The 71,356-nt window shown below is 43.6% G+C and overlaps 5 protein-coding genes, 1 non-coding gene and 1 pseudogene across 8 annotated transcripts; 1 reads left to right on the top strand and 6 right to left on the bottom strand.

Annotated features, from left to right (window-relative positions):
* Positions 1-15,101: 15,101 nt before the first annotated feature.
* On the top strand, positions 15,102-16,840 carry LOC127759972 (UPF0481 protein At3g47200-like). The gene is made up of 2 exons (XM_052284182.1): positions 15,102-15,188; positions 15,355-16,840. Exons 1-2 carry the CDS (start codon positions 15,186-15,188, stop codon positions 16,732-16,734), a joined length of 1,383 nt encoding a protein of 460 aa, XP_052140142.1. The 5' UTR covers positions 15,102-15,185; the 3' UTR covers positions 16,735-16,840.
* A 2,433-nt stretch (positions 16,841-19,273) lies between these two features.
* On the bottom strand, positions 19,274-20,192 carry LOC127760829 (uncharacterized). Its single transcript, XM_052285132.1, has 3 exons — positions 20,137-20,192; positions 19,880-20,014; positions 19,274-19,804 (listed from the first exon to the last, which is right to left on the bottom strand). The coding sequence occupies exons 1-3, from the start codon at positions 20,164-20,166 to the stop codon at positions 19,355-19,357; spliced, it is 615 nt and encodes a 204-aa protein (XP_052141092.1). The 5' UTR covers positions 20,167-20,192; the 3' UTR covers positions 19,274-19,354.
* Positions 20,193-23,392: 3,200 nt separating this feature from the next.
* LOC127760730 (pectin acetylesterase 3-like) lies at positions 23,393-29,712 on the bottom strand. Of its 3 annotated transcripts, XM_052285026.1 has the most exons (10): positions 29,697-29,712; positions 28,666-29,008; positions 25,150-25,362; positions 24,979-25,052; positions 24,689-24,900; positions 24,483-24,597; positions 24,262-24,339; positions 23,995-24,187; positions 23,716-23,858; positions 23,393-23,555 (listed from the first exon to the last, which is right to left on the bottom strand). In XM_052285026.1, exons 2-10 carry the CDS (start codon positions 28,883-28,885, stop codon positions 23,454-23,456), a joined length of 1,350 nt encoding a protein of 449 aa, XP_052140986.1. In that variant the 5' UTR covers positions 28,886-29,008; positions 29,697-29,712; the 3' UTR covers positions 23,393-23,453. The 3 variants fall into 3 exon arrangements, with proteins under 3 accessions (XP_052140986.1, XP_052140987.1, XP_052140988.1); XM_052285027.1 differs by lacking the exon at positions 29,697-29,712 and having other exon boundaries at positions 23,995-24,100; positions 28,666-29,623; XM_052285028.1 differs by lacking the exons at positions 28,666-29,008; positions 29,697-29,712 and adding an exon at positions 26,529-27,278.
* Positions 29,713-35,052: 5,340 nt separating this feature from the next.
* On the bottom strand, positions 35,053-35,124 carry TRNAH-GUG (transfer RNA histidin (anticodon GUG)). Its single transcript has one exon. It is a non-coding gene; the product is annotated as a tRNA-His (tRNA).
* Positions 35,125-35,524: 400 nt separating this feature from the next.
* On the bottom strand, positions 35,525-39,787 carry LOC127760815 (protein ABC transporter 1, mitochondrial). Its single transcript, XM_052285115.1, has 8 exons — positions 39,179-39,787; positions 38,820-39,048; positions 38,539-38,691; positions 37,963-38,121; positions 37,386-37,545; positions 36,826-36,935; positions 36,323-36,439; positions 35,525-36,207 (listed from the first exon to the last, which is right to left on the bottom strand). Exons 1-8 carry the CDS (start codon positions 39,718-39,720, stop codon positions 35,818-35,820), a joined length of 1,860 nt encoding a protein of 619 aa, XP_052141075.1. The 5' UTR covers positions 39,721-39,787; the 3' UTR covers positions 35,525-35,817.
* A 6,595-nt stretch (positions 39,788-46,382) lies between these two features.
* On the bottom strand, positions 46,383-48,659 carry LOC127767597 (uncharacterized). Its single transcript, XM_052293019.1, has one exon. It carries the CDS (start codon positions 48,407-48,409, stop codon positions 46,718-46,720), a length of 1,692 nt encoding a protein of 563 aa, XP_052148979.1. The 5' UTR covers positions 48,410-48,659; the 3' UTR covers positions 46,383-46,717.
* A 17,462-nt stretch (positions 48,660-66,121) lies between these two features.
* LOC127760149 (caffeoylshikimate esterase-like) lies at positions 66,122-67,242 on the bottom strand (annotated as a pseudogene).
* Between the last annotated feature and the right edge of the window lie 4,114 nt (positions 67,243-71,356).

Raw genomic sequence — 71,356 nt, 5'->3', positions numbered from 1 at the left:
ATTCCTATGGAATGGATAATCCTAACCGTGAGTGAGTTTTCAGGTCTGAAATTTACTCAATTTTCAATTTTACAGGCCAGACTATGCTCTTGGTGCACAGCCAATTAGTTGCTTCGTATAAACATAAGTGCTTGGTTGGTTCTCTACTCTAATAAAATTCCGCACTCTCTGTCCATAAATATAAGCATTTAAATTTTGTATTACATGTCTCATCAACCATAGCTAATTTTCTTTTCATATTATCTTCCAAAGTCTTTCCCGCCTAACCTTGAAATCTTTTTAATTAGAAATTCTTAAAATTTCCGTGATGGATGGAGTACACATCACGGGTATTTCCGAATTTTTTTTACAGTTGTGACCGGGACATGATTGTTTGGATCTGAGGGTCCAGATTGATCACACATACAACCTCCCCCTCCCTTTCTCTGCTCTGAATACCGACTGATTCAACCAAGGTACCATGTGAAATCAACTGATGGTTCTACTAGCTCTGTAATGTTAAACATGCAAGTAGTTAATGATTGACTTAATTTGTTAATTACTCGGTGTTTGGTCCTACCACTAATCTCACTCTATCTTGTTTTCTTGGAAGACTTACTGATGTCACCCTTTCTCGTCTAGTCAATGTATGTTTAATCAGAGCAGAGCTCGCGATGCACCAAAATTGTTAAAGCCTATCTATCTCCCCCTAGAACATGGTCAGAATATTTTATAATTTTAGATTACAGTATATACACAAATGTCAATACATATTTTTATAGATTTGGTAAGAACTGCCTGCCTCTCGATCTACTCGTCGATGACTTTCTTCTTTTGTACAGTGAAACATCAAACCAACTTCCACAGTCGTGATATATGTTCCATAAGCCGTGCTCGGTCCTTCCGGTTTTATAATTCTTGACAGTTGCGGATCCAGAAAATTGAATCATTGGTATCATAATATGTTGTCTGAGGGTGAACTCCTTTTAGTTCGGCTAGGGGCAGCGGGTGAGAATCAAGGGTTTGGTGGAAGGAGTGATGTGGAGGTAGTCGGGCCTCTCAAGATCAAAGAACTTATTCTTGTTGGAGCTTCGTTGGAGCTTCCGTTGTATGTTGGGCTCTCTTGCTTAGTAGAAATGAAATGATTTTTTATAGATCATCTTCAAAATCTTATTTGCAGGTTCTTTTTAGAGCAACATATTGGCTCCGGGAATAGGCTCAACTATAAAGGCATGATAATCATATTAAGCTAATAAAAGATGCGTATTGTAAACTTGAGTCAACAATCATGCAACTCTTTGCCAACTTCGGGTGGAGATTCACCGATAGAATTCAGTAGTTATGGGGTCTTTACCTTGTTAGTTTTAATTAGTTTGCTTTTACTTTTGGTTTTGTTACTTTCTCTACATACTCACTGTGTTAGTTTGCTTTTGTGTGAACCTTGTATTAATTGGCGAATATTTCATTCCATTATCTAAGAAAAGGGGGTTTATACAGGTTCGGACCGCTGAGAAGCGTAACACCCTACTCCTGTGCGTGGTTGATTCCATGGAGAACACAGTGTGTTAGTTGGTCAAAGATCCAGAAACCGATCCCCTTACTCACTACGCCTGAGCCTCCTTTTATACCTCAAGGGGTTACCACAGGGGCCCAAGAGATTTACATATGGAAGGAGGAAAACATCATTTTCATTTATTACACGTCTTATTCCTCTGACAGAGAAGATCATGCGCACAGCGCGCCAGCATGGCCCCCATCAGATCACACCGGGCGACACAGGGGACACTTGTGTCATTCTGCATTAACTACTTGAAAACTTCTGGGGCCATTCCCACCAGGGGACGTGTACGTTAATCTGAACCGGAGTAGTAAATCCGTCCCCGATTTGTACTCGAGGCAAAGGGCTTCTCAATCATGGTGATGTGACCCGACGACACTGGCCGCACGCTGCCTAAGAGGCGGTCAGCGCGCAGGCGCACTTACCCTGCCACGCCGGTCATTTGAGCGTCGCTCAGCCTGTCAGCCACACCTACACGCCTAATTAAATACAGCGTGGCGAGGCTGCAGCACCCGCCTTAAATGCTGTTAGGTGGGCTCGCTGGACGCGCCCACCTAACCCGCGCACGTTGGCAGGTGCGTGGAGGGGGTCGGGGTGGTCCAACCCCTAACTGGGAGGGGGCAGCCGCCCCTCCACCCCGGGGCTGACCTCCCTCGGGGAAGTGCCACGTGGGTTTGGGGGCGACCTCCTCCCTCTAGTCACGATACCCTCAGGCCCACATCACCGACATGTGTCTATCGGTATTATAGTATGCTAATTATGTTTAGATCATGGTGTTATAATATATGGATAAACAGTTTTGCTATAGGTTTTGCCGATAGTCGTTGGTGTCGTCTGACACCGGCCCTTATACTGTAAATCCGCCCCTATTCATGTCGTTATTAAAATTAAACTTTTATAACCTCAACTATCAATAAAAAAATGTTTATTTCTAACAACATAAAATTTATCAATGCTGCATTGTTCTCTGCCCTAGCAATTTTTTGAGCACCATATCAAAATTCCGTAATACTCCCTCCATCTACTTTTAATAGTTATATTTCATCTTGGTACAATGACCAAGGATAATTAATTCTACTTATCATTCATTTAAACAGGCTACTAGTTATCCCTAGTAAACAAACGATTCATTAATATTTACATTTTCCAATGCCCATGTAGCCAATCTTGTATGGAAGAATGGAGAGTCACGCATTAAATCCGAGAAAGTCATTAAGAGGATAGAAGATTGGATTGAAATATGCCTATCAAAAATAAATTTTTTAGATTTGAAAATATAACTATTAAAAATAGATGGAGGGAGTACCACTTTGGTCCAAGTTTTGGTACTGTTGAGATGGGGATTAATTGTTTCGATCAAAGAGCTTATACTCACAAGCACACAGCTTCCCTCCCCTGCACTGAATTCCCACGCCGATCTAACCAATTTACCATGTGAAATTAATCAACTAATGGTGCTGCTAGCACCCCTCTGTAACATTAGACTTGCAAGTAGTTAATGATTGACTCAATCTTGCTAATGGTCCCACCATGGATCTCAGTCTAGCTAGCATGTTTTTGTTGCAAGACTAATCTCACCTTATATAGCCATTGTTTATTCAGGGCCGATGCGATCACGCTGTTGTGCCTAATTGTCAAAGCCTTGGCTTACCTCTCCTAGAACATAGTGAGATTCTATACTTGTAGATTAGAGTATACAATTAATGATGTTAAAGAATGCCATACATATATAATTGCTTCGATCAGAACTGTCTGCATCTCAATTGCTTCGATCAGAACTGTCTGCATCTCAATTGGATGTTTTCTTTTTCGCCCCTGGATGGGTATCGATCGTTTTATATGCCATTAACACCTATTACTAGAAATTCTAAAATAAGGTAGATCAATTTATAGTATATTGCTCCACTAAAATACAAGCTTAAATTTGACCTCAATAATATGGATGGGAATCCACGTATAGAGCTCTCAGATTTAAACTTGCATACTTATACAGTGATTATATATGTATACATATATATATATATACGTATATATGTATATATACATATATATATATATATGTACATATATATATACATATATATATATATATATATCACATATTAATTTGTCTTGCAAAAAAAATTCATAATTTCGCAAATGGCCAACCATGCCAACTGCAAATTAAGGCTGTGTCATAGGCGAACCTCTTTAGAATCCATCTGTAAAAATCAATTTTCATATATGGTGATAGATCTATGGGTCTCTCGCTATTTTTACAATTGAGAAATTCTTTTAGTACTCTTGGAAAAATAAAATATAGTGTTGAGAAAAATGAAATTTCTAGTAGTGAATGGATCATTTCAAAACGAATGGTTGCCATTCCATATACATATTAAACATGTAATATCTGCCCACATTAATTAACCAGCTGCACAAAGATTCTATCCAAATTCTGAAATGCTAGAGAGAGCCATCCGCGGAGCTAGAGCGAGATGGAGGGGGTGCCACTTATTTAATTTACTCTGCTTTATATCAAGTTTAAGCTAATATAGGTGTCTAAATTTGTATTAAGGAGATGCACACATGGTGAAAATAGATCAGGTATAGCTACAAAGACCGGGTTACCGGGCACCACCCTCAATACTCTAGCTTCGCCCCCCCCCCCCCCCCCCCCCCCCAGCCATTGTATGACAGGCGATGACGATGAAAGATTACGTAAGGCATGGAGGCAGATGATCTTCAAGAGTGAACTTTACACCAATTAATTACATGAATGAGAATCCGATGCCCTTAAAAGGATTCAACCTTTCACGTACGATTGGATCTGTGGCGATGTGCCTTGTCTCCCGTGATAATTGCTAGTCAACTGCACATGCAGTCATGCACATTCAACACTCCAAACTTCTTAACACTTTGATTAGATTTGCTGGCCCAAGACTTTTGCATCCTATGCTTCAACTAAATCATATCTAAGCTTAATTATCGAACCACTTGAATATATAACAACTGCGTGCTATGTTTTTATTGCTTACATTTATGTAGAGATTACCCGATCGGGTTTGGATGATGCTGTTTGACTTTAATTTCTTCTGTGAGTTGTGATCAGAAACTATTTATATGCTCCTCAGATAGATCATAATATTTTTTTTTTGAGAACTTAGATCGATCATACTAACAAGCAAAATTTTAAGTCAGATATAACAACTACTGAAAAGCAATAATATGTCATTCATTGACTTTGTGTGTGTTAGTCCCTCCTTGGATCTCGTGCTATGCCGTCAAGTCAATGTTTATTAGCGACGCTAATCGTCTCGTGCTGCACCTAAACTGCCAGAACTGATGGAAATATAAGCACGTACATGTAGTAGATTTTATTTATTCTATAAATAAATCATTATATTAAAGATGTAAACTAGTATAATTGCATCATATAATCCACACATGTAAACAAGACAGCAAAACATGAACAGACTGAATATGTGAAACATGATGAACACGTACCGAGGGCTATGGGCATTTCAGTTGCACTGCAAGAACAACTCGCGGTACTGAACAATGATGCACAGCACCCGAATAAAGAGGAAGACGAGCATTGGAAGACGAACAGCAAACCTTATTGTTGCGCGATCAGCTAATTCTCATTTCTTACCCTATCAGCAACAATAACAATAAGATATTTGGGAAGTGCTTCACACGACTACTTCTTGATGATCAGCTAATTCTCACCCTACTCAGTTGATGGAGCAGCATTGCATGACACTTGGCTGAGCATCACCCTGAGATTATGTACAATCACCCCCTAAAAATTTGGTTTTGGTTTTCATAAACTGAAAATATGAAGCAAAAAAATTGATTTCTCCAAGAGGAAGTCTAAATTTTACCCTAAAAAACTAAAAGTGTGCCTTTCTGTTAAACTACCAACAAAATTCTATGTTTTCCTCCATGTGCACGGAATAGATCGCGCTTTCCTCCTAGCGTGCAAGAAAGTGATTGGGAGTAAGAGGGGAGCGCTCACTCCCTCAAATCGACGGAGCAAGTCATACGAGGAACGAAACTCCAAAACGTGTGTAGGGCTATAAGGGATCGGTTGGATCCGATTTTTCACCTAATAACCCTCAAAATCATTTTTGAAAAAACATAGGTGGACTGTTGGTGATGCTCAGCCCCCAGATCTTAGTTTGGAGCCGTGGATGGATGTATGTGCAATGTGTATTAAGGCTATGTTCTTTCCTGGGTGATCTGGGTGATTGTGAGTGAGTTTGTTTCGTTTTCCGCATGCACGCTTCCCGAACTACTAAACGGTGTGTTTTTTAAAAAAAATTTTATAGAAAAGTTGCTTTAAAAAATCATATTAATCCATTTTTGAAGTTTAAAATAGTTAATAGTCAATTAATCATGTGCTAATAGCTCACCTCGTTTTACATATCTTCCCAATCTCCTCTATCTCCTCTCCTCAAACACAGCCTAAGAGTAGCTGGCCTCAACGCCCCCCAGCTAGCGTTTTAATAATGCCATTTCTCAACAGTTTTGCTACATATATAAAGTAGCAGTTTTTCCGTGCAATTTTACAGGCCTAGATATTAAAAGTTTAATGAAATTTGAAATACAACTCTCTTAGTTACCTCCTATTCTATGGATATAAATGTATTTTGCATACAATACATTTTAAAAGAAGACTCTTTAGAACTTTAAAAGACGAATTGGCTTTATATACAACCCCTGACTTTTATTTTTCATATATAATATAGTCTTGCACTCTTGCTAGAATTTGTCTAGCTTTTCGACAACCACAACACGAGCTTGTGAGGGATGGCAGTTGGGCGAGCCCATGGGTGACCGTGGCATTGTGAGGCTCTAGCGACCCTGCCCATTGGTGAAGATGACGTAGCTCTTCTTCCTCATCTCCGGTGGCCTCCTTACTAAAAAAATCATATATTAATAGCAATCTATATTTGACGGGTACTCCCTCCGTCCCAAAAAAAGACAAACCCTGGGTTTCCGCGTCCAACATTTGACTGTTCGTCTTATATGAAATTTTTTTTATAATTAGTATTTTCATTGTTGTTAGATGATAAAACATGATTAATAATTTATGCGTGACTTGTATTTTTAATTTTTTTCATATTTTTTTTAAATAAGACGGACGGTTAAACGTTGGACATGGAAACCCAGGGTTTGTCTTTTTTTTTGGGACGGAGGGAGTACAATTTAAGGGCCATAAGATTTGCATTCGAACTTTTATCCACTGAATATACAAGAATATGTTTTGCTTAATGAATTATATATATGAACCCATAATTTTCTTTGGTTTGTTTCTCTACAAATGCTATAAACTAATAGCATATGTCTCAACACCATCTGGATAGGGCTATGGCTAGTTGAACCAAAGAAGATGAATAAAAGGGCAAAAGTATCCATGAGCAAATTCTAGCAAGCAAGAGTGCAAGACTTCTTTTTTTTTAATAAAAGGCTTTCTCGTAGCGAATTTTGCACGTAAGTATATATGCAATCGTCTGTTTAATTTGATTAATTCTGTATGCGATACTTCATATTGAGGATTATCTTTATGTTTTAATTTAGAGCACATATTACATATTTATTATTTGTGATTCATTTTATCATATAGTATGCCATATATACCAAGAGGATAACTGTAACGCTCCGCTTCTCGTGAGACGTTAAAAACTAATTCGGCAAAATCCTATATGCGAAAATTTCGTTCTTTGTGTGCGAGTCTAAGTTGTGCCAAGGATCTCAATTCAAATCCCGTTGTTCCCTCTCATCGAAATCAAAATCCTCCACCTCAAATTCCTCTTCCGATTCAAGTCTCCAAATCAAATTCCGAAATTCAATCGCATCCTTTGAATCCTCGCTAAACACTCGCTCCCAATTCCGAAAAATACCAAACCCTATCTTGAGCCTTCCTTGTTTCCTCCCTGAACCCTCGAGTTCGAATATCGAATTTGAATCCAAATCCAAACTCCAATTCTCTCCAATTCAATTCCTCTGCAGAAGTCTATTTTGCCTCCCTCAGGCTCAGTGGGCCGACTCTTCCTCCCCGGCCCATCTCCCCCTCTCAGTCCAGCCCACCTCTCCCCTCCCAGCCTTCCTCTCCCCTCGCACATGCGTTGCACGCGATCGAGTCGAGAGAGAGAGCGCCGCTCTCTCCCTCTCTCCCTCTCTCTCTCGCTCGTTCTCCCTCTTCTCTCACCGTCGCCGCCATTTGAACCCGCCACCGCCTTTGGTTCCCGCGCACGCGCCAGTCGTGGCCGACCGCCCGGTCGCCGCCACCGTCAGCGCCTGCGCCGCGCTGCCGCTCGGCCCCGCTGCCTGCCGCGAGCTCTGCAGCGCGTGCCCGAGCCGCTCCACGCGTGTCCTGCCAAAACCGTGAGGCCGAGCTCCCGCTCCCATCCCTCTCCCTCCCCAACTCGGCAAAGAGAAGAGCTCCCTTTTCCCCTCCTTTTAGCTCCCTTTTTCCCCTCCTTTTCCACTTTTGCCCGACACCGCCGGCGTCATCACCTGCCGCCGCCTTGGCTGCACGCGTCAACGACCGCCATCTCGCCGCCCTTGCATCCTTGACCGCCCACGAGGTCGGTTTCCTCCCTCCCCAAACCGACATCCCCCGCGCCTATAAAGCCCGAGCCTCCTCCCCATATCCCTCTCGTTTTTCCCTCGCCTTCACCGCGCCATTGTTGCCTTCCCGCTGTCCTTGCCGTCGCCGTCTATCGCCGAGCACCGAGGGAGCCGGTGCGTGCGTGGACGCGTGACGAGGAGCTCCGGGCGCCACCTCTCCCTCCCTTCGTCTCGCCGCGACTCCATCCGCGCCGCCAACGCCGCACCCCTCTCGTCGGTGAGCTCCCCACCGTGTTCTTCGTCTCGATGAACGCAGTGCCGTCACCCTCGTGCTCTCGCGCTTAGACGCCGCGCCGCGCCCGTCGCCGTTCGCCATAGCTCGCCGGCCGCCTTGCCCTGCCCCGGAGGTCGCTCACCGTCGCCATGACTCCCTAGGCTAGCTCGTCGCCGCCCGTCGCTTGAAACGAGTTCCCGGAGCCGTGTAGAAGCTCCTTCCCCGGTGAATTGGACTCCCGTTGCCCCGACGAATTTTTTTTCCCCTTTTCTCCGCCGGCGATGGCCGCCGCCGCAATCCGCCGCCGTCGGTCCCCCGCCCGACGATTCCTTGCGCCGCCACCATCCCCGGGCCCCCTCGAACCTCCCCGGCTCGCCGCCGCGGCCGCCCGCCTCGTCGGCCGCGCCCACGCCGTGCCACCCATCCCGCCGCCGCACGGCCGCCGTCGCCGGCCGCCGTCACGCCTCCCCTCCCACATCCGAGCCGGTGGATGGAACCCCCTTGGCCCCCTCTCGCTTCCGGTGCCCGCCGCTCGCTCCGGTTCGCCGCCGCTCGCCGGAACGCCTCGCGCGTCGTCGGCCGTCCGATCTCCGGGTGCGCCTCCTCCTCCCGTCTCGCCTTGCCGCCGTGGCTGTCCACGTGGACGCCACCTCAGCCGCTCGGCCGCTTGACCGAGTCCACCCCTGCCCAGTCAGCCACCCCCCTCTCTCCTCTGGCTCGTGGGCTTGGCCCATCGGCCGACCCCCCCTCCTCAGCCTATTAAAACAAACGAAGTCTATTATTCCTCCCTCTTCCCAAGCCGAGTGTCCATCCCCCAAGAACAAAGTCCATTTAAATCCCCTCCTTGAACGGTACACCCTTGGCCCCACTCGTCAGTGACTGTCAATAATATTCTTGTGAATATTATTTCTATAAATTCCATAAACCATTTCTCGTATTCCGGAAAAGTCCGATAAATCATTTCCTTGTCCGGAAAATCCCATTCGAGCTTCCAAAAATTCATATCTGACAATCCGTAGCTCCGATTGACTCCGTTCAACTTCCAGTAATTTCGTAAAATTGAGATCTATTTAATGGCACTATTATTTAGTCTAAATAGGATCTTTCCTTTGGTCTTTTGTTTAGGTTTTTGATTGTTTGCGTATAGTTGCGGTTACCGGATTTTCGTCGATCGCGGGTTTTCTCGAAGAATCGTGAAGCTTCGTGAAGACCTTGAGCAAGGCAAGTCACCCTTTGATCAATTGCTCCTATAATTGGAAAATCATTATTATTTTGTTTGCAACTTGCATTATTAGAATCACACACTTATTGCTTGGCCTCGGTTTGCCTGCCAAACCGACGGACCTACCCAATAGTCGCACTATTTACCTATAGGTTGTACTACCCTGATTCCTTGTCGCTCCACCCTTGTGATACTTGGGTATCCGTGCTCTCTGAGCGCGTATACCAAATATCCCACATACACTGTTGATTGTCGAAAAAATTGGGAAATGGGTTTGAGAAGCCTTGAAAACCCGACATGTGGTGTCGGTGTGTTTAAAAATAAAATGAATTGTGAAAACTCGCGATGCGGGGCTGGTGCCTGCGTGGCGCTGTCCCGTATTCGCATATAAGGACCGATTCCTGTGGGAAACTCATCAAGCATAACAAAGTGCAACCACAAGGTGGAATGGGACACCCTGGCTAAGTAACTAGTCGGTTCGGGGAAACCTCGCATGCCAATAGTTGGGAACGCCGGGGCGGGGTCGGTTGGAGCCAAACCGGGTTCCTGGTAAGGCAAGAACATGAAACTTGCCAGATTACCGATCGAGGTTGTTGGAGTTTGATTTGTGAAAACTAAAATGGCCTATATTTATGTGAGGATTTGATCCTTCTATGTGGCATGAGGTAACCCTGGGTCGGCTTGGGAAAGGCCTTGTTGCGAACCTCCGATACCGACGGGTGTTCGGAATAAGTTCGTATCTTGTGGGTAAAGTGTACCCCTCTGCAGAGGTTAACTAACTGTTCGAACAGCCGTGCCCACGGTCATGGGCGGATGTAAGGTGGTTCCCGTTGCGTAGATTTGTTTGCTTGTGCTTTGTGAAAAGTTATTGCGGTGTGGGAATCGTAACCAGAATCAGCCTATGTGGCAGATGGATGACCTGAGTGGTCAGAAACGAATCTGTGTGATTCGGGATGTCTACAGGCATCATAGACTAGGCTTCCCGAGTGGAAGCGGAATGTTGTGCTGCTGGGCAGCTGGACTCTGGGAGTCCGAGAAAATGAAAAAGGCTCTGGGAGCCGCCTAATCAAGTGAAATGGCTCTGGGAGCCGATAAGTAATGATCTGACCCGGGAGGTCGGTACATTACCATTTGAGTTGTTGAAAAGCATCTCTTAAGTCGAATTGAGACGCAAGTCTCTTTTCAGCCCAAACTTAAAAAGAAAGAAATCACTTAGTGATTTCAAAAATGATTTCAAACAAAGGATTTGCAAAACAACCTTGCCCCTCTTCCAAGCTTGCATTTAACACCTAAGTTCCCGTGACTTGCTGAGTACGAAAGTACTCACCCTTGCTCTATATAAATATATATAGTTCCTCCGCCTTGAAGTGAAGATGAAGTGAAGTGAAGATTAGGGTTTCGTCCTGGTTCCCAGCCGTCGCCTGTGGTGTTGGGTGTTAGTCCGTTGGTTCCGCTGCTGCTGCTGTTGTTGGTGTTTCCTCGTCCGTGTCGTCGGTTGCATTCTCGGGCTGTTCTGAGCTGCAATCTAAGTTAAGGTAAATAAGTCCTCTATTTATTTTAACGATTTGCAATGATTCATATTTGTCACCGTGGGTACCAGCACTATGTCCTGGGACTGGTACCGAGATCGCGGTTTCGTAGGAAGCGGTTCGCGCCGTTATTCCTACGACACGCTCCTGTCAGGTGCCGTTATACGGCGGTGCCAGATTGGGGTGTGACAATAACTGGTTCTAGCTCTCACCCCGGGAAAAAAAAGAACCACTTGACCGGAGTATATATATATATATATATATATATATATATATATAAAGGCAGAAACAAAGGTGCCATCCGATCTTCTTGCCATATACTCCAGTGATCAAGTGAACTTAAGCAAGCACAAGGAAAGAAGACGAAGAGGAACAGAACAGAAGGGGGAGATCTGAAGATCGGCCTCGCGACTAATATCAAGATGGACACACAGCTACACAAAGTAGCTAGCTAGTCAAGTACTTGTCTTAGTTGCCGTACGAAAGGGCCACGCTCTCGGGACCAGCGTTTTGTACATCAGTAAGAAGAGCAAGAACGCCAGCACCACTCCGAGGAAGATGTGTCGGCGAGCCGCCGCGCTGTTCATGGCCTCGCTGCCCGCCGTTGTCGACGTCCGCCGCTGCCTGCGTACTACCGACCCATCGCGCGGAGGCTGCGATCAGATCATATATATGAATAAGAGGAATGAGATCAAAACAAAGCTAGTAGCTAGTTGTATGAGTTATTACTAGCTGGGAGGGGAGGAAGCTAGAAGAAGAAGCAGAAGCAGAAACCAACCACTGGTCGCGGGGTATTATGAAGTTCGCCCTGCATTTCTCTCTCAGACCGATCGACTGCCAACAAGAGAAGATGAGTGCTGAGCCTGAATGGAGGCCCGGGCGCAGGGCCGGAACGTTTATGGTGGTGGCTCACACGGTAGTGCACCCACAGTAGTTTGGAGCCCTTCGGCTGTACATGTTTGATTGTGATTCGTGACTAGCTTAGCTACCGCATATCCAACTCTTAATTACTTCATTAAAGGCTGGTCAGTGATATGCATGGTATCCTAATCTTTGGTATCTTAATTTGTACTACTGGAACACACATAGGTGCATGTGCTACAAGGATTCCCGGCCTGTAGGATTGTGCAGCATGATTTGTTTTTAGAAGTTTGAGGACATGCTTAATTAGGCCTGTACAGAACAATTCAATAAAAACCAAACAAGACAAACTAGGCCATGTTTGGAAAAGTTTTAAGACTTCTTAGAAGTAGCATGGTGGTAGTCAGATTCTAAGAATCTATAAAAGCTAGATTTGACTTTTAGGTCTCATTTAGTAGGACTCCAACTTCTAAATTTAACTTCAGTAATTATGGAGCTGTCTAAATCCAACTCCACCTGTCTAGTTCATTTTGTGAGGCCACACTAGCTATCTCCACTCCTTTTGATTTAGCTAAAACCGTTTGGTTGGGCTCCAGCTCCAGGAGAGGTGAAGGAGCTAGAGCTGTACCATACGGACCTTTAGTTCATTTTATACATTGTACAACTATATCTTCTCAGGATCTAAAAGAAAGCTAGACTGCTTGGGAAAGTTTCTGATTCTGTGAGAAACTACAGCTGGTAGAACCTTTCTCAAACATAGTGAGTTAGGTGCACTGTAAAAAACCATGTTTCACAGCCACCTCTCATTTTTCAGTACAGACGGAATAAAATAAAACCCGCCTAGAAAATCTCACACTAACAGAAAGTTGGATCATTAACCGTATGTAAAAATCAATTTTTAAATACGATCATATTAAAAGGATCATCTATGAAAATAAAACTATATTTCGACACCTTAGAAGGGCCGCATGTAAAAAAAATTCATAGGCGGGTAAAAAGCATTTGCCTAATAAGAAAAAGACCCCATGACCCAACACACTCACCCACGTGCCCGCCCGGGCCTTTACTCCCGTCTCCTCGATCTCCTGCACCCTCTCCTCATCCTCTCCTTCTCCCTCACCTCCACTCCCATTTCCCCTCTCCCTCCACCTTCTCCTTAATTCTCCCCAATCGTCAACAGCACTGTCGTTCCTCTCCGATGGCATCCACAGGTGCACTAGATCATGATCCAAGAACTCCAAGCGAAGGGAAAGAAAGCGGACGGTAGTGGCGACGAAGGAAACAAATCTGACAACGGTGGTGCTCGGGAGCTTCCAAGAGAAAGGTGGCAACGACAGTGCCTTGTGCGAATGAAGGCAGCTACGTGGAGGAGGCCGATCCGGTGGGGTAGCAGCTCACGAGCTCCTCCAAATCCATGACCGCAACCGTGAGGGGGCATCCACTTCTCGTAACAGTAGAGCAAGAGACACCAGATTCTGTGATGGCGGTGGAAGGGGTTGTCCTATAGCTCTAGATCTAGGATTGGATGGATGCTCGGGTGCTAGCTTAGATGACGGTGGCGATGATGTCTCAAGGCAGAGAGCGGGTCTGGCAAGGAGCTCATGGTGAAAATAGGGGCGATGACGGCTGTTTTTTTTTTTGTGATTTCCAATTGTTTTTGTGCCCAAAGAATCATTAGTTTTTGGGACCCAACACCTACCGCGTGAGAAAATCATTTTTCAGAGGTGGGTGTGGAACCGCCTGCAAACATTGTCCATTTACCCACCTATGAAAACTCATTTTGATCACCTGCATTCCTAATTTCGTAGTAGTGGCATTATAAGTTTAATTATCAGCCTGCATTCATTAATTAGTATTTATTTCGTAAGTCATATGGATATAAAGAGGTGGTAAAGTTGATCTATATTATGTACAGTTAGTTAATGGCATGGCAAAAGAGAGAAAGAAAAAAAAAGATGCATAAGATATTCCACTTTTTGTACAAGCATTTGTATATTGTGGTATCAGTCAAACAGATCATGCTAGCTAGTATGTAGTTTTAAGAACCTCTTTTTGAATATACTCATATCAAAGGGTTGTACCTGGCAACATATTTATAGGTATAGGGATCGCTAGCTGGTATAAGTTATACGTGAGATTATAATAAAAAAAAAGGATACAAGAATTTTTATACAGGTTTGGCCCCTTTGCTTATGGGTAGTCCAACTACTGTTTGTTGAAGCCGGTGTTATCATTATATATTAATATCTCACGAGTACAATATTGAGGGTGACATAATATAGGCTCTTTCGCCTAGCTAACGGCGTAAAGCTCTCATATATAGTCAATGGCTAGTGATAATCCACTTCCTCAAATAAGAATTAGACGATATTGGAGATAGCTATAGATCCCTCTTGTCAGCATTTATGACTCCGTATTAGACTTGTCTAGGCTTGCCTTCACTTATGTTGGCATATGTGGCCTATCTTTGGATTGTCCTCTCTCCTCCTGGGAGGTATTATATTTATTCCCTCGAGTATTTATTTGTCCAAATAGAACTAAAGAAATAGGTATGGATACGATCTGAGTAGATCTTGTAGTGTCTTAGTAGCTAGTACTCTATCTCACTTTGTTTATTCAGAACACTTTCCATATGTGGTTTTATTCCGTATAAATCTTAGTATATGGTGGATCTCACTGAGTCTAATACACAAGTATGAGATATCCCATATTCAAGATACAGACAACTACCAATCAATAATTTGTGATCCCAAAACAACAACTACAAAGTAGTAGTACAAAACAGTAATATGCCATACTATTTGTTCTTCCAAGTACATTTATATAATATCCATTTTAAATTTATAGCGATTCAAAAATCTAAATGTATAGTTTGGGAGAAATTTAATGGTCAGCGTTACTCTTAATTAAGATACTCCTTATATAAATGAACAAGATGAATACACAATCCGTAAAATAATCATCTGTTCAGTACGTATGCGGAAGATCGAGCAGTGTGGTCTTTTAACTTGCAATCTGCTACTACGTACACTGCAAGAGGCGAGCTGCGAGCTGTGCAGAAGATCGGCTATATCTAGTTGCTAGCCTGCTAATGTTGCCATCTGCTTTCTTTGGTGTCCTCACTCGATCTGGTGAATACGCAGTAGCTGAGAGATAGTGACAGTACGTACCGGCCGGCCGGTGGATCGACCAGTGGAAAAAGTAACAATGGTAAAATTCTTGCAATAAGCTAGTTGTTTAATTTCTCCTTGATCATTAATTTTGCCCCCCCTGGATCGCTTTGATTAATGTTGCTAGCAGATGGATTGATGCTAACGATCGATATGGTTGTACTAATTAATTGGTGCCATCCTGTTCATTGTGGTGATCTGATCAGAGGAGATTGACGACGACGACGAAGACGGACACGGTGCGTGTGAACATCGAGAAGATGCTGGAGCAGCTGAGCCGGCCGGCGAGGCTGGACGGCTACTCCATCTACCGTGTCCCGGCTAGCGTCCGCGACAGCGTGGACAACAAGCACTACGAGCCGAGGCTGGTCTCCATCGGCCCGTACCACCGGAACAAGGGCCACCTCCGCGCCATGGAGGACCGGAAGCGCCTCTACCTCCTCCGGTTCCTCCAGGACCAGCACGACGACGACGACGGCAGCGGCCGCCGCGACGGCCTGCTGCAGGACTGCGTCGGCAGGGTGCGCAAGCTCGAGGCGCGAGCGCGCGCGTGCTACTTCGAAAGCCCCGTCGTCGACGACGGGGACGACCACAAGTCGTCGTCATCGTTCGTCGAGATGCTCCTCCTCGACGGCTGCTTCGTGCTCCAGCTCTTCATCCAGTGGTTCTGCGGCACCACGGATCCCGTGTTCGACGTCGGCTGGAACCTCCCGCTGCTGCACACCGACCTGCTCATGCTCGAGAACCAGATCCCCTACTTCGTCCTCCTCGCGCTCTACGACGCCTACTCTCACGACCCCAACCGCCCGCCGTCGGCGCGCCCCAAGCCGTCGCTGACGACCATCATCACCTCCTACTTCAGCGAGAAGGAAGGGAGACAGCCCGTGACGACGACGGCCACCGAGGACGCCATCGATCACCTGCTCCACCTGTACCACTCCACCTTCGTGATGCCGCCACCCGATCACCTGCCGGCGCCGGTGCAGGCTGACTGCGGCGGCAAGCTGCCAAGGACGATCCGCTGCGCCAAGGAGCTGACCCTGCACGGGGTGAAGTTCGTGCGCAAGCCGGAGACGACCAACGTCCTCGACGTCACGTTCTGCAGGGACACCGGCGTCTTCCAGATCCCTCGCGTCGCCATCGAGGACTCCACCTGCACCAGGTACATGAACCTCGTCGCCTTCGAGCAGTGCCGCGGCGAGGCGGCGGTGGCGGAGAAGCACCTGACCAGCTACGTGGTGCTCATGGACTACCTGATCAACACGGCGGAGGACGTGGTGATCCTGGACAGGGCGGACGTGATGGAGAACAAGCTGGCCAACGAGGAGGAGGCCGCCAAGTTCTTCAACCAGCTCCGCCTCAGCTCCTACATCAACTACGACGACCACTACCTGGCGCCGGTGTACCGCGACGTCGACGCCTTCTGCCGCCGCAAGTGGCCAAAATACAAGGCCAAATTCCGCCGGGACTACCTCAACAGCCCGTGGGCGATTTTCGGTTTCTGCTTGGCCACCACATTCGCCGTCATCACCTTGTTCAACACCATCGTCACCATATTGCAGACGTTTTTCCATCTCTTTAAATGATCATTAAATCCATCGATATATGCAAACTGATCAATATCGTTCTATCAATTAATCTCTCTAGCTACATCCATATGTAATTTACATATCTACTTTGTTAATTCTCACAGTTGCTATTTTTTTTTCTTGACTCACCCATACATAATTAGAATCAGCTTGCCTATAAATATGGCACCGGCATGATTTGGAGGCGCCTACAAATTGAGCGGCCGATTTTTTTTTTTCAAAAATCGGATGCCCGACTTTTTTTTTTCAATAATTGGGTGCTGTTTCACCAGGTAGATCGAAAATATTTCACTAAATAGATAAAAAATGTTTCAATCTTTTAAAAAGCTGAAACACAAACAAATCACCTTATGAAACATTTTGCTACAACGTATGAAACAACGGTTTCCAAAAAATCGGGCATTGTTTCACCCTATATTAAAACAATGTTTTAGCAAATAGCGAAAGAATGTTTTAATTCTTAAAAAAAAGTAAGCATGGTCAGATCTATCACTAGATGAAAAAAACAACGGTTTCCAAAAAATCAGGTGTTGTTTCACCCTATATTAAAACAATGTTTTAGCAAATAGTGAAAAAATGTTTCAATTCTTAAAAAAAAAGTAAACACGGTTAGATCACCAGATGAAAAAAAATGGTTCAACGTATGCAAACAAACGATTTAAAGTCATTGTAACACTTAAAACTCGTGTACATCAACAAATCACGTGTCCATCAAGATGAAATTATTAAACAGTATCAAAAATCCATTGCAACATTTGATCCATACATAAGGAAACATCACGAGTACACTAGTTGAAACATTGTTGGTGGAACAAAAAAATAAAACATACCCCCCTTAATAGGGCATTCCCATTATATTCGGACGGCTGTTGCAATGGGCACGCGTGGTGGGGGCACGTGGAGGGGGCGTGCGAGGCGTGGGTGGCATGGGGCGCCCAATTTTTTTTCCCCATCGGGCACCGGACGGGGAGGCTTTCCGGCATGATTTCAATTGCTTTTTCCAATGTAATTGCTATCTCTCTTATCTATACCTTCTATACATAGTTACAATCTCCTAAGCTCTAAAACTTTACACGCAAACAAATTAGTACTCATAAAGTTTAATATACAAGCATGACCCACGCTAAGAATTTAAAACTCAACGCGCAAGCATAGTAATTAGAACAAAATATGTAGTGCAAAGTGTAAATCCTATATGTAGTGCAAATTTGAAAACTATAACATACAAATAAAACGTATGAGATTTGTCCATGTCAACTTGGTAAAATTTTTACTCATAATTAAATCAAGGAGTAAAATAACTCAGCGTGACTTGAATAAATCTCATATGCGCATTTTTAGATCCTACAGTAGTTTTCAGATTTACGCTACATATTTTTCTTAGTAATTGTATTTAAAATTTATTATATTCCAAAAATCAACGTACTAGCGTGCTAAATCAACATCCTCATCATTTACACAATAATGTAACCCATATTCATCCATCATTTCTACAACATTTAACATTATTCATCCATATATTCCGCAGCAAAACGCGGCGCGTCATCTAGTATATATAAAAGTATGCTTTTATCTCTCCTATCTCATCTTCCAAATAGGTAATCAATTACTTTAAATCTTTGTTCTCTTATATAGTGTGTATTAGAAAAATTAGAATGTTGTTATTACAATTTAGGTTGTAAGTTTTGAAATTTATAGGGTAGTTACAATGTGTCGTCGATAAAAATTAAGAGCCTTATATATCTGAGTGTTGTCTACATGTCGCCTCTCCTGATGAGGATGCCAATCAAACGCAGGAGCATTTTTATATAGGTTCGAGCCCTATTTAGAGAAATAACTCTAAGTCATGTCAAGTTGGATGGCATGTTGCTTTACTGACATATGAAGAGTAGGAGTACAATATGGTATGTATTGATCCAAGACCTATCGACTAGCCTTGTTAGGGATCCGGACGAGATGGTGGTCGGCTAGCTGGGAGTCGAGAATTTCGGGCTCTCTAGATGGATTGAGAGTTTTATCTCGTCGAGGCTCAGTCGAAATCTTGAGGATTGTCTTGGATTCGCTTGGCTCTATTGTGGATTATTCAGTATTCTGTTGAAATGTTTTTCCTTCTCTCTTGGGGGCCATAGATTGGTATCACTAGGTCCCCTCGTAAATCGTAATTGGGGGGACTCGTTCATATATTAATCCCTTGGTAGTCTTCGATCAAGTCTAGTCAGAGTTCGAGTATAGGTTTGTCGCAGCTCTTCCAAAGTAAGTCTTGGTCTCCTTGTGCGGTCAGTTCAGTTCTTGGACCGACAGAAATATTGAGCGTCACTACTGGTTCTTGACTGCTTGGGTGGGAAAATTCCCTCCAGCACTATGAACCGGTTGGGATTGGCAATCCCTACTCGCTCACGCCAAATCGGCAGTGATGAGTTGGCCGGGATAATCGTTTCTGCACTAGTGTTAGCAACATAGACACATATATGGATCAACGAAAATATAGTGTGGAGCAGTACTTCTTTATTAATCTTGATGCTCTTATAGGTGACATTACTGAAATTTCGTGGATCTGGTGCTAACATTTAATTCGGCATCTCAGAGCCCTCTGATTTACCAATAACCGTAGGTGTAGTTAATTCAAACTGAGGAACAAATTGAACACCAGATAAGCCAGGAAGAGGACACCGAAACCGGACATCACAACCATGCTGGTGAAGTTGGTTTTGCTGACGCAGATCATCCCATCAAAAGATATGCCGCCTGCGGCGATACAAACGGGGGCAGCATCGATGGCCGGCACCTGCACCATTCTGCCCACGCCGGAGCCGGAGGCGTACCAGCTGCCGCCGCCGCCGCCGCCATGCGCCGATGCCCACCCCGTCGACGGGGAGGGGCTGAAGTAGCATCCTCTGTGTGCGTCCGGCGAAGTGCTGCAGACATGTCGTCGGCGCTCGGCCTTGCTGCGACCGCCGGCGGAGCACAAGATGTGCTTCAGCCACTTCCCGTGGAGGATCCGGCGTCGCCGTGGCCACCAATTAGTGCCCGCGCATGTTCTCTCCGAGTGGCAGGCGGCGGGACAGGCCTGTGCACAGTATTACCGGCGTACATGGTAAATAAGAGTGTACGGTAATACTGTACCGTATAGTGTATTACGTACCATGTGGCCGAACGGGAGAGGGTGGGCGGCGAGGGCGCCGGCGCCGGCGGCTGCTGCTGAAATGTACGGGCATGCGCCGACCACGCCGCATGGATTGTCCGACCTGCAATAGGGTAAGCAATCCTGCATACGCAGCTAGCGGATGGAGGGGAATGGATCAGGGATGTGTTACTGCGCAGTACGTCAGCCGGCGACGTTGATCGACGAGGCAGTGGCCATGGATCTAAGAGGGTTTTAATGTGAGAGTTTTGGCTTACCAGTTTCTTCAGCATGTACGGTGACCCCATCAGATCAGAATCAGATCGCGCCAAGAGTCCACCGTGCGTACGTACGTGTGATTCATTTCTCTCATCGAGCCTGCATATTTAATGGGGAGGACGACGGCGAACTGCCATCCTGGTGAGTTAATAAGTGATTATTAGTCACGGTATAAGGAAGGAAGTTCACCATATTTGTTGCCAGCTCGGCCTGTAACATGACCGGCGTTTCGCCGGGCCTCCCTCTCCCTATCCTAGGTTAGGTCAGGATGGGAATGGTTAGGATATGGATTGAACCTAAACCGTTTTAAGTGAGTTCGTTGATATATGGTTTAATAGGGTCGATTCACCGTGAGTCCATTATATCAATAGGTTATCCATAGATATCTAAATGGATCGGCTACTCTTATTACATGTGGGTAAAACTCGGACCCAAAATTTTTAAACTCACATTCACACTATAAAAACTTATCGAATTCAGTTGAATTTTGGTGGGATAATTTATTGCACAGAGAAGCAACTTTGTATAAATTTGAGCCCTTTATACAAGTGGGGCCCACGATGCATTACTAGGACTAAAAATTCTAGTTATATGTGTAAAACTCGGACCCAAATTTTTAAACTCACGTTCACACTATAAAAACTTATCGAATTCAGCCGAATTTTGGTGGGATAATTTATTGCACAGAGAAGCAACTTTGTGTAAATTTTGAGCTCTTTATACATTTGGGGCCCACGATGCGTTGCTAAGACCCAGAAATTCCAGTTACATGTAAAACTCGGACCCAAAATTTTTAAACTCGTGTTCACACTATGAAAACTTTTTAAAATTAGTTGAATTTTGGTGGGATAATTTATTGCACAGAGAAGCAACTTTGTGTAAATTTTGAGCCCTTTATACATGTGGGGCCCACGATGCGTTGCTAAGACCCAGAAATTCCAATTACATGTAAAACTCGGACCCAAAATTTTTAAACTCGCGTTCACACTATGAAAACTTGTTAAAATTAGTTGAATTTTGTAGAAAATAATTATTATATAGCGAAGCAACTTTATACAATTTTTTGAAACATTTATACATGTGAAGTTATTTTGGGTCGAACCCCTTGAACCTTAGGTTCTAATGGTTTGATCCGTTTGATCCATTTATATTTTTGGAGCGACCCTACAAGTCCGTTAGAACAAATTTACGGATAGATTTAGCGGATAAATGGATCGACCCTAACCATTCCCATCCTGAATCCTAGGGACTTAGCCACCTCACTCACGCCTCATGGCGACAACCACTCTACTTGGCGCTAAATCTACAACTATTACCCCACCGGATATAATTAACCCGACGAGCAGGAGTGGATCATCCAAGGCCACCCGCCACGCCACCCCAAGCAGTCGCCTAGCCATTTCGACCAGGGTTTAACTTTTGTATTTCAAAGTGAAAGCTGCTCATTACTGTTTTACCGAAATCCGACCGCAAACCAATAAAAACCGGTGACTTTCGGTCAACGCCGTATGAAAACCAGCTAATACCGACCAGTTTTTATAACCCGAGATCTAGTGGTTTCACAAAATCCGATTGGTTTTCGTAAAATTCCTTCGGTTTTGTAAACCTTGATTCCAACATATCACCGCACAAGAATTAGCTTCTTTGGTTCGTCTAAAATTTCTGGATCCACCGCTTCGTGGATCGCTAGGTACTTGGTGCGCAATGGTACTTTAATTTGTTTCTAATTCTGTAAATTCAAAATACAGTTTGTATTTGCATATGAACATTGATCTATTCGCGTGCATGGATCCGAGAGCATATATACGACTAATCACAAGCACAACCTCTACCACGGTACCACCCATCCCTGCATGCACTGACACTGAATAGTACCGGGCCGGTCCAATCAAGAAGGGTACAAACAATGCATGTGAAATCCTGAGCTAATGGTGTTAGACTGGTAAGCAGATAATGATTGACTCAATTCGTTATACACCACGGATCTCGATCTCACTCAGAAAAGTTTCCCTTCTGTTTTTGGAAGACTTGATTATAGTTAATCTCACGCTATATATCTCCTAGTCAATATTTATTCATAGCGAAGCTATCACGCTGTTTGCACCCGATTGTCAAAGCCTTCTCTCTCCTAGAACATGGTGAGATTCTATAATTCTAGATTAGCGTATACTATACTCCTACAACGATGGTAAAGAATGCCACACGTATATATTTTATTGGTTCGATCAGAACAGCAGCTGCAGGTCGATCTCGATCTACTTGTCGATCGCTTGTCTTTCCTTTTGCGGAGCGAAACTTCATACCACGCCTTATCAATCATGCATCTGTTGAAAACGTACACTGTGTTGAATCAAAGCCTATATGTTAATAAACCCTTTTAATAACAGCTGGTCAAGTCTGGTAATTAACGTGATGCGTTTTTCTAAATAGCTAAGCTTGTTAAATTATGCCGTGGGTTCAAGTTCAAAACACTTGATATGTTATTGTAAAGATGGTTATTGTGCACATCTTGTTCAGCTGCCATTTTAATTTTAGTGAGTTAACCCCTATTCCAATCACAACGATTATAGTGCACATTTATTCAGCTGCAATCTTTGATCAGTTACTGTGAACATTTGTTTTAGCTGCGTGATCGTAACAATTTTTTTAGCTCTGTGATCGCAACTTATGTGTTGACAGCTCGGCCTGTAACCCAGAGTTTGGCAGGTGCCTCCGTGGGCCTCGGCCCGTTGGGTTGTCACCACGCACCATGGACTGTGGCGGCATGGCAGATTGGCAGTTCTGTCGAGCAATGGCATTCTTGTTCGATACTACTCCGTTCACCCAAATATATTTGATGTCTAAGAGATCTATGTCAAACATACTACCTTTTTTTTGTTTTTGGCGATTACACCGCAGACGCAGATAGACGCAGACCACTGTACACGCGACATCAGACACACTTCCACGAATGCCCTAACACATGCTTAAAGAGATGGAGCTAACGTATTAGCTCTCCTTTCTAATCCCATACTATGTTTGTGAATACTGTAATTTATTCTTAATAGGTGAAATTATACACCCATGACTCCACCACACTGCTTCCCGATATTAATGTGCCCTGCCCCTCTCCCCCTTCCTATTTGCTTTTGTTAACTTTGTTTTGCTTCCTTTGTATCTGTTTGTGTGAGGTTCTCTGTTTTGTATGTTTTGGCTCTGAACTCGATAGTTCTACATGTATATAGCTACTAGCTAGAGTGAAGAACTTGAGAGGACTTCGAGGCAAAAATGTGTGTCACTCCATTCGGTCGAGACGAGTAAACGTCAGTACATGATGTCATATGATGTTGTGGCATGTTTTGTCACAGGGGTAGGGGCAATCGATGGCCTTCACCTCAGCTCGACCAAAGTACCAGTCACCAACAGACTTTGCAATTCCCTGCACATCCAAGAACAGCATGAAACTGAAAAGTAAGTATTTTTTGATGCATAATCCCATTCAGGTTCTTCGTCTGCAAGTACTGAAAACGTCTGCAGTTTGCTCTTGTAGCTCTGAACAATTACATGGACACACACTAATTAAGCAAGGTGGAAAGTACCTTGTTCTGGAGAGCAGGAGAGCCACCATTCCAGGTGGCCGTCAGCTCGGACTGACAGTGAGCGAAGCACGAGTTGATGAACAGCCCGTTGCTCCTCGATTCGGAGAAGACTCTCACCGCTGCCACCATCTGATCTCTGAAACCTGCATTACATAAAAATGCAGGGATTATTGGGTTCTGAAATTCAGGGCTTCGATCACCTTACTGTCTGACAAACTAATTATTGACGTAGTATATGATCAACGAGACAACTCAGACAAGGGATATGGCCGTTGTTACCTTGCAGGAACTGCAGCTGAGACGCGTTGCAGGCTGAGCGGTTGAACTTACAGACTCGCCAGGTGCCGCTGGTGTCAGCTGCGTTAGGGGCCAGGCTCTGCTCGATCTGATGAACGAATCGTCCGGTCACATATTTGCATTCGGTTATATGTTCTTCATTTCTCAATAGATTAGATCTGAGCATATGCATTTGCTAGAACGAGATTTTACTCATTTAATTTGCAATATCAACCATGGAGAAATTCAGCAGCAAAGACATGTGCATACCTGCCAGACGTCGTACGCCGCATTCAGCAGGAAGATGGGTGTCTTTATGCCGTCGATTATGTTCTGAGGGAAGAAGCACTGCACATTCACACACACAGTCGCATCATAATTATGTAATGCTCTTCTTGCATCGATCTAAATCTAATTAGTCATCTCTGAATTGATCAGCATGAACACATAATTAATTGCATATGCATGAATACAGTGTGCAGTATACGCACCGAGGTGGCGTCGAGATGGTCGGTGCAGGTCTCGGGAAGGTTGGGCGCCACCGCCTGCAGGCCGACGACGTCGCCGTAGTATGACCTCAGGCTCCTGCCGCCGGCGACGTCCACGCTGCAACGCGCGAAGCGATAAGAATTGAATAATGGGCTTAGCTAGCTTGGAGAAAAATAATCGTGTCAGTGGACAGAGCACAAGTACGTACGCGTCGAGGAAGAGGCCGCCGTCGGAGAGGCACTTGACGGTGGCGGCGGCGGGGAGGAGGGCGCGGAGCTGGTCGCAGTGGAGGATCGCGGCGAGGCCGCCGGCGGAGCAGCCGGTGAGCAGCACATGCTCGGCGGAGGCCATGCCGACGTCGAGCAGGTGCTGGATCACCGCCCCCCAGATGCGCTGCCCCCGGAATTGCAGCTTCAATCCCTATACACAAGTCCATTGATTCTTAGCTAATCAGGAATGATCGGATCAGCTGCTGGCTGGATGGGTTTGATCGATCACCTCGTCGAAGGCGTCGCCGGCGAAGGACCCGCTGTCGCAGTAGCGGATCTTGACGCGGTTCCAGCTGTGGAAATCTGTACGTTGCCATAATTGGTTTGGTTAGCGTGCATACAGTACTGATCGATCGAGAGCGGCGGCGGAGGAGAGGAGATGGGATGGACGGAGATGGACCGGGGTTGTCGGCGGCGGCGGAGCTCATGATGCCGGTGAAGGCGATGCGGCGCTCCATGTGGTCGGAGGAGCCGTGGCGGCTGGCGGTGCGGAAGCGGCACGTGCGGGCGTTGTTGCACCAACCGCCGCCCTCCAGGTTGACCACCCAGCTCCGGTTGCCGCCGCCGGAGCCCGGGTCCAGGTGGTACGCCGGCGGCGTCCCGTCCATGCACACTGCCACACCGAGCATGCATATATATGACAGGAAAATTCATGAATTGTTGTTGAAAATTAACAGTAACACAGATCATGGCTTCTATCATTCCAGTGGCTATGCTGAGGATTTGGATTTGGATTCAAACGTTTTTATACATAATGTTGTTGTATTAAATATTCATACACATAGTTAATGTGTATGTAAAATGTTTATACACACGAATATTTCTAATTTTGTTTTCTAAAAATTATTTTTAATGGTTTTTGAAACCCATCTAAATGTGCATGCTTGCGATGGAATGTGCAGCGATCAAGGACAAAAGGGCGAGGCACGCCTGTTTGTTGACAACCCTTGGCAGCCTCCCAGGTCGTTGGACGGTGAATTTGTCATATGTCACTCTACAAAGATACTAGAGGATGGGAACCTATCTACTCCGCATGGAAAACGGAGTGGTCCATTAGCACGTGATTAATTAAGTAGTAGCTAATTTTTTTTAAAAATAGATCAATATGATTTTTTAAACAACTTTCGTATAGAAACTTTTTTTAAAAAAAACACCGTTTAGCAGTTTGAAAAGCGTGCGCGAAAAACGAGATGGAGGAGTTGGGATCTGAGGATTCCGAACACACCCTAATTCAGGTTAATTTGATATGACAACTACATTTTGGGGGTTTGGATTTACAAAGTTATTTTGGCGGAACGATATGTGACACTATATATAATTTAGTTATTTTTAAAAGACTATTCATAAGCAATGTTTCTAATTTCACATATCAATAATGGTTATACCATATCTTATATGATTTCTTTTACCATATATGGATTCGGTCACGGTTTGAAATTTCAGAAAACCTCTCCCCTGACTCAACTATATTCAAATTCGGTCAAAATATGTTTAAATTCCAAATAATTCTGTTCCGAATTTTCCAAAATTCCTTAGATTCAGAAATTTTGGTGGCCCTGATAGAAACTTCCAAAATGAAATTGGAACCCCTGGATTTGGTGTAGGAGTGATGAATGATATGGATTATATATTAGATGTAGAAAATTGTCTCAATATAGAATATTGGAATTAATTAAGAAGAATATACTACAATCATCCGATGGTGCGCACATATAATGTAGACACCTTGAGAAGAAAAAAAAGAATATATATATTGGATGAACAAGTAAAGAAGCGTACGTGAATATTGGTAATGATGCATTCTGTCGGTGTGGCCTCTATCCTCCACGCAAAAAGAAGCGTGAAAGGAACCGAAAATGACAAGGAGGATAGGGATAAGCTATAAGGATATACATGCATCATGCATGCATGGCATCTAGCTTAGCTTGCTTTGCTTTGCTAGCTAGTGGTACACATATGCACGCATGCATGGTGGGAACGAACGGCACGCTAGCCACTTGTGCACGGTGCCCTATCCATCAAGAAGCAAATACGTTTCCATATTCCATTAAGAAGTATACCGCCCCTGTTCCAAAATAAGTTATCTTTTATATGTAAATCTGGACATAACCGATACTTAAATTTTTCAAAATAAGTTATCTTTTATATGTAAATCTCCGATACTTAAATTTTTCAAAATAAGTTATCTTTTATATGTAAATCTGGACATAGCCGATACGTAAATTTAGGACTGACGATAGTGTAGTACATACTACCTATATAAAGCGATAAACCCAAACTTTTTTATATATGCTCCTTCGAATGTCTAGTTCCTTTTTGTTTTACCGTGACCAATAGTTGTATTCCTTTCCATGTATATTACACTCAAGTAAACCATTTTTAATATCTTAAGAGAATTGTATGCTTAACTGTCTGAATAATTATATTCAATGTAGCCAATACGTTTTATAATTGGCTAGAGGATCTAAACTATAATCTTAAGTTGAAGATTTAAACAGAAGCATGAATATCGGTTAATATGATTTTTATCGCAATTATGTTGTTTTTTTTTTAGGAAGATGATTTCTAACCCAATTCATTTAATATACATGTTTAACAATTGGTTCCCTGCTTGAGATTTGATGCAACGACAGGAGGACATCACGTATGTATATTTACAATTGAAGTTACACACATAGAAAGGCCATGTTTGATTTAGATTATTGAAGATCATTGCCACTGATTATCTACTCGATTATAGTGATAACTTAAATAGTTTAAAAATAAATTATTAAATACCATGTGGACTAAGCAAATACCCCCTTTGCACCCCACTCAAAAAAAGAGCACTACAGCGGCGGGAATCGAACTCGCAGCTTAAACACTTCTTCAAGTTATTTCAAATGAGTCTCCATCCCGCCACTGTATACTATACTAGGATATCGTCAAAGAAGACTAATACCCCTTTTCTCAACTGCATTATAAGGATGCTTTTCAGAAAAAAATGTATTTTTAATTGTGGAGTAAAAATAATCAATTTTAATAACCCAGTGAAAAAGCAGAAAAGAACATAGAATTATTGTCCTTGGGCTGGCACACTAATAGAAGGTTATGCTAGATTTAAACTATTACTCCTTTTAAGTCGAATATAATTGTGATTTTAAACAAGGACATACAATTTCGACCATTGGTTTATACTATAATATATATAGAATTCCTTGAAAAAAATATATATTTAGAATTATCAACAAATATATGATTCTATATTGAAGTACTGTAGTTTAGATTAATTTGTACATATCGTTCCATGTTTCTAAATTAAAGTACATGTTTTAATAGTTATTTATAATCAAAGTTTTAAAAAGTTCAACATTAGTCTTGTTTAAAATAATAATTAACTTTAACCTGGAGGGAGTATTTGATTTTTTTTTTGATTCTTTAGCGATTTGGGAGGTGGGGTTGGAGGTTTGTCCCATCCTATTATGTTTAGCTTTATTTGAATAGTTGGTTATGTGGGAATTAGAAATGTAATATCTTCCACTAAAAAAAATAATAAGCAGGCGTATGGTAGTACTCTACTGTCATGGTAGTTGGTAGTTATGGCTTTGGCTTGCTCTGGGCGAGCGTGAAAAAATTGAATCTGCTTCCATCCCCCGCATGGTCTCATAACCTAATTAAACTCTATTAGGAACATGGTAATTTTGTAGTATTTCAGAGACTATTCTGATGCAAATATTCCCTGTTTAGAACACACTCACATTTAATCCTAGGAACGAATGATAGATAATTGTTCAAAATTCGATCAAAAATGGTAAAAACTAAAAAAATTGTCTACTTTCGCCAGAAATTGATACTAGCAAATTAACTGAATGTCAGGTATATTCTACCCAGAAGAACACATCCAATTACTGTAAATCTTAGTACATTAATTACATACCGGCTCCCTTGTCGACGGCGGAGTTGAGGATGGTGATGGGCACCATCACGTCCGCCGCACGCCGCCGCCTGCTCCTCCTCCTCCGGCCGCTCATCTCATCCTCCTCCGCCGCCTGAACGCTGCCGACGCCGCCGGCGGCGGCGACGACGAGAAGAAGAACAACAAGAAGAAGATGATGATGACGAAGCTTGGTGATCCCAATCCTCTCCATCGTCGCCATCCTCTCGCTTGTTCCAGCACTCGATCGACCAATCGAAAAACAAAAAAGACACTCACTTCACTAAAATTCTTACACGGCCTTGTCGTCAGGAAGAAATTGGCTGATGAACTTGGTGTGTAGAAGCTAGCAGAGAGCGGAAGAATCAAAATGAAACTATAAACTCTGAAAAAAAAATGGGCAAGAGAGCTTAAATCGGAGCTACATATTTAACAAGGCATATCAAGGGGATGATTCACCTAGCTACAAGGATATATGGGGCTAATTATTATTGGCAGCAAATTATGGCGGACGCCCAGCTAGCTAGCTAGGGACATATATTGCTCAGGATCGGATAGCAATTCAAGAAATTAAGGAGAGAATACTATCCTTCCATACATGTACACACACATGCACATATATGGCAGAATTAAAGACTGGCCAGATTCGCCAGCTAATTTATATACGTACGAGGACGGCTTTTAATTCACCTCCTAATTAAAATTTTAAACAGCACGAATTATAAAAAGATTATGATACGCAAATCAAGCAAAGCAAGAGAGAGCAACGTGGTATAGCTCTCTCCCAAAGTGTTGGAAGAAAGAACAAAATGGAAACGCACTGTGTGTACTGTGTAGGCATAAGTTTTTAGTAGCTACAGCTTATTTTATAATCTCTACAGTTTCCTAAACAATCTAAATTCTCACCTGTATTTTAAGATTTCTATATAGTTGTAGAATTAATCTAGTAAATAAATTAAAAGACAAAAGTTATAAAACTATTTTTAAAATTCTCACCAACAAATAGCAGACAGGTGGAAGGAACAAGAACGTACATCGTGTGTTTACAAGGAACAAGGAACTCGTACGTCGTATATGCATGCGCGTGGGCGCCGATCGCGATTCCGACGTTTCACCGGCTGGAGCCTGCGTACATATACTGATAATATACAGGTATGTTCGTCTTAATTACCAGATCGTTGTGTTAATGCCAAACGAAAGGACAGTGTCGTTGTGCGGTCAGCCATTTTAGGCCGACAGCTAGAAATGAGACGTACAAAAAGTTTTCAAAAAAAAAAAGAAGACAAGAAATAAGAAAAAAAACATAGGTAAGTTATTTTTTCCGAAAATCTCAACTATTATAAAAACTAGCATGGTGACCCGCGAAGATTGTGTAGCTAGCATCATTATATTTTCTCTCATATAATAGCATATATGTTTTCTTATTATATTATTCAAATATATTAAAATGACAACATAATTTTAAATTTTGCAATATTCATATTATATTTTATATACGTGTTAGTTATTAATTATTTTTAATATCAAATTTTAGTTAATTGTAAATTATATATATTTCCTATATGTACTCTAGACTCGTCTTTTAATATTTCTTTTTTTTAATTCTGAATTTTCTGTAAATTATAATTATATATAGACTCTATGCTCTTCTTCTAATATTATTTTTTTTTATTTTTGTATTTTCATAATATATTTTATATGTTAGTTATTAATTATTTTTAATATCAAATTTTAGTTATTTGTAAATTATATATATTCCTATATGGACTCTAGACTCGTCTTTTAATATTTCTTTTTTTAATTCCGAATTTTCTGTAAATTGTATTTCTATATAGACTCTATGCTCTTCTTCCAATATTATTTATTTTTATTTCTAAGTTTTTATTATTTCTAATTGTATTTCTATGTGGACTCTAAACTCATCTTTCAATATTCTTTAATTTTTAGTTTTGAATTTCAGTTACTTCTAAATTGTATTCTTATATTGACCTTAAACTCTTCTTCCCATGTTTTTCTTAATTTTGAATTTTAGTTATTTGTAAATTGTATTTTTATACGGACTCTAAACTTTACTTTTAATTTTATTATGTTTATTCCAAATTTTAGTTAGTTTAAAATTCCTATATGGACTCTATACTCTACTTCTAATATTCCTTATTTTCTAATTCCGAATTTCCTTTTTTTCTTAATTGTATTTCTATATGGGCTCTATACTCCACTTCTAATATTCCTTATTTTTAATTCCAAATTTATATTATTTTCTAATTGTATTATATTCCTATATGGACTCTATACTCTACTTCTAATATTCCTTATTTTTAATTCCGAATTTATGTTATTTCCTAATTGTATTTCTATATGGACTCTATACTCTACTTCTAATATTCTTTATTTTTAATTCCGAATTTCAGTTATTTCCTAATTGTATTTCTATATGGACTCTAGTCTCCTCTTCTAATATTCCTTATTTTTAATTCCGAATTTCAACTATTTCCTAATTGTATTTCTATATGGACTCTAGTCTCCTCTTCTAATATTCCTTATTTTTAATTCCGATTTTTTCTAAATTGTATTTCTATATGGACTCTGCTTTTTCTTTTTCTCCGATTAATCTGAGAATTTCTAGGCCATGAGAGCGAACGTGGAGGCTCCTTTTTCTATTCCTTTAATAATATAATAGATTAAAGACGTGTGTGTGTGTGTGTGTGTGTATATATATATCCAAGCAAATTCCCACAGTAAATATCACCTTAACTAATTAAACCGTATCTCTACTATTATAAAAATTGAAGATGTTTTTACCGATATTTTGGTATGTCATCTGTATTTAGGTTGGTTTTTAAGTTCATTTTTTGGAAATATAGATCCGTGTATGAGTCAGATTTAAGTTCGTTTGCTTTCGGAAAATACAAAAGAAGTCGTATAAGAAATTTCTTTAGAAAAACTTGCATGCTAACTTGAGATGAAAGTTGAACTCCTAATTACAGCTCATTATTTTAAAAACACTATAAACGAATTCCCGCAGTGAATTCCATCCTAGCTAAACCATATAAGAATAATAAAATTAAAATAGCATTCACCCGTTGCAACGAACGGACATTTTTTACAGTAAATATAAAAATAAGAAAAAAAAGCACAAGGCTTGCACATATGTAAGTTTTTTTTCGAACTATAAATAAAGGTAAGCTTATCTCAAAATGAAATATGAAAACAAGAAGAAAATCTCCATATCTTAGCAATGAAACTAAATACTTAAAATTCAAGATCAGTTTTCTTCTTTAACCATAAATAAAAAAAGATTCTACCTCATTCTAGGATAAATAAAATAATGTGTCAATTATTTTAAAGTTATTCCAATCTTGTGCACACAAAAAAATTATAATTATTCATCTACTATTAGGATTTGGATTTATTTTATCGATTGAGAAAAGGTACATTCCTTTATTTTAGATAGAAGAAATTTTGCTATTAAGTAAATTGTATTGATACATGAATTTATTTATTAAGTAAATCTAAATCTTGAACTTGTAAAAAGCTCATTTTAGTGCACGAATTATCGATGCGTGTGGACCAAGATAAAATTTGTTTGATGGGTACAATTTAATGTTTGAAGTTGTAAAAAGCTTATTTTAGTGCACAAAATTTATCGTTGTGTGTGAATCAAGATAAAAAAAAAACACAACATGGGTAATCTTTCTGATTTTAAGTGTTGATTAAGATTGCTACACACTCAAGTAAGATGTCACGTAGACGTAAAACCTTTTGATAAAAAGTATAGTAAGGAATGATGATTATATACATAGAAAGATAAATAAAAATCCGATAGCAACAATCAAGTAGAAACCAAGTACATCGTCATTTTGAAATATAGCATGTTTTCGTGCCCTCTCATAAGCCTAGGTCATGTTCTAATCAGCATCAATTTGGGTAAGATTAGCCATACCTTATGAATTTATCAGCACATATTATTAGAGACGTTCATGAACTAAACTGAGTATTTACGAGATAATATACTAAAGGCAAATTGTGTGGTTTTTAGCTCAGGACACCACGAAAGTGAAGTTTTGGGGGAAGACATCCCATAATCGTGGATATTTGCCGATGGACACCGCGCCATCTGCCATACTGACATAGCGCACGGGAGGCCTTTTTTAACGCGCGTCGGACGTAAATACCCCTGCGCAAGAGATAATAAGGTTACGTGGGAACACTTGACAGTGTCCCCCTCCTCTTCTTTTTCTTCTCTCTTGATTTCTTCTCCTCTCGATCTCTCCTCCTCATCTCTCTCCCTCTTGTTTCCCTTTCTCCCCACGCGCGTGCGCGCCCGAGCGGGATGCGGCAGGTGCGCGACGGCGCGGCCAGCAACCGGCCGCAGCGACGCGGGCCGAGGCGACGGTGGCGGCCTGAAGGCGGCCCGGCGGCATCGGGTGGATGGGGAGGCAGCGTGGCGGACGGCGATAGCGTCGGGCGACGCCGGCGGCGAACGAGCCGCCGAGCAAGGCCATGGGCCACGCCGCCGTCGCGGAGTGCGGGCCAGACGGTGATGTTGCACCTGAAGCCTGAGCCGAAGCCGATCTGCCAAACGCGGTGGCCGCGGCAGACGCGCCCTTTGGCCTCGGCGTAGGCGAGCTCGTACCAGTGCGAGCTGCTACTTGTGTTAATTGCACATTAGGCTCAGCATCCCGACCTCTCTCTTTGATTTCCTGCATCAATCAAGCTAAGCTTGGTTAATTAATTAACTCACAGATTATTGTACATCACTCATCATTGTTTGTACTAGATCGATCACTTTTGTGCATGCGGTTACCTCGATGGTGGAAGTAAGAGAAATGGCAGGCAACGGCGGCGGCGCGAGCCAGATGCAGCCATCGTCTTCGCTCCACCACTCGGCTACCGCCCGAGACAGCAGCTCCACTTCCGCCGGCAAGCATCGGGTGGATGGGGAGAAAAGGCCGGAGCAGCGAGGAGGTGCCGGGGCAGCGCCAGCAGAGGAGGCGGGAGTGGAGGCGTTAGGTGGTCGCGGAGGCGGCGCCCGGGCGGGCCAGCTTGGCCACGCGCGGGGCGGCGCTCGCAGCGTGGTGGTGGCCCCGAGCAAGACGAAGACGGCGGCGGTCGCAGTGGCAATTCGTCCGGGCGGAGATGGAGGTCGGAGGTGCTGACAATCGTGGTGGCGAAGTGGCAGTGGCGCGCGGGTGGTGCTCGCGCAGGAGATGTAGCCGCGCGCGGTGGCAGCGGCCGAGCATGGCGACGGCTTGGCGCAGCGGCGGAGAGGGGAAAGAGGTAGCTGGCAGCGGTGGGGAGTGGCCTGACGGGAGACCCTTTTTTTTTTTTTCCTGACGTGGCACAGGGGTATTTACGTCCGACTGCGTCAAAAACAGACTCCCGTCCGCCACATCAGCACAACAAGTATCCTTTAGACGGCACGGTGTCATCGGCAAATATGATGTCTTCCTCCAAAACTTCACTTTCGTGGTGTCCCTAAGCTAAAACCACATAATTGCGATGTCCTGTAGCAAAATTTGCCTATACTAAATTGTACACTTCTGAAATTCTTTTATGTACCACCAATTCAATTTATTTTAATTTATTGCTATATCCAATTTATGAGATTATACACCATTGATATCATTTATTAAAATGGAACATGTCATATGCATCCATATTATATTTTGGACAAAAGAATTTCACAGGATAGAAATATGGTAAAAGAAATGCACAAATGTTTGCATTGATAAGGCTTTTGGTTTGCGCACGTAAGATTTGATAAAAATAAGTGTTTACAGGATAATAGAAATTTGGTTTGCACAGATTTAATAAAAGACATTGCACAGGTAAGATTAAGAAGGTTTGCACTGGTAAGATTTGATTACAAATATAAGTAGTGTTTTTATTAGAGGTAAAAAATAAGTGTTTACAGAGGTGAGCGATAGAGATACGGGTAAGATTAAGAGGATTAAGAGGGTTTGCACTGGTAAGATTTGGTTACAAATATAAGTACGATAAAAGAAATTTGGTTTGCACAGATTTAATAAAGAAATTTGGTTTGCACAAATTTAATAAAAGACTTTGCACGGGTAAGATTAAAAGGATTAAGAGGGTTTGCACTGGTAAGATTTGATTACAAATATAAGTAGTGTTTTTATTAGAGGTAAAACAAAAAAATGATTTGAAAACAAATATAAGTGTGTTTTTATTAGTGTTTTTATTATAGGTAAAACAAAAAAATGATTTGAATTCAAATAATATAAGTAGTGTTTTTATTAGAGGTAAAACAAAAAAATGATTTGAACACAAATATAAGTGGGTTTTTATTAGAGGTAAAAAAATGATTTGAATACAAATAATGATTATATGTGTGTTTTTATTAGAGGTAAAAACAATAAAGAATAATGTGGCTGCTGGGATTCGAGCCCAGGTCTCCACGGCCACAACGTGGAATTCTCACCACTAAACTACAGCCACAACTTGTGTTCTAAGAAGATACTTTACTTAGTTACTAGGTGTTCTAAGGAGATACTTTACTGTAATTAACGGAAGATCCATTTCTTCTTAAACCTAACTTGTTACGAGGAGATACTTTACTCAACGAGAGATCCATTTCTTCTTAAATATCGCTAATCGACAATGTTCAACCTAACTTTACTTAACGAGAGATCCATTTCTTCTTAAATATCGCTAATCGACAATGTTCAACCTAACTTTACTGGTGTTGGCTTAAACCACGTAGAGGATACTTGCTAAAGACTTTCCTTAGAAAATTCAACAGAAACATCATTTCGATGCCTTTATCTCTTGGACTGAAAAATATGTTGAGGAACTTTCATCATCTGAAGTATAAGCCCCAGAGACAGATATACGAACATTATACAGAAACATCATTCTGATGCATTTATTTTCTTGTGCTCAAAAATATGCAGAGTAACTTTCATCATCTTAAGTATAAGAGCATTATACAGTTTTTGTAGAGCTCATCCCTAAACAGAATATCCTCACTTTTCAAGCTATCAATAATACAATTTGTCAGAGCATTCTTTCAGCCTAACAACAAATGGAGCAGCCGATTGTGTGGCTCTCGAAAAAATGAGCTGCAACCGACCTGTAACTATTTAAAGTTCCCCAAAAGGGAAGTGGGCAAAAGGTTGGCCTTTCATATTTCTATCCGGTGCTGGACAATACTTCCGGACGATCATCGCTGAAATTGTATTGCTCATAAACCTTGAACAGCATCTCCCTACAGGGTACAACTGCCCCTATCTTGATGCAGGCTAGGAATGCACCTGACAACTTTCTGTGGAGGCTGTAAACTTCGTCGGGTGGTGGCGTCAGCCTGTGCTTCAACATGGTAGCTCCGAGGTTGGAAACACTATGTGTGATGTTGTTTGCACGGAAATCGTGACCACCTGGTTTTGCGAATGGCACACCAACAATGAAGGCAGCTTGGACATGAGCATCCAGCATGACTTCCGGTTCCTCACCTGTGAGAAATCCTAGCCTGCGGGACATTTCTAAGACACCAGCTCTATCCTTGTTCGCACAGGCAACTACCTGCTCGATAATATCACAAATCAGACTCAGACAACCATCTTCAAAACATTAAACAGAAAACTCTAAATGTTTCTAAAGGAGGTGATTATTAATAATAAACAATTTGATTGCTTACCATACGAAGGTAGTCATCCACAAAACGTTTTGGAAAATCACGAGCTGCGCCAAAGTCAATCAGATTGAACTTCCTTGTAGGTTCATCGAAAAGGAAGTTGCTCCAATTTGGATCAGTCTGCAGAAAGAGAAGTTACTGCAGAGTACTAACAAATTTCCTGGTATCTATAACGCATTACTAAATTCCAGATTTATAATTGAAGCCTTGAATTAAATCGAAGGAAATTTGTCATCACAAGTTCACAATGAGTAGCAAATCAGAAACATACATTGATACATACTGTTCGAAAAATTAAATGACAGCCATACAAAATATTGATCATTGATATAAAACTGACAGTTGAATGGCTCAATAAATATCTGTTTGTATTGCCCAACACTAAAGTAGCGGTTTACGTAGCAGTAGTCATGTATACCCAAAATGATTAGATTATGATAAATTAACATGGATGCAGAGTTCAACCCATTATTAGGAATTTTGCAGAAAGTATAGAAGAAACATGCCTGCATAAATCGGAAGACAAACAACTCCTTTATTGTAAGCTCAAGCAATTTACAGCCAACATAGTTACGGGTTTCCTGGTCTAACATAGCCACCTTGTCAATTGGAAATCCTGTATAGAACCAAACAAATGAGGCTATCAAGAGAAATAAGCCATTATTCTTATGTCCATAAAAATTAATTAGCTCCTCACAAAAAAGAAAAGTATCTAAACATATTTGATATGATTGTGAGATCATGAAGGTAAACATATCAGAATTCAGTTCATGTTTATTGCGCCTCTTAGTTCCTTACTACGCTATGCTATACTGTTTAACTTTCGCTCCATTGGACTAAGTGTGGAGCATATGAAAAGTGAAATGCCCTATCGTTGTCCCAATTTGGACATTCCATGTGTCCACATTTTATAAATCCATGTTGATATTTTTTCAAAACGAAATGCCTCAAAAAACTGTCACTATGCACGATGAACTTCTTTTACGGGGCATGATGAACTTACAACACTATAATGAAAAATTATAAAGAAAATCCATTAAGCCACTCCATGATCAACTGAAAGTACCTGGAACAAACTCTGACGTTAACACTTTTTTGCTAGACAACTCATCAATGACCTTAGGGACATAATAGCCTTCACTATCAGATAGCAACTCTTTGTACCGTTTTTGGTTAGTTGCTTCTAACACATAATCACATTCCCTTGCCAGCTCAAGCTTTGCCACCTGTATAATAATAAAAATGAATTTTCTACATTCTGTTTATCACAAAAGCACTATGATGGTGCAGGTGCATTTAGGCCTTAAGAAACATATGACATGTACATAAAACCAATGAGTGAATAAATACAAGTTCTAAGATTCTGCCATATCATGGACACAGATTGTGGTAAAATGCCATTTAAACTGAGTATTAAATAACGATGGACTCAATTTATTTTCACATAAAGTATAGGCATGAACAGAGTAGCAGTAGCACACTATTATCTCAACTACTTGCAAAAACAAACAGTTAAACTAAATTTCGACAGACAGTGTTAATAAGAAGCAATACCCGCAACTCATAGATGTACAATGTGTCACCTGTCAAGTGCAAAGAGAAGATAAAACTGTTTTTCAAGCTGCAGCCCAAAGAAAATTTACCTTCATGGCTCTATCAAGGAAAAGACCTTTAGGGATGAGATTGGTGTAAGACAGAAGTAGCCTGACATTCTCAATATCACTTTCTATACTATCTGCGACCCCAGGGTATTGTATTTTCATGACAACATCTGAACCATCCTTTAAGACCGCCCGGTGGACCTGATTAAAAGGAAAAAGAAACAGATAAGCAAACAGTTTCTCATTGGCTTTGGTGGAGCTATATTAGAGCATGAGGTTACCAACAATATGTTCAGGATGAAAAGAAAGCTCCTTTCAATAGATAACATTCCTATCTTAGAATAGTTTGTATTTTTGCCCATCAAAAATTAAATAGCAAATAGGTCATAGTCAAGATATGAAACCTTGAAGATGTACTATAGTAAAGTTATCAAAATTATCTATATTTGTTTTCTAACTTCTCAAATAATCATTACCAATCAAATTTAAAATTTTCTGCATCAACCAAGTATCCAACACAATGAAATCTTGGATTTGTCCCTCTTCCTTAGTTAAGTGGTAAGGTCAATTTGGTATAGTTTCATCAAAATAATAGAAAGATGACTCTGCTAAACAAACCTGTCCAATACTTGCAGCAGCTAGTGGCTCATAGTCAAAACTCGTTAACTTGGAGGACCAGTCCTGACCTAGCTCAGCATCAAGAACTGAATTGAGCTGCTTCCTCGGCATAACATCAGCACCTTGGCGAACAATATCAAGAGCTGCCAAGACCTACATTATCACAGCCAACATCAACATGAATGGTTCATAACCACAGAATGTGAAATGGTTGATCACCAGATTCGATGACAGACAGAAAACTAAAGTCAAATCTTGCAGCATCAGATTGGAGATACTACCGGTGGAGGCACAAGGGATTCGTCCTGGATGCTCAGCATCTGTCCCACCTTGAGCGCTGCACCCCGCATCCGGCACAGCGCCAGGGCGATACGCTCAGCATTCTGATCTGATAAGAACGGGGACATAGCAGAACGCTTGCCATCTGCGTCCGCTGGTCTCCCATACACCACCCGCCGAGCTGATTCCTGTAGCGTTCCCCATGCGAGGCCAGCACCCAGACCTGCGAACCTTAATTTTGCCGGCACAAATTTTGCAAAAAAAAACAACACGATTCACGCACTGTTCGATTCGTAATTTCACAAACAAACGAATGCGCATTTCTCCCTGTTCAAATCGATGCATGGTGTGGCATACTGACCCGAGGGCTCTGGTGAATGGGGTGGAGGGAACCCTCCGCTCCCGCGGCCGCCGCCTCTTCTCCACCCGCACCACCGGCGAGGGCGATGGCGAGGGTGCAGGTGAGGGGCCAGCAGCTTCGCCATCGGGTGGTCTGGCCACCGCCACAGGTTCAGGCTCAGCTGCGCCCACGGCCGCGGCTATGCCGGCTTCGGTGATCTCCTTTGCCTGGGCCGGGTGGGGGGATTCACGCGCAGGCGGCCGCTGCTCCAGCGGGGGATCCTGCGGCGGCCGCCGCGGCGGAGAGACGGGACCGGCATCGTCGTGGGAGAAGTACACGACGGAGGCACGAGCCTCACCGGCGGCGGCGGCGGCGGCGGGGTGGTGGGGTCCAAGGGGAGGGGTGGGCCTCGGGGTGCGCGGGGTGCCCCTGGTGAGCCCAGCGAGGTCGGTGGCGGCGAGGAGCGCGGACCTGAGGACGTCGGGGGCCGAGGCGCGCCTGGCGGCCTCGCGGGCGACGAGGGCCGCGCCGTCGAGCAGCCGCCGGAGATCCCTTGACGCCATCGCTGGGAGAGGAGGCGGCGTGGAGGGCTTGCGGACCAAGAAGCGAATGAGCGAGCGCGGACGGAGGAGGGAGGAGGCGGCGGCCACGGGACAGACGGGCTTTGCTCGGTGTTTGGGCCGTTTATTGTGGGCCCGCGGCCACGGGTGACCGATCCGCTTTCACTTTTCTCGGTAGCTCGTTTCAATACATGGCCGTGGACACGGCCACGTAGGAGTAGTATGTTTTCTTTTTTGGTTGCCACGTCGGCTCAGGGTCGAAAGAAGAGTTTAGAAGCGAAATGCACCGAGGTACTGACAAATTAACATTTAACAAGCTAATAATAAGGCGCGTCACATAAATTAACTGCGCCTCACCTACCACCTAGACCCAAACACACCTAAGAAGAATTATAGTAGCCACTTGCTCCACAGTGCATCTTACTTTATTGTAGGTCCCACCGGTGTCCTCCCCTCACTTTTCATCTACCTTCCTCTCTCTCTCCTTCCTCTCACTTATCAATCTCATCGCTTCACATCAGCGAAGGAACCGAGACCGAGCGGAGCGGCGGTGCCGGGCGGCAACGATGTCAGGCGGGGAGCCGCCACGAACACCGACGGTGCTGAGCGGCGGGGCGTCCCGAGAGGCAACAGCATCGGGCAGCGGGGCGTCCCAAGGGGCGACGACATCGGACGGCAGAGCGGCTCCGAATCGACGGCGAGCTCCTCCGGGGCAGCCGCCCCCTTCTACTCTCTAGGCGGCCAGACCCAGCTCGGTGGAGGATCGAAGAAGCTCGGCGATGGCTCCTCTCTCCCCTCCGGCTCCCGTAACGGTCGCTCCCTTCTCTCCTCTGGTGCCCGCGGTGGCCTCTCCCCTCTCCCTTCCGACTCCCGTGGCGGCCTCTCCCTTCCGGCGACGGCGCGGCGTCCCTTTCCGACGCAGATCGAGGGAGGCAGTCCGATGAGCTTTTCCGGTGCCAGGTAGGGGTGGAGGCGTCACCACTGGGCCACGAGCCCGAGGCCACAACCTCACAGTGCGCCTGCTCCATCCTCCCCTGCTCCGCACGTCATAAAACGGCTTCTTTTCTGACGAAAAACGCGTGCCCAAACTGGGCTACCCGAACTTCGTTTGGTCACGCTACAAGCTGAGTTGGCGGGGAATCTCCGATTGGCTGAATGCCATGTAGGTGCATTATGAATGGCCTAATAATAACCTAAGACATGTACGGCTCCTCCTCCACCACTAGTAGCCTCGGGACGGCCGGCACCGGTGGTCTCGCGACAGTCAGATCCAATAGAGGAACCCTCGGTTTCTCCTCCACCTTCACCAACAGGCTTGTCACGTAGGCTCCCTCGGCTCCTCCTCCGCTGTTGATGGCTTCGTGATAGTTGGATCCGAAAGCCGATGGCCTTGCGACGGTTGGATCCGTCGCTAGCTCCCTCGACTTGTTCTCCTCCCTCACCAGCGACTCACGACAGCTGGTTATCCGGCAGAGGCTCCCTCGGCTCATCCGTCTCCGATGGCCTCACGACATCCTCTCCCTTTGCTCCTCCACCACCACCACCGCCGCTGACAGCCTCAAAACGTTCGGATCCAATGGAATCAGCCCCGAGACGAGCGGATCCACTGGCTACGAATGGTGGCAGGCTTCGGGTGGCAACGGGCTTCGGACAGCCGTGACAGCTTTTGTGTAGCAGCAGCGAGGTGAAGCAGACCTAGTTAGGGTTTTGTTTTATTTTTTTATTTTTTTTTGGCCAAAATTCTTTTGCAAGCGGACAGCTTAACATGTCTACCTAGGAAATTAAAGTTTTGCATTCGGTCGCGGTGCCCATTTATGATAGTCGGTATTTCTATATACATCTAGTGTCAAGTGGTTGTTTTGTCTGTTTGAAAAGACAATTTTGCTCGTTTTGAAAATTCTTTTACATAGTAGTGCAACTCAATGGCGGATCTACCATAGGGGCTATAGGCTCTCGAGCATCTATTACCGGTGTTGCAACCGTTAGAGCCTCTATAAAGTCTCCACTAAAATTTTCTGCCGTACTGTACATCGATTAGAAGATGAGGTATAGTTTTGTATAATTTGTTCAACCCCTCCTATTAGTTACTCCTGGATCCGCCCTGCAAGGCAGAAAGCACTTTTGTGAATTGCCATGGCTTGGTGATACAGCCCGCGAAACCTCAGCAAATAGATACGAACAGGCCAGACCTTTATTGTGCTGGACAGCATAGAGGACAATTGTGAAATTAGTAAAAGCAGGGAAACGAGATTGATGGTTAGTGATGAGACTGCATATGCGCGTACCTCATCAAAAGTGAGCATCCATTGAGATGGCGTTACCTGGGACCTTGTTTATAGCTGGTAAACACAAACAATCAGAACTAGACGACACCTCTGCGCTTTGTCGCGGAAAATACATACGCTTAAAATGCACAAATTTATATTGAAAAAATATATTTAAAAGTATAATAGCCTTTCTACTTATAAACATGACTTTTTATATGTTATTATCCACATGGTGTGTTACTTTGCCCATAAGATTTCAAATGCTCCAAATCATCATGTTGTCATATTTTTTGGTATTATATTTCGAACATGAGATATGTTGCGTCAGAATGGTAATGAATTAATCAACCATCCGTTTTAAAATACACTACATGAATTTTGATGTATAAAATCATTTCTCAATTCGCCGCTGTTTTGTTGAAAATGACCTTTCTACAAACTTAATTTCAGGACATAGAGCCCATTGTTTTATTTATGTGTATGCTTATCCATCTAATTTATTAGAAAAAAACAATTTGTGGCTAAAACGTTTATATATATATATATATGTTCTTAGCAATTTAAAAATAAATTTGTAAAATAAACTCTAAAATAACCTTTTTAAAATTTAAATTTTGGCTTATAAGTATAAGCATGAGAAAAAAATGAGGTTCTCATGCCACATGTGCACCAAACAGATTGGATGACCCAAAAAATATTCGTATCAAGAATTAAAGATGTGCCAACAAAATTCCTTGTCAAGAATTAAGATGTGCTTTGGAGGGGTAGGTGGATGGATACGATAAATAGGGAAGAGATCTGACGGCTGACTGGAACCTAAACAGTGGAACCGTGAATATCTATGCACGACCAGAAGCGATCTCTATCCATATGTTGGACGGCTAGAAACACGCATAGGTTCATCGAACGGCCAGCAAGCACATGAACAGGGCCAAGTACCGTGATTGCGGGGCGAGAGGAGCGATGCAGTGGCCATACCTCAGTAATGAGGTGATAAGGAATATGTGTAGAGGTGATGAGAGAACAATGGCGAAATAAACCCTCTCTATTTTTTGATATATAAAAGAGTTATAGATGTGCGTTTGATTATTTGTTTTATTTAATGGTTTAGTAAAAGTGCTCAATGTAAGTATCTTTAATAAAGTTAGAACAAAATAAATAATATTTATATAATTTATTTGAATAAGATAAAGGTGGCAAATGCAAAATGTCGAAGGCTAAGAAAGCAAATGCAAATGTGTAGTATTATGTGGGCATCATCTGATAAAATTTGAGAGTGTACTCCTATATGTCAATGGTTTTTTTTTTCCCAAGATTCAAATAAGTGCTTGTCTATGTCTGGCAGTACAGGGGTGGAGTGCTGGACCCCATGCACAGGGGAAGATGCATGCATGGTTGGAGCAATTGGCCAATTGGGGCTCGAGCCTAATGTCCTAGATCACCCGTCTCAAAATATTACTCACTCCGTCACAAAATATAAAAACCTTTAACTGGTTGTAACGAGCCTATACAGATTCACAGTACTAGAAAATGTCCTATTCAGTCCTAGATTTTTATATTTTTGGAATGGAGGAAGTACTAATTATCTTTCCAGTATTTAAATTTTATTCTAAAATAGTTGTCACTTTATAGTATTGTATCCAATGAATCACCTCTCATTTGTATTTCTCCCTATTAACTCTACTCCCAACCATTTTCCTACACCTAACCATACATTACTCTCTCCGTCCTAAAATATAACTACTTCTAGGTCTCAACGTTTGTTCCAAAATATAACAACTTCTTCACCAATATTCTCTTATCAACCAATTACAATCCTCCATCATTCAACTTTCTCACGTACCTTCACTTCTCAGTCAAACATAACCTTCTCCGATTTAATTATATATATTTTCTCCCATTTAATTCCCGTATGAAACCTTAAAAATCTTTATATTCTGGAACAGAGGAAGTATTTAATATAGTTACTTAGGTTTTTTCTTTTATATCTTAATATAAACTGAACTGACAACTATATCAAAACGGATGGTGTAGCTAAGGACACGCATTTGTTCGCATGACATATATACATGCACTGTTTCTGGCTCTGGTCCAAAAAGCATGCAGCTGGCTCATCTTCTGTACATGAAAATAACGTAGAGGTCAGTTCATAGTCTTTTTGTATTACTTCGTTCCTCCTACGCTCAGGGCTAATAGCTACTCCCTCCGTACGAATCTGGACTATGAGTGTACTAGAATGTACCCTATTTATCTAAAATCGTTTATATTTTAGGAAGAAAGGAGTAGCTTGTATTGGAGTCCAGTAAAGTGTTGCTCGATCTTGATATAAATTAATTAGTAGTGCATAAGATGAGAAGTTGTGTTTATCCTTTCAGCGATAATGTTCATCTCCTGTGTGTCCATCGTTCTCGTTCGTACGCATATATAAACGACCAAATTAAGGATCAACCACCAGCCAATCGATATTGATCCGTGTCATATATTGACATACAACATATATATGTACGTGCCAGCTGCAAGCTAATCCGTCACGCATGACATCTATATTCTTCATGGATACTAATTTCAAGCTGCTGCCAAGATTGGGCGCATGCATATATATATGCAGCTGATGATCCATCATTACGCTGTCGATCTAGGAGTAGATCACAACATTAGCCTCGATCGATCACACGTATATAATTTATTCTATTGCCCGCTGCCTGCTGCTGCTATTCGATCGACCAGGTTGCATTAACAGCTAGCACACAATGACACAAATATATATATCACCAGCAATATACTATTTTGCCGTTTTACATGTATGGCCATTTTTTATTTATCAAATGGATTACTCTCAGTTTTATTAGCAGTAGATCGATGCAAGATCAGGCGACATCTCACATCATCTGCAATGAACTCACGGATACATATGCACTGAATGTCTGATGAATCAATCTACTAGACTACTACCGCATTGATATAAGTATTAGTTTTTTTTTTTTACGATACCCCTTATCAGTTAATTGCATTGTGAGTGTGATTCCATGGGCGTCCATTATTTTTTTAATCTCTAAATGGATTAATTGTTGCCAGGTTAATTAGCTGCAAGAAGCTAGCAACATATCGCTCATCACACCCGCACTGAATGGATGCATGCACTGAATGGATGAATCTAATATAATTATAATGTACCAGGCAGTATAAGTAATAGGGTTTTTAAAAGAGTAAATTAAATTTGAAGTGAAATGCATGTCTGGTTATGTGATGCTAAGCTGTGTAATATACTTTAATCCTCCAGAAAATTAAAGCTTTTACTTTGATAATACCAGTGGAGCATGATCAAAGATTACCCATTTAGCTAGTTGATCACACATATACTCAGGTTACCATTTAACATTACTTTAGCTAGGGCTTAATATCTTCTCCATGGACATATAGATGTATACATCAGATCGATTAATTAACTTCTAGTTTGGTCTCTCTCTTCTATTATTCGTTTCAAGTATATACATATTGTAGATTTCGTTTTAGCCAGGCGCTTTACATGTTTCAGATTAAAGTACATCACATTTTTTTAATTTTAAAATATCTTGATTGTCGATCAGTGTATTTTACAAATTCAAGATTCAATTTTTATGAAGAGAGAATGTGGTAAATTCAAACAATGAAATTCACTTCTGAACCTTAATTAAGCTGCTCAAATATATACCGAATTCTTGAAATGCAAAAGTATATTTTGAACTATGGTAAAGTGATTTGAAATACAAGTGTACGGATTGTGCTTTTAAACTAACAAATTTTATATATATATATATATATATATATATATATATATATATATATATATATATATATATATATATATATATATATATATATATATATATATATATATATATATATATATATATATAACTACGAGTGTGTCTTTGTTTTGAGTACTTGAAATTTCATCTAAAATTGCATATCTTGATAAATAGATTTTAGAACTCAGTTGTGTTACAAGTTAGAATGTTTTTTGTCGTCCAATTTCCCTGTTTAAACTGTATAGGTTATAAAATGAATATGAATATAATTCAAAAGTTCAGTTTGTGCAAACTTTTAATATAGATAATTGTGAGTATTTATAGGAATACATATGGGCATTCAGAAATGACATGAACAACATATAGTTTTTCAGAATGGCAAGACAACTGGGTTCAAAATGGAAAGGGAAATCATTTTAGAATGGCATGAATATTGGATTAAGAATGGAATGCAGTATAATTATTTCATAATGGATGTAAGATCAGGTGCACGAATCATGCCAATCGTGCATGAGGATCGAGCAGTAAGCAATTGACATGGTACAAGTACTCTAATTCATTACCGGTTTTTGCTTACCCTATATGAAGATACTAGAAAATACTTATCATATGCTCTATGAACACAAATTGGCAGCACAATATTGCAGTAATAATTCACATAATTATGACCGAATCTCACAAATCTGATCACTCCTCCCTAGCTAAGGCAAATCTACCGCTGCTACCCTGTTCATGAAAGAAGAGATCGAGGCCCAACCAAATGTACCAAGTCTGATCTTACACAAAACCATAGCATAATGTAGTGATAACGCAAGACACACACCCAATACGAGTACTCCAATAGGAAATCTACCAGTCTACCACGGCTGCATGCTACTCCAGCTACTACTAAAACTTTTTTTTTCTTAAAAGGGGAGCTGATTACTAGGAATGGCAAGTTGCCTTTTAGTTGGGGTGGCCGGCGGCGGTGGAGGGGCTGGAGCCGAGCGGCTGCTGCTGCTGCTGGAGCGCGGCGAGGGGAGGCGGGGCGGAGGAGGTGAGGTGGTCGACGGAGGAGGAGTTTGCCTCGGCGATGTCGAAGTCGAGGTCCTTCTGGCGGAGGAGGAGGAGCATGCGGCGGCCGTCGATGCGGAGGCGGTCGTTGCGCAGCCGGGCGCGCTCCATGTCGCGCTCCTTGTTGGCGCGGAACCGCTCCCACTTGAGCCGCTGCCGCTCCAGGTGGTACGCGCGCACCTCGTGCGCCACCTGCTGCTCCTCCACCTCCACCGTGCGCCGCCGTACCCACTGCCGCACCTGCTGCGGGTCGCCGCCGCCGGCCACCGCAGCCGCCAGCTCGCTCTGCAGCTGCTGCACCGTGGAGGGGCCTTCGTCGTCGCCTCCCCCCGCGGCCGAGGCCGCCCCCCTCGCGCGCTTCACGCCGTCCTCGTCGTCGTCGTCCCCCGCGCCCGCCGACGACACGTCGTCGCCACGGCGGCGCTTGTGGTGGCCGTTGTGGTGGTGGTGGTGGTGGTGGACGCGGTGGCCGCCGTAGATCCGGCGGGACTTCATCCCTGGGCCCACCTCGTCGTCGTCGTCGTCGTCGTCATCGTCGTCGTCGTCGACCTCGTTGCTGCTGGGGACGTCCTCGCTGTCGTCCTCGTCGTCCTCCGGGCCCGCGGAGGAGTCCTTCATCCCAAGGGAAGGGGCCGCCGCCGCCGCCTGGCGCGCGGCGGACGAGGCGGCGGCCATGGACGCGGGCGGCGGGTGGTGGAAGCAGGCGGTGGCCTCGACGCCGGCGGCGCCGGCGCCGTGCGGGCCGTGCGCGGCGGCGGCGGCGGCCGCGCCGGAGTTGTGGTAGGCGCACATCTCGCGGAAGAAGAGGTGCTTGGAGCTGAGCAGCTTGCGCGCCTCGTCCTTGGCCTTGTGGGTGAGCTCGTCCATGGCGTCGAGCAGCGCGTGGTTCTCGACGACCTTGCACGCCTTGCCGCGGCCGAGCAGGTCGACGACGCGCTTGTACCGCTTGTTGAGGTCGTTGAACTTGTCCTCGCACTGCTGCGGCGACACCATGTGGCCGCTCTCCATCATCGCCCGCGACACCGACTTCCACTTGCCCTTCTTCTGCTGCGCCGCCGCCTGCCCGTGCGCGCCGTGGGACCCGGACCCGCCGGCCTTCCCGTGCCCCGCCGCCCCCGCGGACGCCTTCCCACCCGCGGCGCCGCCCGCCGCCACGCCATCGCCGTCGTCCCCGACGCTGTACACGACGTTGATCAGCAGCCGCACCATCCCGTCCGTCCACTTCATCCGCGTCCACGGGCACCCCGCCGACCCGGGCTGCTGCTGCTGCTGCACCACGCCGCCCTTACCGGCGCCGTTGCCCATCCCATCGTCATGGCCGGGCGCCTTGATCACCCTCGACGACGCCCCCGCCGAGTAGGGCGAGTACGACTGCTGCTGCTGCTGCCTCACCGCCGCCACCTGCTGCTGGAACCCGCCGCCGCCGCCGCCGTGGGGGTCCGGCTGCTGGTACGCGGCGGCGTGCATCTGCGGGTGGGCGAGGTGCATCTCCAGCCCCAGCATTGCCGCCGACCCCACCACCCCCCTCGGCCCCATCCCCCCTCCCCCTCCTCCTCCTCCTCCACCACCATCCCCTCTCTCCATCTCCAAAACCACTCGTCAAACACACACACTACTCGTCTCGTCAAGTTCGCAAGCGCGTAGTAGTAGAGGCTACTGCTCCGGTGAGAAGAAAACAGCAGCGAGCGAGGCGGGGGCGGAATAAAAAGCCGGAGACCGGAGAGAGAGAGAGTTTGTGGGTGCGTGACGAGGAGGCGGCCGCCGGTTTCGCGTGGCGGAACCGTGCGGCTGGCTGGGCTGCTGGGCGCGCGCGGCAGCAGCGGGAGTAGTCGGTTTTGCGCCGCACCAGCGGTGGGAAGAGAGCACACAGACCCGGAGGGGGGGGGGGGGGGGGGCAAAACCACCCACGGATCCCGTGCGCCCGGCCGTTTCCTGTCCCCTCCCCTCCCCGCCCACAACGGGCCTCACGTTTAGCGGTTTAGGCGTGTGGTTGCGCGCAGAAGATCCCAACCCGGGGGTGGGGCGGATTGGGGAAACAGCTGCCGAGCGATGGCGGACTGGGTGCTGCCGCCGGTTTCACCCTGGTTTGGTTTTGCGCAAATCTCACTCTCCCCCTCCGTCTCTCGTGAAATTGCATTCTACGGAAATTTAAACTGAAACAGTCCTTACAATTTGCAGGTGGTACTGTGGTAGTACAACTTTGTTAAGTACTTTTTTCAGTGATACGTTTGCGAGAAAAGCTGCCACATCACACCATGAAGCTCGTGGAAGGACTAATATTTGTACGCGCGACGGCTCCACAGAGAGGAGAATATCACGACTTGGATGCTCTCAAATTTATAAATTGAGGTGAGCAAATTGCATTGCCATGAGCCCATGAGATAATATACTAATTGTTACAGATTTGGTAATGGGATGAAATACTAGCATAAAACATCCCGTGCAACTTCATCAGGAACGTGATATGGTATGACACTAATATTTTTTATAATGTTATGTGCAAATCCAAACTTTCTCAGGTATATTTCACGAATATTGTAAAAGTGTACATGACTACAGGAGTTAAAATGCTGGCACAGACACACGCAGGAAGCATGGGGGCCATCCTCCTACTGTATAGACAGCTGGAACGTTTCAAGGTGTGATCAAGGCCACCCCCGAATAGCTAGCTAGGCTCTACCTTGTGTGAACAAAAAAGCATGCATGCATGCATTATGGTTCAGTGATGCATATATGGATCGATAAAACATATATGTTCACAAGCGATAACTTAACATACACCTGTGTTACGATTTCACTAATGGAAATAGTAATGGTACATCTCAAGTGGATTCATCCATGGCACACCTATCCTATGTGTTGAATTGTTGGAATTAATACGTGGACTAAGACCATATGAAAATTATCTTCTTAAAAAAAACACAAACCCACATCATGAGAAGAAATGCATGCGAATATTTAGTACCATCTTATCTATTTTAAAAGAGTAAAATCTTCTTAAATAGGAGAGTGCTCTCTTAGCCACTTAAGACGTGTGGTGGAGAGAACTAAAGTAACAAACGTGCTCGCTCGTCTCGCCTGGCTAGGGCGGTACACATATGCGGTACGTGAATGGTCCATCAAAATGTGCTCCTCATGCGCAAGCAGATGCAGCATGCGCGCGAATGGTCCATCAAAATGTGATCCTCATGCTTGCGTAGATGCGGGATGCGCGTAAATGGTCCATCAAAATGGGCTCCTCGTGCTTGCGTAGACGCAACGTAAAGTGTGGATAAGTTACGTGCATGGAGAGAAGCGCGTACACCACATGCACGTGAATGGTCCATCAAAATGGGCTCATCATACTTGTGCGGACACGATTTCCTTTTGCAGGGTGCGTAGAGTGGCGTAGAGTGAGAATAAGTTACGTGCAGGGTGCGTGGAGCGGCATAGAGTGCGGATAAGTTATGTACTGGGAGCGTGGATCGGCATGAAGTGTGGATAAGTTAGTGTGACTTATCTGGTTCGATTTACGCAGTGTGGAGATCGTGCATGTGTCCTGATATCTCTAAATAAACTGAGCCATCGTCTCCTCACAATACACGCGAAATCAATCTAAGGTTTGACTCCTCTTGTGTACTGCGTAATCGCTTGTAATCTACTTTGTTCAGCTCATCGACGTGCACCGGTGATCGGGAGATCAGATCTCCGGAACCTTCGTCATCAACGTCCTGCACCAGGAGAAAGCGATAATAAGGTTTTTGAAAACGCTTCGCGCGACTGCTTGCTGGTCTTCCACGACGACTCGTCTTCCTCTACGCTCGAGGGCTGCGTGCCGACGACAACACCTTGCACTGCACGTTACTCCTGTGGTGCGTGCTGCTCCTCGTCAACCTGATCCACAGCAGAACTAGAACCCTCAGTATGAGTTCACCATATTCCATCTATTTGATATGCTTATAGTTTATTGCTTAGTTTACATGTCTTAATCGCATGGTTTGGTTCTACTAATTTATATGTTCAATGTCATGATTTATTTATAAAATGAATTAAATCAATATGTGTTTATATATTCAACATGAATTTCCTTCTCTGTAGTTGTCGCCAGTTTATATACTGCTTTTTGTTAGAGATGATTTAAACAAAGCTAATTAACTACATGCATTTCGATATATTCAATCGAATGGTTAGAAAAAATTATGAAATGCACATTCTAAAATACGCATTATTCTAACTTATATATAGTGGGCGATATAACTGAAATGCAAAATTCAGAAAGTAAGAATGTATACTATAGAAGCCTACATGGAGCCTAGACATGACCGCCATATGGAGCTAGTGGTAGACCCACCTAAGCTGGCCCAGCTAGGGTCCATGTTGTCCTACACCCTAAACCTTATTTTAGTCATGTTTCCAACATATTAGTCATCAGTCTACTATTAAATAATTAGATAAATTAAATATTTTAAGTATGAATAAAAATAATTATAAAAATCCGTGGTTGAATGAGTATTATTTCTGTATAAGTAATACTGTTTTGACCATTTCTCATCTTGGCCATACATAAAATTTATTTTTTTCTATTTCTTTAGCACATATTAATCTACAGAGTAAATAGTTAAATTGGTAAATATATAAAAAAAATTCCACTTTACTCCCATGAACTATTTTGTCAAAGCACTCAGCACCTCACCCACCCTCCATTTTTTTTCTTTACAGACTAACAACATTTCTCTCTTTTTATATATCTCTGTCTACGTATAAGTCATAAATAAGTTGTATTTGTACATAAATTTGTTAGGATTGATAGATCCATTATAATCTACCTCTTAACATTTTAGTAATATTTTTTTATCACTATATACATATGTTTCGAAGCACTTATTTTGATACTTTGATTATGTGTCATTTATGGATTAGAAAATTTATGCTTAAAATATGACTCGTATAAAGAGAAACAAAGAAGAGAAATGCTATTAAATAGCAAAGCAGACCATTTTCAATAGTTAGGCTTAGAAAATTTATGCTTAAAATATGACTCATATAAAGAGAAACAAAGAAGATAAATGCTATTAAGTAGCAAAGCGGACCATTTTCAATAGTTTATGGGGAAAATGAGCAAAATATATTTTAGGAGTTAAGTGATCAAATGAAATAGTCTAGGAGAGTGAAATAGACTTTTTAAAATATATTTGTTTTTAAATAAATGATTTTGTGTTCAATCATTTTCGTCCCTATTTCATGGCATGAGGCATCCATTGTCCCTCATCTTCGTGACTATACCTAATGCCTCACCTATCTGATTATGACGTTTGTTTGACTGCTAATCTTCATCGTTAACTTGCTCAATTTTCGTTGTTAACCTAATGCGAGCCAGCGACTATTGTTTATGTGCGTTGTGCCATTATATAATTAGGGCTAGCTTTTTACTGGATGTAGTCTCATCTGTATTTTAAATATGCATCTGTCGCTGCGTAGAGCTCACCCCTACTAATATTGACAAGTGAGAATGCTCCGAAATGTGTGATCTATGCCAGCCAGTAGGCTCTTTGCCTTGTTAAACAATCGACATGCATTATATATGCATGGTCTTATCTATCTATTATATTATTAAAACAGCTTTGAAAGAAGGCACCACGTTCGCTGTGGGGGCTAGAAATTTCCACATTAATCAGAGAAAAAGAAAAAAAACAAAAGAAGAGTCCAAGTAGAAATACAATCTAAAAATAGCTGAAATTCGGAATTAAAAATAAGCTATATTGAAAGAAGTATCCATATAAGAACCCAATACGAGATTAATCCAAATTCGAAATAAAAATAAAATAAAATCCAAAATTAGAAAAGAAAAGGTGAGTCCAAGAAGGAATATAATTTAGAAATAACTGAAATTCGAAATTAAAAATAAGGAATATTGAGAGAAAAGTCCATATAATAACCCAATACGAGATTAATAAATATTCAGAATAAAATAAAAATAAATCCAAAATTAGCAAAAAGAAAAGAAAAGTTCAAGTAGGAATACAATTTAAAATTAACTAAAATTCGGAATTAAAAATAAACAATATTAAAAAAGAATCCATATAAAAATCCAATACAAGATTAATTAAAATTCAGAATAAAAAATAAAATAATATCCAAAATTAGAAAAACTAAAAGATAGTTTAAGTAGGAATACAATTTTGAAACAACTGAAATTCAAAAATAAAAAATAGAAATACTTAAAGAACATTATACGGTATTAATTATTTTTTTTAAAAAAATAAATTCTGAAATTAGAAAAAGAAAAAAGATTTCAGTTAGGAATACAATTTATAAATAACTAAAATTGGTGATAAAAAACTGTTGAAAGAAAATACCATCTAAAACACATAACAAGATAAATTATGTAACAGGCCTATATAAATGAGTAGAGTGGTGACAGTTGATACGACATATAAAAACTGTTAATAAAACACCAAATAGAATCCTAACGACGATTAAAAGGAGGGACAACAGGTAGGCATGAAGCAAACGGACAAGGCGGTTGCTGGGACTTTTGGAAAGTAAAAAAAAAATCCATTGTTAATCATATTCGATTTTTAAAATCTTAATGACAATAAAATAGAGAAGCAACAGGCGGGGTGTATAGGAGTTGCAGAGCCACCGACAGTTGCGGAAATTCTAGAAAATAAAAAATGAATTCCAACGATAGTTATGTTCGATTGTTAGAATCCCAATGATAATAAAGAGTAGGTGGCGAATAGGCCGTAGAGGAGTATAGTGGCATCGTCCGACGGGACTTCTAAAAATTATAAAAAAAAATAAAACCCAACTAGATAATAAACTCTAAAAACTACAAGATCCACTTACTTTTTAAAGGTTCGAAACTTCTAAAAAGTAAAAAAAAAACCAATGATAATCATGTTCGACTTTAAAATTTTAATGACAATAAAGAAGAGAAGCAGCGGGCGAGTCATAGAGGAGTACAATGGTAAAGCCGCTGACAGTTTGGTGGGACTTCGAAAGTAAAAAATGAACCCGAACAATAATTATGTTCGATTTTCAAAATCCCAATGAGAAAAGACAGTGGACATGCCGTAGAGGAGTATAATGACAACGTTTGACGGGACTTCTGGAAATTATAAAATGAAACCTAACGAGATAGTAAACTCTAAAAACTATAAGATCCAATTTGTAAAGGTTCCAAGAAGAATGAATAATAGTGATAGATCGAATAAGCAAATAAAGAAGATATGGCAGAAGTAAGGGGTGGTAACTGGTGTGACTTTTAAAAACTATTTAATTAGAAATACAGGGATGATAAGATTTGGTCTTTTAAAGTCTTAAGACAACAAGATAGCTATTCAATAAATTTTAAGTAAAATCATACTGAAAAATATATGATTTTGTTTGGGTGCTAGCCGCGCAATTGCGTGGGCCACCCAGCTAGTTATGATAAAATCTGAGCACCAACTCAGCATGCATGCTATACGGAGCATTTTCAACATTATTTTGACTTAGATGAACAATTACTGTGAAACATGAATATCTAAGCGAAATCCCAATATTTTTCAGGTATATTTATTTTCATGAATATTTTATACACGTGTCCATGCACACATATATGTAGGCGTATAGCGCATATGCGTGGAACCCCTCGTGAAACATTTGGACATGCATTATGCATGACTTTTTTTTGAAACTACATTATGCATGACTTCACGTAAGAGGAATAATTGTTCCTCAGCGCCAACTCAATATGAATGCAGCACGGCCTTTTGAGTACGGAATAACATGCTCGTATAAAACGTGTCTATTATAACTTCCAACTCAGCACATATCTAGCTCCGTTAAACACAGGTGGATCAGGGGTGGTACCGATGGTCCCAGGATCACCCCAAAAAAAATTCTAGCTCATTAGTAAAAACTTTTGAAAAAGGCAAAAGAAATCCTTATTAATATATTATGATGCACGTTTAGTCATTTAATCTATTTATACTCCTTGCTTTGTTATTTTTATAATATTTTTTAAAAATATATGGGTTAATTGGACCACCCACATAAAATTTTAAATACGCCACTTAAACTCACTTAGAAAAATAATAACGCCAGATGAAGTGTACCATCCATGCTTCTCCAATTTGTTGCATTTCCTTCTTTGCAAAATTGCAACCAGCCCTATGTTATAAACCTTTTTGTTAGAGATGCTCCAAGCGTAGCCATATGCATGCAGTTAAAGTACCACCCCAGATTCCTTTACCAGGACAAATTTCCACAAAGAATCATAAAAAGAAGGGTAAATTGCAGTTTAGGCCGAATATTTTGACCTGTTGCGGGTTGGACTAGATCTTAGCTAAAGTTTTCACTTTGGATCACATAATATTGCCATTTGTTTCACTTACACCACCCTCTCGTCTTCCCTCAAATAAAACAGTCCATCACTGGTGCCATCTGATCACTCTCGAGCATGGGACAACATCAGCAGCATTGGTGCACCACTCTCAAGTTAATATACATCGGCCTCAAACTCAATGAAGCAAAGAAAGAAGAAAATTAGGAAACATTAGTCCAATACGAAACTTGTGCAAAAATATCTAGTCCAAAGTGATAATATTGGTTTACCCATAGTCCAACTTACAACTCAGGTGACTGGTAAAAAGATATGGGCCAATGTGCAATTCACTTAAAAAAAAGAATTATCCTTACTTCTAAGGACTTGGCAGTATTGTTCTAACTAAGAGGACCATTTTGCAATTACGCGAAACCACAGCGGAAAGATAGAGAGGTCGTGCACGAGTTCTCTTCCCCAAATTAAGAGCTGGTCAACGAGTCTGAGCTCGACAGAAGGGAGACTGAACGGTGGGCCCAAGGGCAACGTCGTCATTTCACCAGGGACCGTGGTGTAAAAGGCATCAGTCAAACGCAGATCCCGGTTTACATATAGTACATGTACGTGGTACTAAGTTCTATCTAATTCTTGTACTTACTCCATCCTAAATTAAGTTTACTTCTCATTTATCCCACACATAGAAATAGAAAAAAAATAGGATACCTCTACTTTATCAAATCCCAATACAATTATTTCTCACTTTATCTACTTACAATATAACAATTCTAATTTTTACTTTCACAAATATTCCTACGCAATAATTATTTTAAAAATGAATTTATTTTATGATAAATGGTATGAGCTAAAAATGTAATATGTAACGGAGGAACGGAGAAAGTAGCTTTGCTTACGTGAACAGTCATCAGTGTTCTTCTGTTCTTCTCTCTTTTTTTTTTTCTTTTTCTTCCTCCTCTCACTCTCGAAGGATGTCAACTCCTTTGATTTGATGGTCAGCGACCCTAGTATCTCACTAACAAACAACAGAGAGAATTCAAGCCAAAAAGTGATAGAAGCCCGTCATGTTGACCGGAGTATTCAGGGTTTCAGAGGTGAAACCGGCGGAATTTGGCTTAGCCTTTTTCGGCTGGCTGCTGGATTTTCACCAATCTGTGCAAGGAGAATTCTTAATGTCTTTCTAGCTCAATGGTTGCTTTCTTTCGTGCTTCCCTGCAGCATTGCACTGAGTTAATTTCCCAAACCAGGCGATGGGAGCGCACAGTAATGTAAACATCTAGCTGAATGTTTGCGCATTAATATAGTATTTTAAATTCTCTATATAATAGTCAATATACTCAGTCGCTCAATGAATGTATATTTATAGAGATGAAATCTAACCCATGTTTTATGTAACCGGAATTATGAAAACGGTTAACTAGTGCCAGAAGCGAGACGTAAACTTTTCAGAGGTTTGACGAAGTATGCATATCGATATAGTCAAACATCGGTGGCGTGCCATTTTTTTTTTACAATTTAGGACATAAATGGAATGGAGAAGTTTTTAAGTATTCTCGTGAGAATTGAACTAATTGATATCACTGGTGGAGAAGTGCTTTTTACTACCGGTTCATAACCCTTTCTAGTCCCGGTTTTCTAACTAGGACTAAAGATAAAGATCGCTATCTTTAGTCCCGGGTGAAATAACCGGGAGTAAAAATCCAATTTTAGTCCCGGATGGTGTTATCAACCGGGACTAAAGATAGAGCATTTTTAGTCCCGGTTGGTAACTAAAGATAGAGCTAGGCTAGCTAGATCCGGTTGCTCCATTATTCTGTTCTGTTCTTCATTGTTTTTAATATATTGATTTCACTCCATCCACATCCCAAAATCCCAAATCAATCATCCCCAAATCCTCAAATCGATCATATCCAAATACATCACAAAATTTTAAAAAAAAATTACATCACAACTTCTATAAAATTCATCACAAATACATCACATATTCACATCATACATAAAACAAATGCTTCTCAGATCCGAATCACAAATTCTCAAAAAAAAACAAAGAAACGCCCGCTGCCGCTGCTGCGCCGCCCGCCGCTCAGCCGCTCGGCCCTCCGCCCGCCGGAGCGCCGACTGCTGCCGCGAGGCCGGCCGGCCCTCTGCCCGCCGGCGCGCCGCCGCAAGGCCGCCGGCCGCCCGGCCCTCCGCGCTGCAGATCAAGAAGTGGGGAGGATGGGGGAGGGAAAGGAGGAGAGGCGCCGCTGGGCCTCTGCACTACAGATCAAGAAGTGGGGAGGATTGGGGAGGGAAAGGAGGAGATGAAGAGATATCAAGAAGTGGGGAGGATTGGGGAGGGAAAGGAGGAGATGAAGAGATAAGGTGTAAGGAGCTAGTTAGAGGATAGGAGGAGCCGGGAGTTAAAAGGGAGAGAAAGGAGGAGAGGAAGAGATAAGGTGTAAGGAGTTAGAGGATAGGAGGAGCCGGGAGTTAAAGGATTAGAGGATAGGAGGAGCCGGGAGTTAAAGGAGAGAGGAGCGGGAGGGAGGAGGAGACCTCGATCCGATCCGCGCGCACGCCTCCCCATGTATGTTGATCTTTTTTCCCGGTTGGTGCTATCAACTAGGACTACAAATAGATCTTTAGTCCCGATTGGTAACACCAACGGGGAGTAAAGAGTATGTCGATCTTTTTTCCCGGTTGGTGTTACCAACTGGGACTACAAATAGACTAAAGATCAAAAATTACCTCTAAACTTTTAAACCGGGACTAAAGATGTTTTTAGTCCCGGTTTTTAATACAACCGGGACTATTGTGAAATCTGGCTGACTGACTAATCTCCACCAGTGTATTAAATTCTTGTGAACCAAAGAAAACCTTAACCTTCTTTAAAAACATTGCTTTTCACAAACAAACAGATGTTTGCCAAATATTCTTCTAAAACTCAAATCTAAACATCCAGCCAAAAACATTTTAACATTCAGCCAAAAACATTTTACGCCGTGGGGTGGATGACCTAGCTAGGTCGCTGGACCCACGTCCGGTAATGCACTTAATTTTCAGCCAACTGTTCTTTCCTTTGAGAAACTATATCTCAAGCTGAACTAAAAATGATAGTTGAGACAACCTAATATCCATGGACTTTTCTTTTTTATTATTCCCTTCAAAGGTTAAAACGAATTTGGAGGGGATTAATTATGAAAATCCAGGGGGATTCCTTCCATGAGAGTTGGATTTGGATTTTGGTATATTAATTGGGTCTCCCTCAGTATTATTAAAATAAACCAATCCCTTACACACCAAGAAATAAATTGTAGTGAGGAAAAAAGACCAAAATCTTTAAGGAGAAAAATAAAATATAGTATTAGTGTATGAATAGAAAAGAGATGTAGAATGGACAAAATATATTTTAGATTTACAGACCGATAACATGAAAGAAGGTAGAAATTCATTTATAAGATAAAGTTTAACCTTTATGAATGGATTTATTTTGAAACCTAGGGTATACAGCATATTCGTGCCCTCTACACCAAACTCTTATACTATGTTTGAAGAATGGGAAAATGAGAGGTGGGATTGAGATTGGGAAATGAATGTATGGTTAGGATTAAATGAAAGAGGGAGAATGAATAGTTAGGATTTAAAAATGCCTTTTAGTGGGTGCCAAATCATTTCCCTAATCCATTAGTCAAATAAGGCCTCAGTAAACAAGACAAGCTATTGTCGACATCCAATTAATTGAGAAAGTGTCTGGAGCATATGAGGCCTTTCACAGTGCAGTGAGCTAGCGAGTTGCTCCATCCTTTCACGTAGACTGGCTGATGGCGTGGAGGAGAGAGGGTGTGGGCCCTCGTTCCTCTACATGGTTGCTAAGGGCATCCACAATGTGGAAATATAGAGGGCCTTAAGCCCCTCAAGTAGTCTTTATACATTGTGCAAGTGGTCATTATAGGTATTTTTTGGATGAGCCACCCTTATACCTAATGCCTGCCCTTATGAAATAAAAAACTCATTATTTCTCTCTCTCTTGGAACTCTCCTCTCTCTCTCACCTATCAGTTCCTTGCCGCCACCGGAGAGAGAGCACCCGGGAGGAGGTCGCCGGAGATCCGCCCACGAGAGCCGTCTACCCAGCCACTGGAGGACCGCTGGAGAGCTGCTGCTGCAGCCACGACCTCCTCGCACCGGTCGTCACCACCGCCGGAGAGCTGCGCTGCCGCCGCCTCCTCCTTTACCTGCCGGCGTCGCGACCGCCGCCTCCGCCTCCTCCAACGCCTCCGCCGCCGCCGGATCCAGCCCCGCCCATGAGCACCGCCGCCGTCGCCTCCTCCTCCTCCCGCGGGCGTCGCCGCCGCCTCCTCCTCCTCCTCCTCCCGCGGGCGTCGCCGCCGCCGGCTCCTCCAACGCCTCCGCTGCCACCGGATCCAGCCCCGCCCATGAGCACCGCCGCCGTCGCCTCCTCCTCCTCCCGCGGGCGTCGCCGCCGCCGCCTCCTCCTCCTCCTCCAACGCCTCCGCCGCCGCCGCCGCCGGATCCAGCCCCGCCCATGAGCACCACCGCCGTCGCCTCCTCCTCCTCCCGCGGGCGTCGCCGCCGCTGCCGCCTCCTCCTCCTCTCGCGGGCGTCGTCGCCGCCGCCTCCTCCTCCTCCTCCAACGCCTCCGCCGCCGCCGGATCCAGCCCCGCCCATGAGCACCGCCGCCATCGCCTCCTCCTCCTCCCGCGGGCGTCGCCGCCGCCGCCTCCTCCTCCTCCTCCCGCGGGCGTCGCCGCCGCCGCCTCGTCCTCCAACGCCTCCGCCGCTGCTGGATCTAGCCCCGTCCACGAGCACCGCCGCCGCCGCCTCCACCTCCTCCAACACCTCCGCTGCCGACGGATCCGACGAGCACCGCCGCCTCGCGAGAGAAGAAGAACGCGAGAGGAAAGGGGATCGGATGAAGAGAAGGGGAGAGAAGAGAAGGGAAGGGGTAGTTGAGGAGCAGTAAGATTTTTTATTTAGATGGGACCCACCTTAAGGACTACTTTGCTGTTTATACATTGTAGCAAGTGTTATTAGTTGTGGACTACATTTATATGGGCCCACCTTAAAGACCACTTGGGCCATATACATTGCTGATGCCCTAAGTCTTTGGTGAATAACTAGTTCCTCGTCTGGAAAAGCTGGCAAAATGGGGCAGGGGTGCACACAAAGCCGTCCTGTCCGAAGGAACAGCTCGCCACGCACAGCCGCCCCACAATCGGGGACACCGCCTCTACACATCCGCTCCGCCGACAAGAAGGCTACTTAGAGGCAGGGAGGAGGAGGAGGAGAATGGAAAGCAAGCGTCCAAATCTGACCGGTCAGAGGATGAGGCCGTATAGACCGCCGACGAGGAGCTCGACGGTGGCAGCAACCCTCGCTCCGTGTCGCCGTTGGAGAGCTCGTTGACCCCTTCCGGTATGCACCCCCGAGCTCCATCTCCGGTGCTCGAGCCGCCCACCTCATCGGAGCTTGCCTCGACCACCGGCGTTGCAGCCCTCGTTGGCACGAGAGACCGCCAGATCTGTGCGGCACCACCGGGGAGAGAGCGGAGAGGCGATGGCGGCAGTGGGGAGGGGAGAGGTCGGAGACGAGCCTGAGGACACCGTCATCCGCTGCTTCGCTTGGCGCTTGGCGCACGGCTCGTGCCCGAGGACATCGTCGCCGCTCTACCGGGGGAGCTCTGCTCGACGCTAGTCGCCGCGCCACCGGGGGAGCTCCACTCGACGCTCATCGCCGCGTGCCGCTTACGAGCCCCCGTGTTGCCGAGCTTGCTGCACCGTTGTCGGGGAAGCTCGATTCGCCGGCGAGGGAGAACCACCGAGCTCCGGAGGAGGAAGAGCGCCGATGGAGAAGACTTCTCCAGCGTGATTTGGGGATAGGGGGAATAGGCTGACCGGTGGGTCCGTGGACTTATTTATAAGCCGTTTTATGTCATAAAAGAATTTATTGTAAAATATGTAAAATGTTAAAAGTACATGGACTGGAGTTAAGAAAAAGGAGGGGCTGAATGCAAAATCTAATGGGCCCATCTGAAGATCCTCTGCATTGGATGGCTTGTGTCTTCATCTTCTTTTTCTCGTTTGAAAGTTGAGATCTAAAAAAATTTGGCAAAAAACGTCGCATCAAATGTTTGGACACATACATGTTGCATTAAATGTGGGAAAAAAAACCAATTACACAGTTTGCATGTAAATTGCGAGACGAATCTTTTGAGTCTAATTAGGCTATGATTTGACAATGTGATGCTACAGTAAACATTTGCTAATGATGGATTAATTAGGCTTAATAAATTCGTCTCATAGTTTACATGCAAAATCTGTAATTTATTTTATTATTAGTCTATATTTAATACTTTAAATGAGTGTTCGTACTTTAAAAACTTTACAACTAAATAAATCACACCCATAATGGAATGGGGGAAACGGTGCACTCCTACTGTCCTGAGTCAAGCCAGATGCTGCACACCTGCACCAGATTTCAGAAGTACTGTAGCTACATGAGCTCCCTGCTATTTGCAGGCAGGAAATTGTCTGCCAGCCACAGACGGCAGCATCGAATCGCTCATATGGCGATGGCCTACTTCTGCACAACTTTAGGGCATGTTTAGTACGAGATAGGATGTTTAACTGTATGTTGGAAAGAGCTTTTGGACATGGATAAAAAAACTAATTTTATAACTCGTCACGAAACTGCGAGACGAATAGAGCTAATTAATCCGTCATTAGCACATGTGGGTTACTGTAACACTTATGACTCATCATAGACTAAGTAGGCTCAAAAGATTCGTCTCACGATTTCCCTCCTAACTGTATAATTAGTTTTTTTAATCTATATTTAATACTCCATACATGTGTATAAAGATTCGATGTGATGTTTTGCGGAAAAAATTTTAGGGAACTAAACCAGGCCTTTATCCCTCAGGGAAAGTACTACAAGCCCCTATATGCTGCCCCTAAATTTGTCACATAGGATTAGGTGATGAGGTGGAGGAGAGAATTTAGGAGAGAGAGAATGAGCCACCTCTCATGCAAGGGGCAACCTCCACACAATCTCCAAAAAAAGTGCAAGATGTTGCGAAAGTAAACTAATATTGGAGTTTGTGTATTAGATGCGATATGTTGTATGTGTTGCATTTTAATTAATGAGAAGATGACATGGCTTAAATTAGATGTGGCAACCACCTCTATTATAAAACTTGCCCTTATCACTTAAATCCCACAAACGCCGGGGGGACAGTAGTGTCAGCCAGCCCAGATCGTAAGATAAAACTAAAAATTGGGCCTGCTAAAATTCATCGGGCACAAGGCCGGCCTTATCGATCAGATTCTAAGGTTTGGTTTGGGCTGGGCTTGGGCACTGGGCCAGTGCCCAAGAGCAAAAGGCCCAGAGGTCGCATTATCATTCCATAATCAGGGGAGAGAAACACCGAGTCACTGACAGACGCGGTGATGGCGGGCCCCTCCCACCCCTTGTTTTACTTTACCAGCTCTCCTCCAAGTCCTCTCCCCGTCTCGTGGTTCGCCGCCGCCGCCGCCGTTCCAACGCCGTGGGCGGGGTACGGGGGCTACAGGCCCGCATGCCGTGGGCTGCTGCGAGGTGTGATGTGATGCGATGCGCGACGCGGTGGCGGCGTAATCCACTCGAAACCACGGCCGCCGGCGCGGGGTGGAAAAGAAAAGGTGATTCTCTAGATCGGGGCTTTGTATGTATCGCCCGCTTCCCCTCTCTCTCTCGACACATGATGCGGACATCCACGGAACAAATGAATTCCATTATCAAAATGTAATTCTGCAGAATCATTTCTTTAGATCGGTACATATCCTTCATGAATCGGGAAGTATCCTGATCCTCATGTTTAATGGATATGCCTTAAGCTGCTGCTGGGCTGCTGGCAAGGGATTCTACTTCTAATTAAAATTTTGAATTAAATTTGTAAATATACTGTTAATTTATTTTTTCTTATAAATATTTGGGCTGTAATTTTTTTGGCACAAATACACTTATTGGTCTCGTACAACTATTGCGCGAGAATAATATGGGCATGATGATATGGGCGGCAGCGTGTTGTCGCGCAATGACATCGCGAGACTGCGTGGTATCGTATGAGGAAATAGCAAGACCGAACGGCTGAGTTCAAGTGGTTTAATTATCGATTAATTAATCGCTAATCAACCTCATTTATTACTAACTATCATTAATTAATCACTAATATGGTAATTTAGTCACTTATAATGCGGCTGCTTTCTAAGCAAGCCGTTCGCTCTCGCGCTTGTGATGTGCGAGACCGTTGACGAGCGAGACCGCGTGGTCTCAGCGATGTCGTTGCGCGACACCGCGCGGTCTCGCGCTTTCCTCGTGCGAGTACGCCCATATTATCATACCCACGTCATTCTCGCGCAACGGTTTTGTGAGACCGATAGTATATTTCTGTTAAAAAAATTTACATCCCGAATATTTCTAAGAAAAAAACTAATCAACAGTATATTTTCAAATTTAATTCTTAAAATCTTCTCTGCTGGCATGGCAAGGGATATGGTTCTAGCTCTAACTATTCTTTTACCTAGACTTCTGTCCAACAGGAAGGTTTTCTACTTTAATTCTAAATCATATTTAAAAGTTTGAGTTCTCCAATGAGAGGATCTATAAGTTTAATTTTTAATCATAATTGAAAGTTCTTTTTATCTCCATTGGAAGGCTTCAAAGAAAGCAAAATTAAAGGTGACAGCAACAAATGAATTTCATAATATAATTATGCAAACGCTATTTGATAAGTCAGTACAAATCCTGTATGAATCGCGAATGATCTTCATGTTTCAACGGGTGCCTTAAGCTGCTGCTGGCAAGAGATTCTCCCTCCAATTAAACTCTTTTGTTTTATCTAGAATAATAAGTTTCTGATCAATCATCCAATCAAAGAAAGCATATTAAAGGCTGAGAATCTTCCCTTTCCTTCGGTACATAAAATGGAAGAATTAACATATAATTAATTAAGTATTAACTAAATAAAATTTAAAATATATTAATATGTTTTTAAAGCAACTTTCTTGTGGATATTTTTTTAAAAAAATCACACTGTTTATTATTTCGGAAAACGTGTGTGAAAAAAGTAAAGGAGTAGAAGTTAGGAAAACGAAGAAAAGAACATGCCAAGGTGGCAGGACCTAGAGACAGAGAGATGGAGGAAAGTTCTAAATGTTAATTCAGTATAGCTATGATATAAGGGTCCCGTTCTTTTTAGCTTACATGGTGCGGATTATCAACCCGATTATCCGTTGCCTGTTTTGAAATTACAATTTTTCTAAATATTTTATCCATTAACATTGCTTAGGTTACCTTTTCTAATATATTTTTGTTTATTTTATAGTATACAATTAATCCATAAATAAATCAACTAGCTAGTCAGATAATTCAGCCTCCTTCAGCAGTTTGAACAGGATTTAAATTTGTGCTCCCCGTTTATTTCTAATCGATAACAAACCCATTCGTCCTTCCACCTTTTCTCTTGTCCTCGGTTTTAAATCGGCAATGACAATCCGAATCCCAAGCAAATAAGGTAGATCTACATTGGAAAGCTTAAAGAGCAGTGACAAAGAGACATGGACGGCAGATAAACCGTATGAACTTCTATCAAGGACGTAAATATGTGGTTCACATGTATTTCTATTCGATAGCATAAACCCATGCGGACTAGGGGTGGCAATTCCCCTATGTGGCCAGGGTGCTGTCCCTAATGAGACCGGGGAATTTTGGCCTCACGAGTGGATTGGGGCAAGACCCAAGACAGGAACTAGCTAGTTTTGTCCCACAGGTGCGAGGACAGGGAGTCACTGTGGCACGCAGTACGGATTAGTGGATGCAAGACGTCCATGCATCGTGGATGCACGACCCACTGCTTGACGAGTTCATTTTTCTCGCTACACCTGATCCTTCCTTTATTTTTTCTTGTCGCACCCAATCCCTCTCCTCCGTAGCTTCCTGTCGGTACTCCTCCACCTCAGCTTCTCCCTAATGAACTCCATGTTTATCACCAATCTTGTAGGAGCTGCACCCATACATATGCCTTCCCAAGCTCGCTGGTACCGCGGCAAGATTTTTTATGAGCTTTCCCCAGCTTCACCCATACCTCTACCTTTCCAAGCTCATTGGTGGTGCGACAAGATTTTCGATCACACATCACTGGCTGGTCATTGTCGCTTCCCCTTGTTCTCCATCCTATGGGGTCCTGGTCGGTGAAGGGGTCCTATTTAAATCCGAACTTGAGATCTGGGGCTGTGGAGTGAAAGTCGGGGATGCGGGTTGGGCCGTCCCTGCCCCACCTGATCTAGACCTACCCCGTTGTGAACCCTACTTCGGTCTTGGGCCTTTCTATTTTTACTTGGCACAAAGTTCTAAATTGGTGATTTGGCATTTCCATGTTCTAAGCCAATGAGCAAGAGAAAGTAAAAAAAAATCTTATTCACGGTCCTTTTTCTAAATGCTGAAATTAACGAGAATTGTAGGCAAATTTCACCAAAATTAAACACTTCAATTACTAAACCATAAAACACTTGAATTTCCTCCCAAGGAGAAAGGCAGCGTCCCATCCATCGTTCCCCCAACTCTCACAGGCACACGAGAACATCACAAGATTTTTTTTTCACATTCAGTTCATTGGTATTTCCTCCATTCCAAATTGATTATCATATAATGGAATTTAAAATTGCTCAAATTAATTATTATATAACCGCATGGACACAATTAATGTAGCATGAGAGACTTTATGCATACTACGGTGTAATTGATATGATATTTTTAATCGATACATGTATTATGAGAGAATGTGTGCATGATGTCTTGATTGATGTGATTTAAATTAGCCTTGTTCTTGGTAAACAAATATATATGATGATCATTTTGAGATGGAGGGAGTAACACCAAAAGCATGCACACGACAAGGGCACTCGCTCGAAGAGATTGGGAGATATACAACGGATACCAGATCAAATCAAATCGCGTTTCACTCGGCAACGACGCACGTACTTGCTTGAACCCGCCATGGATGATGGATCACACGCCGACACCCACGCACGCGGCACGCGTGACCAGCGGACCGACCTGGACCCACTACTGCTGCCCCTCGCCGGGCGTGGCGGCGGCGTGCGACTTGAACCAGTCGAGAACGTCGCCGAACACCTTGTCGACGTTCTCCTCGGGCTCGCCGACAGCTGGTGCCACATCCCCGGGTACACCCGCAGCGTCTTGTCCTCGCTGCCGGCGCGGCGGTGGAGCTCCTCCGCGCATTCGGGGTCGCACAGGGTGTCGTCGCCGCCGTGGACCACCAGGAGCGGGAGCTCCACCTCCTGGAACCGGGACTGCACCTCGCGGCACACGCGGAGGAGCTCCCGAGCTGTGGCGGCGCGCGGAGGGGCCATGGTGCTGCGCGGCCTCGCCACCGCCAGGGCGCGCTTCCACGGCACCTTGAAGGACCGGTCGGGCATGTTGCCCCGGGAGAAGGCGAGGTGCCACGTCGGCGCCACCGCCGCCACCGCCCACAGCAGGTGCTCGACCGGCCAGGGCGGCATGAACCGGGGGCTGACCCCCGCACATGGCGCCGTTGAGCACCGCACCGTCGCGCCACCGCTCCTTGTCCCGGAGGTGCAGCAGCAGCACGATGGCGCCGCCGAGGGACTCGCCGTAGAGGAAGCACGGCAGCGGCGGAGGGTAGTCGGCGCGGAAGCGGGCGAACGCGGCGTCGCAGTCGTCGAGCACGGGCACGATGTCAGGTATGTGGTCCTGGAGCCCATCCGAGAAGCCGTGGCCCTGGTAGTCGACGGCGGCGACGGCGAACCCGGCCTTGGCGAGGTGCACGGCGGTGAGCTGCACCGTCCAGCTGGACTCCCCCGTGAAGCCGTGGACGACGGCGATGGCGCCGAGGAGGGGCGCGTCGACCCCCGCGGGAGCCCAGCGCTGGGTGAAGATGCGGAGACCCCGCGGGTTGACGAAGGTGGAGGTGGAATGCAGCACGCTATGGCGCGCGTAGAACTCCTCCGCGGTGAAGCGGCCGAAGGGGCTCTTCTCGTCGGCCTCCGCCACCGGATGCGCCATCCTCGCCGCCGCTCCAGCAGTCCAGCGTATTGCAGCAGATGCGAGCGAACAGGGAGAGGAGGAGAGGCGCGTTTATTTGTACTGGGCTGTGAAACCACTATATTTTCAAATAGGCAAAATTTGTTAAAGAACATAAAAAAAAAATGTGTAATTGGCTAGGAGACACCATGAAAATGTGACACGGCTAATATACACTTAAAAAAAAGTGTGTAATTGACCGTAGGACACTGGTCACATTATTTTATTATTTTTGAGTCAAAAGAGGAGAGATCTTTTTTTAAATGCCCGGATTGCCCCCGAGTGTCGACGACTTTGCAGTTCTCCTCCCCGGCGCCGGCAAGATTCCCGGCCGCCGCGGTGCGAGGCGCGCGAGGCGAGGCGTGGCCGCGGCGGTGCCGGGCGAGGCGGCGACCCGTGGCTCGCGGTCTGCTCCCCCCTCGCCGCAAACCTCGTCCGCCGCCGCTCGCTACCTAGCTACGCTCGCCGCCGCCGGTTCTGACCACAAGAATTCCACGACGCCGAGATATCTTCTCTCCCTTCAAGAACTCCATGAAAATCTTGCGTGGTGTCCTGCGAGCGAGCCGCGACGACGACCTCGTGAGTCTGCAAGAACGCGGCGACTGAGCTGCTCTGCTCGCCATTGATTGGTTTCCTCGGCTGCTTGCTTTGCTTGCGCTGTCTGGCTTAGTAGCCTAGATAGGTGAAGGTGGAGTGTTGTTGCTAGCTGCTAGCCTGCTGCCATGATGGTGGCGGTGGCGTCGTCTTGCTGCCCGTCAACCAGCGCTCGCCCTCTGGTTCGTCGCGCCGGTAGCAGGAAAGAGAAGCTATGGTGGGCGGGTGGTGTCAGGAAAGCGCGACACCGGCGCCTCCCCCCGTCAACCGCCCACGTCGCGCCGACCTCGCCACATCGCGCGTTCCCGGCGAAATCAACGGCAACGGGAAGGGGAAAAAAAGATAGAGAAGGAGAAAACCAAGAAAAGAGAAGGGCAATCCGGGTATTTAGAAAAATATATCACCTCTTTTAACTCGAAAATAATAAAATAATATGACTAGTGTCTTACGGTCAATTACACAATTTTTGTAGTGTCCATTAGCCGTGTCACGTTTTCGCGATGTCTCCCAACCAATTACACATTTTTTTTTGTGTGTCCTGTAGCAAATTTTGCCTTTCAAATAAAATGTTGGCAAATTTTGCTACAGAATATCGTGACTTTGCAGTTTTAGCTGTAGTATACCGCGCAAAGTAACTTTGGATGAAGACACTCTTCAAAGTTGGATATTGGTTAGTGGACACCGCACCCATTAAAATAATAATTTCTATGTGAGGAGGAGAGAGAAATCATGTGAAATGCCAAAAATGCCCTTGGGCCCACATGTCCTCTGCTATCTCTCCTCCCTCTCTCTGTATCAGGCAGCAGCAAGAGGGAATGGCGGCGGCACCATACATTAGCTCAGCCATTGCCGTCTCCGCGCTAGCGCTGGCGACCTGCGCCGCGCCAACGGTGGCTCGCGAAATGGCTCGGCGACGGCAGTCCTTCTCAGATGAAGGACGTAGGCTTGACTCACCAAAAGGACTACCATGCATGCAGGGGCGAAGCTAGGATAAATAGTCACTGGGGTCGGTACTCGTACTAATCAGGATTTACGATTTTAACCAAAAACGATTGAAAACCGGAATAATTAACTATTTGCCACTCTTACGAGCAGTGCTAAATTATTTGCCACTAGACCCACATGTCATAGACAATGAGTGACAAATAATTAATTGCCACATCTTAAAAGTGGCAAGAAGTTAAATGTCCCTTGAAAACCATGCAATTTTGATGTTTCCATACGGGGCAAAAGTAGATTCCGAGTGAAATTTTGAATGGTTTTCGAGAATCAATTTTTAAAACAGTAAAATTAGACCAAAATTTGATCGAAATTTATCAAAATTTTGCAAAAAAAATGTCATATGCTAGTTGGAATCCAACACTAAATCGGGAACATGTCATGTAGCTTGTAACTAATGATATAAGACTACAAAATACGTGACAAAATTATTAAAATAAAACCAATTCTTGTTGTAGTAGTGTTACATCTTACCTATTACAACTTCTGTCTATAAAATTATATGTACATTATTAATCTGTAAAAGACACCAAATGCACCAAAGATTATCAAAACCACTAATTCTTTGCCTTCCATTATGCTGGAAATAAAATGAAATATGATGTCAGGAGACAACAGGAACATGATGATCCAACAAGGGAATTTGTGGAGTAGTGGCTTCCGGCCTTATTTATGGGCTCAAATCTCAATCATTTATGTATATTGGGCCATCGTATAATCATAAGTGCTAGTTCATTTTCTATTTGAAAAAACAATCAACAATGTCACCGGGGTCTAGTTTAGCTCTTCACTGGGGTCATAGCTGGTAAAATAAAGATTGGTACTAGACATTGGCAAAAGATCGTTGGGGTCTACTGACCCTGATGGTTAAGTGTAGCTTCGCCCCTGCATGCATGTATGTCTCCCATGTTAGAGAGGTCCTAGGAAACCTACGTGTGCACGGAATCGACTTGGAGCTCACCAGAGAAGCAGGAATCAAAGATGGAGCTCAGCGGCCGGAGTTCGAGAAGACGATGGCGATCTCCCTCTTCGGTGCAAGATCCTTTGGATTTCTTGAGGGCTTTCGCAGAGGATTTCATGGTGGTGATGGTGGCGCAGTAGCTCGCAAATGGTGGTCGGGTTTGGCCGGAAAGACGACGATGCCGTAGCGGCGAAGCTCTGTGCGCGCTCCGGAGCTCCCGTAGACGAGGTCGTGTTCCCGTCACTGCAGTGGACGAAAAAAGATGGAGTCAAAAGAACATTTGCTCGGCATGGAGAGAGGAGTATGGAACGGAAAAGAGTTGATGTCGAGCGCAGCTTGACGTCGACGGAAGCCTTTGTCTCTCACGGCCGGCGATGACAACGAGATGACTATTTAACAAATTTTAAAATAATGTGTGTCAAAAATAGATAATTTTATATGATTGCTAGCCGCACAATTGCATGGGTCACCCAGCTAGTTATTTTTAAAATAAAAGGTTTTATAATGATATCCACTAATTTCATAGATGTGCGCATGCATGCTGAAAGAGCATCTATGCCCCTAGTGGGTTTTGGTTAATTGATGACAAACAATTAAGGGACTAATGAGCTTATTGAATGTATAAGCAAGGGATTAGTCCGATGAAGAACCAACGAAGATGATGAAGAAGAATATACAATACAACGAGGTTTCATTGTGATCCAAGGCTACAAGTGACGGAAGATGGCAAGAGGCGGTGAAGGGTTGGCAAGACTTGCTACGCGATGGACCATGCATGGGAGAAGGGCAAGCAAAGGCTTGGCGCCGAAGGACCCGACGCAATGGTGAGGAGTAGGTGCTTAGCTGAACACCGATGGACCGATCGAGGCTATAAGAAGTCATAAGTTGCTATGGATTAACCATATTAGCAGCTATAAAAGCAAAGAAAGAAGATGGCGTGAAGGTATTCATAATGGTACAACTTTTCTATTTCCTCTTGAGTTGGTAGGAAAGCCGTACTATTAAGGAGGATTTTACCTTGTTGTCTAGGGATGAGTTTGGTGCTCAAAAATCATTTTTTTTTCAAAGTGTTTCTCCTTATTTCCTATGTTTTGGAATTTTTCAGCGTTGTCTGAAATGAGTTTTCGGAATTCCTGAAAGGAGAGTTTTGCTTTTGGAAATTTTGGAGTTATCCGAAAGTGATTTTCGGAACTTCCGAAAATGGCCGTGAAGCCAAAATCGGTTCTGTAAATTTTCGGACTTGTCTGAAATTTTTTTCGGAATTTTCGAAACTGGCAGTGAAGTTAAAATGTCTTCTGGAAGTTTTCGGCTTTTCCGAAATATTTTTGGAATTTCTGAAATTCTTTTTTTCTGCTGAGTTTTGCTGAAATCTGCACTTTTCGGAAATTCCGAAAGTACTGTAGCAGCTCCGAAAAATAATTCTGAAATTTTTTTCAGAATTTCCGAAAACTGCTAGTAAAATGAATTTGCCTTCTGTTGATTTTCGGATATGTCCGAAAATGCTTTTCGGAATTTCCGGAAAACGGAATCTTTGCCTCTAACGGGTAGATCTAAGGCTGTGGCTATAAATA

Source organism: Oryza glaberrima, chromosome 1, assembly GCF_000147395.1.
Source record: "Oryza glaberrima chromosome 1, OglaRS2, whole genome shotgun sequence".
In the NCBI taxonomy this organism is placed as follows: domain Eukaryota; kingdom Viridiplantae; phylum Streptophyta; class Magnoliopsida; order Poales; family Poaceae; genus Oryza; species Oryza glaberrima.
This window is presented reverse-complemented; position numbering and strand designations above follow the sequence as displayed.

Coding starts and splice junctions, on each gene's coding strand:
- LOC127760829 (XM_052285132.1), bottom strand. CDS start 20,166: ATGGGGTCACCGTACATGCTGAAGAAACTG. Junction 20,015..20,136: donor CGTACATGCTGAAGAAACTG/GTAAGCCAAAAC, acceptor TCCATCCGCTAG/CTGCGTATGCAGGATTGCTT. Junction 19,805..19,879: donor CTCTCCCGTTCGGCCACATG/GTACGTAATACA, acceptor TACTGTGCACAG/GCCTGTCCCGCCGCCTGCCA.
- LOC127767597 (XM_052293019.1), bottom strand. CDS start 48,409: ATGGAGAGAGGGGATGGTGGTGGAGGAGGAGGAGGAGGGGGAGGGGGG.
- LOC127760730 (XM_052285026.1), bottom strand. CDS start 28,885: ATGGCGACGATGGAGAGGATTGGGATCACCAAGCTTCGTCATCATCAT. Junction 24,598..24,688: donor GGCGGCCTCTTCCTCGACGC/GTACGTACTTGT, acceptor CGCGCGTTGCAG/CGTGGACGTCGCCGGCGGCA. Junction 24,340..24,482: donor ACCATCTCGACGCCACCTCG/GTGCGTATACTG, acceptor GTGAATGTGCAG/TGCTTCTTCCCTCAGAACAT.
- LOC127760815 (XM_052285115.1), bottom strand. CDS start 39,720: ATGGCGTCAAGGGATCTCCGGCGGCTGCTCGACGGCGCGGCCCTCGTC. Junction 39,049..39,178: donor CCATTCACCAGAGCCCTCGG/GTCAGTATGCCA, acceptor GGCAAAATTAAG/GTTCGCAGGTCTGGGTGCTG. Junction 37,546..37,962: donor TCCTTGATAGAGCCATGAAG/GTAAATTTTCTT, acceptor ATTATTATACAG/GTGGCAAAGCTTGAGCTGGC.